Source organism: Silurus meridionalis, chromosome 24 (assembly GCF_014805685.1).
Source record: "Silurus meridionalis isolate SWU-2019-XX chromosome 24, ASM1480568v1, whole genome shotgun sequence".
In the NCBI taxonomy this organism is placed as follows: domain Eukaryota; kingdom Metazoa; phylum Chordata; class Actinopteri; order Siluriformes; family Siluridae; genus Silurus; species Silurus meridionalis.
The window spans coordinates 12750992-12813153 of NC_060907.1; the positions used below are offsets into that span (position 1 = coordinate 12750992).

The 62162-nt window shown below is 37.9% G+C and overlaps 3 protein-coding genes across 3 annotated transcripts; 2 read left to right on the forward strand and 1 right to left on the reverse strand.

The window, feature by feature from the left end:
* The first annotated feature begins 6293 nt into the window (after positions 1 to 6293).
* zgc:64002 (uncharacterized protein LOC393330 homolog) lies at positions 6294 to 10390 on the forward strand. Its single transcript, XM_046837791.1, has 3 exons — positions 6294 to 6555; positions 6694 to 6901; positions 8903 to 10390. The coding sequence occupies exons 1-3, from the start codon at positions 6396 to 6398 to the stop codon at positions 9333 to 9335; spliced, it is 801 nt and encodes a 266-aa protein (XP_046693747.1). The 5' UTR covers positions 6294 to 6395; the 3' UTR covers positions 9336 to 10390.
* Positions 10391 to 19343: 8953 nt separating this feature from the next.
* Positions 19344 to 33626, reverse strand: pwp2h (PWP2 small subunit processome component). The gene is given in 22 exon segments (XM_046837792.1): positions 19344 to 19750; positions 19923 to 19997; positions 20473 to 20623; positions 22065 to 22283; positions 22696 to 22761; positions 23165 to 23273; positions 23428 to 23575; positions 24626 to 24806; positions 25703 to 25853; positions 25974 to 26121; positions 26225 to 26373; positions 26476 to 26612; positions 27858 to 27928; positions 28068 to 28211; positions 28654 to 28702; positions 28705 to 28927; positions 29609 to 29744; positions 31060 to 31203; positions 31304 to 31403; positions 31481 to 31575; positions 32632 to 32744; positions 33469 to 33626. Coding segments are annotated over 22 exon segments (2802 nt in total). The 5' UTR covers positions 33487 to 33626; the 3' UTR covers positions 19344 to 19575.
* Positions 33627 to 35653: 2027 nt separating this feature from the next.
* Positions 35654 to 37861, forward strand: LOC124378237 (thymosin beta-11-like). Its single transcript, XM_046837798.1, has 3 exons — positions 35654 to 35798; positions 36604 to 36716; positions 36899 to 37861. Exons 2-3 carry the CDS (start codon positions 36617 to 36619, stop codon positions 36928 to 36930), a joined length of 132 nt encoding a protein of 43 aa, XP_046693754.1. The 5' UTR covers positions 35654 to 35798; positions 36604 to 36616; the 3' UTR covers positions 36931 to 37861.
* Positions 37862 to 62162: the final 24301 nt, after the last annotated feature.

Consider the following 62162-nt stretch of genomic DNA (forward strand, 5'->3'; position numbering starts at 1 on the left):
TATTCATCCAAATCATATTTCTTTTACAAATGTTAGTAGGCATTGTTGTGAAATATTTTAACAATTCATATGATTTTCTCAAAGTGCAGTATAACACAGAATATGTCCTTATTAAGTTGATGTGTCATTTGCATTTGACTCCTTTAAACACTCTGGTGAAATGGATAAAGTGTACTTTGGTTAAACACTAAATCAGAAATATCCTGTAGATTCCAGTTTCACTTGAAGTAACCCGACTAACATACACTCACTGAACACTTTATTAGAAACAGTATGGTAATACTGGGTTGCAGAGGTGGGAAGTAACGAAGTACAAATACTTCTTTACTGTACTTAAGTAGATTTTTCTGGTATCAGTACTTTACTCCACTATTTATTTTTCAGACAACTTTTTACTTTTACTCATTACATTTTTACACAAATATCTGTACTTTTTACTTCTTACATTTTCAAAACAGACTCGCTACTTTAGTTTTAATACATTGATTTGGTAAAATATATATTTTTTATTTTCATTGCGGGCCGATTTCAGCCAAACAACTGATTTCCTGTTACTGCGTGTCTTTTTCAATCCGCTGGTGTATAAAGTCCTGACTCTCACTCACCACAGAAGGCAGGCAGAAGGCAGTAAGAAGTTTGGGGTTAACGTGGATGAGACAGAGGGAGTCAGTGATGTAAACATGACTGAGAACAGACACATTCCTGATCATCAACATCTTTTCTCTGCTTGTGTTCTATATGTGGATCTTCAGCCTGGACACATTCATTATGTAACAACATTTTTAATTAGTTTTGTATTAATATATATATATATATATATATATATATATATATATATATATATATATATATATACAATATATGTGTGTGTGTGTGTATGTATGTATATGTATATTTGGCTGTCAAAATGAAAATAATTTTAAATGGCACGTAATTTTATTAACGCGCTATCAATTCAGCGCACATTTCTGTTTCCCCAAATGTAAATACATAAATAACTAAATAAAAAAAGAGGCGAAATTAAAACCTTTGGCAAACCTTTGGTTTTTCCCTCATAATGGCGACACAAACTTAAATTACTGTCTTTAATGATCGTACAGATAAAAACAATACATCATTCAAATCTGTAAAATGTCTATAATTTTATATATATATATATATATATATATATATATATATATATATATATATATATATATATATATATATATATATATATATATATATAAGCTTCCTGACTTGACTTGAAAAGGTGCAGTCTCTCCGGTATCACCTCAATAACTGTCCGTGTGGAAACCTAGCAAAGGATTTTAACGATGTCCACACATCTCTGCACTGATATAGCCTTTATATTTAATCACTGTACATATGCTTACATATCAAGTCAAGTCAAGTCAAGTTTATTTCTGTAGAACTTTTCACAACAGAACTTGTCTCAAAGCAGCTTTACATAAATCAACAGTTAAGGTGAATGGTGTGTATTTAGCCCTGATGAGCAGCCGTGGTGACTGTGGCAAGTAAAAACTCCCTTAGATGTTATGAGAAAGAAACCTTCAGAGGAACCAGACTCAAAAGGGGAACCCATCCTCATTTGGGTTACATCAAGAGTTTGATCATAAATCTTTCAACAATACAGAACAATGGAGAGTGAGAACTAACATGAGTACTGGAGTATAAGATTATAAGTAATGTTCTTTCAACAGTCTTATACAGTCTATATGGTTAGTAGCTCCTAGTTTTATGAGCTCAACATTTGTGATCATCACAAATCCAGCATCAGCTTCTCCATGCCAGAGCCTTTAAACAGGAGGTCCAATGTCAAAACCACACATGTAGTGGGATCCAATTGGCACTGGTACATCTCTAGATGGTTCGGGATGTTTGCGAGTTCGGCATCTACTTCTTCAAAGGTCCATATTCTTCACGAGGTTGGAGGTGACTGGAGCTGGCCAAACCTCAGGATGCCTCGGGATGGGGAGGGAAAGAGAAGCAGTGGAGAGGAATTAGCGTAGCTGCTGTTCATGATATTAACAGCACAAGTTGATAATGTGCATGTGATCAGATGTTCTGGAGCACAAGGTTATGATATGTGATGTTATGTGTAGGCTTTGCTAAAAAGATATGTTTTTAATCTGCACTTAAACTGGGAGAGTGTGTCTGAACCCCGAACACTGTCAGGAAGACTATTCCAGAGTGTAGGAGCTAAATGTGAAAATGATCTACCGCCTTTAGTGGACTTTGCTATTCTAGGAACTACTAGAAGCCCAGAGTTTTGAGATCTCAGGGAGCATGACAGATTGTAGCGTGTTAAAAGACTGGAGAGATATAAGCTTTATAAGTACATATATATCACATGCTGTAAATATGATACATGTTTAACACCTCCAAGCTGCCAGTTTTGGGCACCTGAGCAAGCCCTTAACTCACAACTGTTCATTTAGTAAATAAGATCATTAAGAGTCGCTCGGGATAAACACTTCCAACAGGAAGTGTCTATATCTCGCTATCTTTGTCTCTGTGTCTCTTTTAGTAAATGTCTCTGTCTCACTGTATATGTCTCTCTCTTGCAGTCTCTCTATTTGTTTCTCACTCTTTCTAAAGTCTGTGTCTGTGTCTCTTTGTCTTTGTCTCTGTCTTTCCTGCTTATTTACATGTCTAACAAAGTTTTGAGTTTTGAAGTAATGCCATTAGCGATCTTTGATGAAAGACTTCCCCGGTTTGATTCTTACCTTTAGTTTCATATTGAACATTATAAGAAGTTTTTAAAAACAGAACAATGAAAGGTCATTAAAATTGGTTGCTGGCAAATCATGGTATATCAGTGGTTCAGGTGTTGGAGATGTGGTTCTTGTACCTGAGTCACTTCTCATAGACTTCGAGTTACTGAGAGAATAAACAGGAAGGAGAAATTTTGACCCTCTAAAATCATGATCTAAGAGAAAACAGTGGTCGCTTGACTATAGAAAACCAAGAGTCCAATAAGCAAAGCCCTGTTTGCCACCCCTGTGGTAGTGTAGTGGTTAGTGATGCAGTCTTTGCTATCTGACTCACCTGGTTCGATTCCTACCACTTAGCTTTCCTTTAAATTGTTTAAAAAGTTTTAATAAAGAACTATAAAAGGTCCTAAAAATCAGGTTCATGCAGGAGATCCTGTGGCTCAATTGGAAGAGCTTTGCCTCTGGGTTGAGAGGTTGCCGGTTCAAACCCCGGCCAGGGCTCAAAGTTAAGAGTGTGGAAGGTTCCGGTGGTCGTAGTAAGCGAAGGTGTCAGAAATGGCTGTGTGGAAGGTTGGCTGTGGATGGTTTCGGAGGGTGTATCCTGAAGCAGGGGGGCAATATCCGGGCATCTGCCCCCCCAGCGTCTGAGAAGCTGAAAACAGGGGTTATGAAGCAAAAACGTCCAAAAAAGGTATCAACTTAGTTTTGCATATATAGGGAAAATTGCTGCCAAAAACCTATCAACCACACTTTTTCTGAGGCTGTGAAGCAGCAGGTCTTCACAGCCTTTGTTCACAGTCAACCACTCCATTGCTCACCACAGAGTACTTTCCACACAGCTTACCCAGTGCGGGGAGAAGCCAGATTTGAACCAGCAACCTCTGAACTCAGAGGCAAGGCTTTTATCACAAAGCCATCAAGTCCCACAACACACCTTCTTTTTTTGGGGGGTTTATCCTTCGTTTCATGCTTTAAAACAAGAAATTCAGACCAGACAGAAACACAGAAAGCAGGATTCGAACCCTGGACCCCACCAACAGCGAACTACCAGTCTTAACCCACTGAACCATCGGGAAGGACCAGCTGTGACGATTGTTTAGCGGGGTCTATCTTTTCTTTCAAACCATCAACACAAGAATATAATGCTAAAGACAGACATAGGAAGCAAACCCATAACGTGACTAGCAGGGACAAAGCAGGATTCGAAACCTGATTCATACCATTAGCGAGGCACCAGCATTAACCCACTGAACCATCAGGAAGGACAAGCTGGGAGGCTTGTTTAGAGCAGGTCTATCTTTCTTTTTAACCCATCAAAACAAGAATATGAAGATGTAGGAATCAGGAATTTAACCTACCTCATGACTAGCAGACAGAAAGCCAGGTTTGAACCCTAACCACCAACATTAGCAAAGTACCAGCCTTAACCCACTAAGCCATCAGAAAAAAACAGGATGGGAAGCTTGATTAGAGCAGGTCTATCATTCTTTTCAAACCATCAACACAAGAACTTAACGCTAAAGAAAGATGTAGGAAGCGAATACAGATGTAAGTAGCACAAGTTGAACCCATACTGTAAATAGCAGGAAGAAAGCAGGATTCGAACCCTGAGCCTCACCATCAAGTCAAGTCAAGAGGCTTTTATTGTGATTTCTACTCTACACAGTGGTACACATTACACAGTAAAAACGAGACAACATTCCTCCAGAACCCTGGTGCTACACTAAACAACAACAAGCTACATAAAGTGCATTGAGTGCAACCTAGTGCAAACAGTGCAGACAAAAAACAGTACAGACAGACAGTGCAGACAGAAAACACAAGACAAGACACAAAACCTGAGATAGCGCCAACTAGTAAACCTACTGTATACTCTGAATATACAGTACTGTATGAGGAGAAGTGTAAAAACTATACCCGGGAGTGAATATAAACAGACACAATGTAGTGCAAAAAACAGCAGCAGTCAAGAGGTGTGAAAGACAGCATGTAAACAGTAAAATAACAGTATAGTGTAATAAGAAACAGTTAAGGTGCAAAAAACAGCATATAAACGGTATAATAGAGCCAAAGGTGCAAAAAACATCATGCAAACAGTGTAGTACGGTAGATTATAAATAATAATAAATAAATGATGGTGGAATGGGCTGAGTATGTGTCGAGTGTTAAGTCTAGGACTTCAGCGAGGCACCAGCCTTAACCCACTGAACCATGGAAGAGATCAGGCTGGGAAGCATGTTCAGATGAGGCACAAGCCTTAAACCATTGAGCGACCACTGCTGAAAAGCATGTGTGCTTTTTGGAGGGTTCATACTTTGTTTCATGCCAGCGCAGTAAAGAAGGCATGTAGGACTGGCTTTGAAACCTTATCACCAGCGTGGACTATATTAAGGACTATGTTCAGGCACAAGCCTTAACCCACTGAGCTACCACTAAAGTGCTTTTTTTTTTTGGTGGAGTTATCTTTCATTAAAGACCAGGAAATCAAGAAATTAATCTAACACAAAAAGGACAGAATTGAAATGTTTTCAGAGTGGACAAGGTCCAGAAGTTTTATTTACCAACACAGCAACCAGCTCAACCAGGAATCAAACTCTCAAACTCATCCTCGTGGGGACCCTGACATCAACCCACTAGGCTATCACATCTATCTATCAAATCTATCTATCTATCTATCTATCTATCTATCTATCTATCTATCTATCTATCTATCTATCTATCTATCTATCTATCTATCTATCTATCTATCTAATATGATGTGAGGTCCAGTTAACAGCTAAAACAGGTAGAAGTAATAACTACTTTTTACTTAAGTACATGAGAGCCAAGACTTCTTTACTTTCACTTGAGTAAAAAGGTATAATCAGTACTTCAAATTTTACCCAAATATTTTGGCTTTGACAAGAGCCAGAGTGTGATGTCAAGACAACTGGGTTTGCATGTCCAATGCAACTGTTCTTATGAGGTGTTCCCAGTTTTCAAATGGTTAAACGAAGGGCAACTGGTGAACAGGTGATGATCACGTCGTCCAAGGTTTAGTGAAGTGCATGTGGGGCCTGAAGGCCAGTCCCACAGAAGAACAGTTTTCTGGAAATGAGGCTGTGTAGATGAAGAATGTCAATCATCATAAAAATGTACAATGGGCATGTGATTTGCACTTTTAAATGAAGCAATCGAAGAAGAAAACCTTTTCTGAAGGTGTGATGAATCATGATTTTTTTTTTTTTTACTTCAGCTGGGTGTGGCTGGGTGTGTGTGTGTGAGTCATTTATGAGAATTGTGAGAAAGATGCTCTGGGCAATGTTCTACTGGGAAACTGTTGGTCCCGTCATACATAATGAAACTGTTCCAGTCCACATATACATCTTTAAATCAACAGTTTTTCCTAATGGCAGTGAACTCTTTCAGAACCCCTGCAGAAATTGCACAGGAATGGTTTGAGGAACTTCTTGACCTGAAGTCCAAGGCACATCATCCGAGCACATCATCCGTGTCTTGATGGGTCAGAGCTGTTTTGGCAACAAGAGAAACTTTACAATATGTTGCAATGGATTGAATGAGAAGGACATACTAAGAGAATGTTGCAAAATAATTTAGGTTTCGTTTTCGTTTTTACTTCACTCTGAAGAATTATTCGTACTAGCAAGTCCTTCACTGCTTACTGGAAGAGTTTTCATCATGGCCCAGAGCTCTCGTTTCACCGAGGCTGATTACTATCAGGAGCATTTTGACTCGAGAGCCTACGTGAATAGTTTTTATGGTCGCCCAGAAGGTCACGACGACGAGAAGAATTATCTTACGTGCATTTTGGGTTGCCTGAGCAAAACTTTTTTATCTGGTAAGATCCTTATGATTTTTTTAAAATTATTTTTCAAACCCCATTACTAAATTGTTCAGTGTTTGTACATTAGTGACTCCTGCCAGTCACAAGGTTTTTCATTCTGATTCACGTGTGTCTCGCGCGCTCACGTCTCAGGTCGGTACAGAGGTCGCAGGCTGATTGAAGTGGGAAGCGGACCGACGCTGCACACCGTAATCAGCGCGTGCGAGTACTTCGAAGAGATCGTGCTGTCTGATTATACAGACAGGAATCGGGAAGAAGTCGAGAAATGGCTAAGGAACGAGGATGGATGCTTCGACTGGAAGCCAATCTTTGAATATTTCTGTGCAAAGGATGGAAGCAGGTGAGAGTTAAATCAATAAAACTAAATGCATGCACCATTTCAGATCATTTGATAACACGATCAATGAATTTTCAATGTGCAATTCACTGGTATTCTTGAGATCAAGATGCTGATGAGCATTCACACCAGTATGGTGACATTGTAAGTGGAATTTGTACAGAATTTGTTTCAAAAAGTCATGATGTTTGTTTCATAACCTTAGATCATGGTCATGAGGAAGTCTACCAATCTCTGTGTAATTGTACAAACAAATTAATGACTTTTTGCCAAATCTGCAGGAGGAGAAGCGAAAAAAAACTTTGATAAAAAGCAAAAGAGCAGAAAATCAATTGATGTCTAATAGGTGCACAAATAGCATTGAACTCATCTCACCAAAAAATCCAAAGTTGTCTGGCTTTAAAATTTTTAATTCATGGTTCAGTATTTATGACCATAAAAACAGGCTCAAATTTGACCTTCATTAAAAGCACATGGTCCAAATTTAGTCAGGACACTCAGACCTATATAGTGCATAGAGTAATATAGGAACGGAAATGATGCAGACTCTATACAATATAAACAGTACTCAGCTTTCAGGTTAAAATATCACAATTCAGCTGGAGTATTGTTGTCAAATTGTTACTGACTGACAATTATAATAAAGACACTCAAGCACACATTAGTGAAGTCCAAATATTCTGCATGATTGCCACTTTAATGTTTATTACATTAATTTAACCTCACTGATAACACTCAAACCAACATTAAAAAAATATTTCACAAACATTATATGGAAAATTTGTAAGAATCCTGCACAAATGGACACCCAATATGCCCAGTTCAGACTGGTCAGTGGTGTACACTCATTTGTAATTTCCATGGCTTTCAAACCAATAACCTAAATAAAACTTGTGGCTTTTTAACTACTTGTACCACAACTTAGTAACACTAATTAAAAGGTTATTTAATCAAATGTATTTTAATCTTAAATTAAACAAGATGGAATAAGTAAGTAAATACGATTTAGAAAGTGTTTTATCATCCATGAAGTAAAACCTCACCAAATAAGGGAACATTTTGCCACCACAATTTAAGAATTACCATAATTTCCAGACTATAAAGCGCACCCATATAAGCCGCACCCACTGAATTTGACAAAGATTTTTATTTTAAACATAAATAAGCCGCATTGTCTACATTATAACTAATGAACTTTACACAGGCTTTAACGAAAGACAGTGTCTGTTACACACGGTGTAACGGGTGAAATATGTTGCGCTTCCTTTAAGAGCAGAGCGGTATTTTGGGAACAGCCTGCCACTGCATTTTTCCGCTATTACTGCATGTGTGCAAGACTGAGGATTATATCCTAATTATTTATTATATTTGATGCTCATTTCTAAGTTCCTTTGACTAACCCGTTGCCAAGAAAAATAAAAAAGCACGCGTTTTGGAAACCTGTCTGTGCTTATATGATTTCTGTTGCAACTGGAGTTAGCGAGCTCTCCCATGACCCAGACTCAACGCGTTACAACGGCTTGTATCTAAACAGTAGCCTACCAAGAAAGTCATTGTTCACAGTCTTCCTCCTTCCTTTCACAACTATTTCTCTCCGGAGTTTATCTTTTGGCATCGTCGTGCGTTTAAAAAAAAACGTTTTTTCTCCCGAAGCCGTGCAGCTCAGAAAACAGGTGAGGTGCGTTTTTTCGTTTCCGTTCAGAAATTTCATTGGTCTAATGTTATGGGGTTCAGTTTTTTGGCTTGAAGTTTGTGAAACCGGGAAAAACCCAGGAAAAATTCATAAATAAGCCGTTCTGTTGTTTAAGCCACAGGGTTCAAAACGTGGGAAAAAAGTAGCAGCTTATAGTCCAAAAAATACGGTACTTCTTAAACTAACAATATACTTATAATTAAATTAATAAAAATGTATATATAAAAAAATTACTTATTATAATAAACTACTTCTAAGAAATAGGAAGATTATGACGAACACTGTATAAAAAATGTCCACTCTTTCCCCAGCTCATCTGATTTGGAAGTGAAACTGAGACAGAGAGTGAAACAAGTGCTAAAATGTAACGTCCTCGCAGAAAACCCTTTCCACCCAGAGTGTGTTGAACCAGCAGATTGCGTAATAACATCCCTGTGTCTCGAGGCGGCGTGTAAAGACCATCAGTCGTACAGAGATGCAGTCGGTAGAGTGGCAAATCTGCTTCGTCCAGGTGGCGCTCTGGTGATGATTGGGGTTTTAGGAGAAACCTTCTACTCTGTTAATAAAACCCGCTTCTCCTGCCTCTCTCTGAGCAAAGCGAATATTGAAGATGTTCTCCGAAACTTAGATGTCACTGTGCAGGAATTTAACATATTTCCAGCAGAAGATCGTGAAAACAACAAAGTTTCCGACTTTGAAGCTTTTTTCTTTCTGGTAGCTCTGAAGTCTACAAAGGCGATATAGGCATGTGATCATAGGCTTGCAGGTTATAAATCATACTGCATTGCTTAACACAAATAATGTCAACTCAGATACTATGGAAATATACATTTAATTATAATTATATAAAATTTAACCCTTAATCTTTTAGCTTTAAGTAGTGAAATGATAGATTTTAAGTAAGCTTAAATGATGGTACTTGACCAGCATATAATTAACATATATAAGTATGTAAATAGCTCAGTTATTAGCTCATTATTTCTATAAAAATGTTTCTTTTTTTTTAACTTAAGCAAATCCTGTGTTTACTGCACTGAAATTAATGATGTGTAATGATGCTAAGGTGTGCTGAACTGTACATTCAGGTAAAAATTTGGATAAGAAAAAAAATAATTATCCACTCAATAGTTACAAGTACAGAATAACTAATCTACATATTATTAACAATGTTTAATAAGATAATTGATTAATTGTAAACAGCAATTTACACTAACCATTAGTCACCGGATCCGGGGCCTATGTCAATATCCGCACATTCATTCCTTCACACTGGAAAAGTTCTGGAGTTCTGGCTGGGATTCACATTTATAGTTAGTTAGCTGAATATGTGTAGAGCAAAACTGATGGAGATATTATGGCTTTTATTAAACACTAATCAAGCATTGAACTACCGTGTGATGTGATGGCAGCTCTAGTCAAAGGCAATTCCTGCTTCTCAGCTCCACAATATATATAAAATATTTCATAACATACCTAGTCTGTAGTCATTTAATATGCTGTAATTTGTAACCATGAAATGTACCATGTTGTTCAAGCTGATCAACTAGAAATAAGACAAAAATGTTTATAAGATCTATTGCATGTTGTATTTTTTTGTTTTTGCATGTTTTTATTTTTCTGCTTTCAGTTTTTATCAAAAATGAATGAAAGTTAAAGCTGAATTTTTGGTAAAATGTGATTAATATGATGTAAAAACACGATCAGTCACATTGTTTTTATAACATTTACATAATGCAATATCTAACATTTAATAATGCACACTTGTAATAATTAATAAAAATAAATAAATAAAACAAAAACTTCCTCAAAATGCTGGTGTTTTTCTGCTTTTGTAAATTACAACGATCAAACACAATCACCTTTTTTGTTTGTTTGTAGAACCTTTTAACTGTTGATACCACACCTAGAAATTTGCAAAATTATACCATTATTTAAACCTGGGGTGGACAATTGTTATTCATTTAACAGGGTGAATTTAAATAATTCTCAGATATTTCTTACAAGAATATAATTTCAGTATTGTCCAAATCAACGAGCATAGTCACTAGGGTAGTTCAGGGACACAAACCAAGAAGTACACTACCCTACATCCACATGATGTAAAAACACTTCTAAATGAATGTTGAGATGAATGAATTGACTTTGTCCTCTTTTTAATTATGTCTTCTTTGTCTTAGTTAGCAAAGCATCGCACAAACACACATATACCCATCCAAGGACACATAAAACTTCAAGATAGAATACAGTTAAATGGTCAGTAAGTGGATGTATGATGAACCAGTGACGGAATACAAAGTACACATTAACAATGAAAAGTGGAATTGTTATAATAGATCTCATAAATGCACATAAGGATTTTGGCACTTCAGCTGCAATTATGTATGATGTTACGGGTACCGGGTTGTGGCGCCCGTAGACAGCTGTAAAAAACTGAAAAGTGGAGAACAAAAGGATGACACAGAAACTGTGGCTTGCCTTCATTACATTTTTCTCAGTTATGAGAGAGAATTTCCAGCGATGCATAGGCAAACTAGTCCCATTGCCCCCCCCATAGGCGCATGTATGTGTTACTGTTTTACATTGCATGTTATACAAAAATAAATCTTGAAAAAAAAGATTGTATATTAAAAATAAACTACATAAAAACCAACTAATACACAATGTGGGCACACCTTCGTGGGCATCACACGCTCCCCGACAAAATGGCTCCTGGCATCCCTTTAAACATATTAACCAAACATCTTAAACTGTTCTTGAATCATAAACATCCTTAGTAATCGAAATTCTACTCAATAGCAAAGCGTTGTGGATGGAATATATGTGACTGGTGTATGGTGGGTATATGGTGGGTATATGGTGGGTACGGTGTCTGGGTGTACAAGATGGGTTGTAAACCTGGTAGACTCATTGGGGTAATGAATGACATGGGCAGGTATGGGGGTGAAGGGAGATGGGTGATGGGCGTGTATGGGGATAAGTGAGCAGAAACTGAGTTAAGATTAGTGTGTGACTGTGTTGGTGGTTAACCTAATGTTTTATAGGTGAGAAACTTGCCTGCCTTTCACGTGTCGACCTTAGTTCCGACTTCTTAGTTCTGTGTGGTCTTGCTCAACAAGATGGGTTAGGGGTCGACTTTCGGTGCTGGGCTCCACATACTGGTTGCCTCCATTTTCTTCCATAGGTCTAGTAAGATTATGTAGGACCTTATCAGTGCCTGGGGTAGTTTTACTTTCTGAAGGTGCCAGGATAAAGCTTGGTGAATACTCAGGTACAGTAAAAGGTGTGCTACATACAGGTTATGGAGCTGCACAGAGGTTCCTCTGAGGAGAGGTAGATTTCTCAGGATGAGTAGGAGGCCCTGCCTCCTGTGTCACTGAAGGGGTTCTCAACCAATACCCTGGGTTGTATTCATCATCTGAATCCGAGTTATCACCCTTATTGGTGCCCATTTGTGTGGCCCTTGTCTTACTGTGCATTGATTCTTTCCAGTGATAGGTCTGGTATGAGGTACGGTGATGTCGAGGGGGACAATGTAAACAGGATTGTTGCCCAATTGTTGTTTAACACTGTAGACAGTCTTCTCCCAATAGGGTCTTAACTTGCCTGGGCCCCCACATTCACTGAGATTCCTAACCAGAACCCAATCATCTGGTTGTTAAACCACTCCTTTTGCTTTTCTGTCATAAATTACCTTTCCTCTTGCACTGGACTTCCTGCTGTTTTCACTGGCAATCCGGTAGGCTTCTGACATTCTTTCGACCCATTTTTCGGCATAGTCTCTAGGTGAATATGACTCCTTGTCTTCAGATAACCCAAAGAGTAAGTCAACTGGGAGATGTGGATGACGGCCATAAAGGAGGAAAAAGGGTGAATAGCCAGTTGATTCATGTCTGGTGCAATTATATGCGTATATAACATGTGGGAGGTGATCCTTCCACCGCAGTTTCTCACTTTCAGTCAGTGTCCTCAACATTTCGAGTATGGTGCGGTTTGGCCGCTCAGCTGGGTTTTCTTGCGGTTGATACGGCGTTGTCCTGGAGTGGGCTACTCCCGACAGTTGCTGTAACGGTTGGAACAGTTTATTCTCGAACTCACGACCTTGGTCATGATGCAGTTTGGCGGTGTACCCAAACCAGGGTATAAAGTTGCTAAACAGGTGTTTGGCCGCAGTCTTACCGCTCTTGTTCTTTGTGGGATACGCCTGTGCGAATCTGGTGAAATGATCAAGCACTACTAGAATGTACTCATAACCTCCACTGCTGGCTTCCAAATGCAAGTAGTCAATGCACACAAGCTCTAAAGGGAAACTGGATGTGATGCTGCCCATTGGTGCACGGATCTGGGTGGTAGGTTTCTTTGCCTTAATACATGGACATTTTCAGGTGACATAGTCCTCTATTTCTTTTGCCATAAAGGGCCAGTAGAATCTCTCCCTAGCAAGGTGTAGGACTCTTTCTGTGCCCATATGTCCCATCTCATTGTGCAGATATTTCAGAGCAAGCACCCTATATTTGCAGGGGAGGACCAACTGCTTCTGTTCCTTAGTTCATCAGTAAAGGAGATCATTTTCCAAATACAGCCTACTCCATTCATGAAGCAGCTTTTGAGCCACTCCTCTCACTGTTTTTCGGATTGCTTCCGTCAATTTAGTGCCAGACAGTTTTAACTCCCTTATCTGGTTTATGGCTTTATCCTCTTGCTGGGCCCTCACAAGACCCTCATGGTTGATGGGCAGTATGTTGGAGTGAGGCTGTTGGAGCAGTTCAGAGGTGGTCATATTAAGTGCTGCCACCCAGGCTACGTCCTTGCTCTTAGCTGCCTGACTCCCATCCCATATTGCACGCACTGCCTCATCTGTGACTTCCCGAGTGCAAGTCATCCCATATGTCTTTATATCCAGAGGCAGGCGGGACAAAGTGTCTGCATCTACATTTGACTTCCCAGGCCTGTATTTAATATCAAATCTAAAATCAGAACGCTCACCAACCCACCAGTGACCGACCGCATTGAGTTTCGCCGTCCCCAGGACATAAGTCAGCGGATTATTATCTGTATAGACAGTAAAGTGTGGAGCATAGTATAAGTAATCGCGGAACTTCTCACACACTGCCTATTTCAGTGCAAGGAAATACAGTTTCCTACTGTGCAGATGGTAATTGCTTTCTGCTGGTGTGAGTGTTCTTGACCCATATCCTATGACTCTCAGTCTGCTATTCTGGCGCTGGTATAGGACTGCTCCAATTCCTCGGTCTGAAGCATCGGTATGTAGGGTGAAAGGCAAGTGGAAATCAGGGTATGTCAAAACAGGTGGACTTGTCAAGAGAGTGACCAATTGTTCAAGGGCTTCCTGGTGTACAGCAGTCCAGCTAACAGGTTCTCGGGAGGGTAATTGTGATCCCCCAGCACTTTTACCTCATACTGGGATCCGGGTTTTTCCTGACTTCGTTTAAAGTAGCTCATAGATCGGCTTTGCAATTCAGGAAAAATCCTGAATGTATGAGCAGTAATAACCCAGGAATCCAGTCAGCTTCCTCACCTCACCAACTGTCTGTGGTGTTTTACTCGTCAGGGTTTGGACAGCTTCCAAGTCACGGGGGTCTATTCTGATCCCCTCAGCTGACACAAGACGGCCCACATACCTGACTTCTTGTTTGAATAACTCGCATTTCTCTGGCCTCAATTTTACTCCGTGGCGCTGGAGAGCCTGTAGAACCCTGCGGAGCGCCTCAACATGTTCATCGAATGTCTTTGCATAGCAGAGCACATCGTCAAGATATGGGATGCAGCACTCGTCTCTGAGAGGCCCAAGCATTTCTTCCATGCTTCGCTGGAATGCTTCAGGGGCATTCGACAGTCCAAATGGGACACGGACCCATTCATAAAGCCCCCAAGGAGTGATAAAGGCAGTGAAATAGCGGGAATCTTCAGCAACAAAACCCTGTTGATAGGCTTTGACCTGGTCCAATATGCTAAACCAGGTATTGCAACAAGGGTGTCTGTCAGGTCCTGTATCCTAGGTAGAGGATGTCGGTCAGGGACAGTCTTCTTGTTCAGGAGGCGATAATCAATGCACAGCCTCAAGCTTTCATCTTTTTTTCTGACGCAGACAACTGGAGCAGCATACGGGGACTTGGATTTAACTATCCAGCCTCTGAGCAACAGTTCCTGTATGTACTCTTTTACCTCTTTAAAGAGTGGCTTAGGGACTGAAGAGTAAGTCCTTTGCACGGGTATTGTATCCTTAAGTGTGATCGACATCTGTAGGCTTTGTATGCATCCAATATCGTTTTCGCCTTGTGCGAAAGCGCCAGCTTCTTCACGAAGCATTTCACTGACCACTAACCTTTTTTCCTCGTTAAGATGTCTAAGGTCAACATTAGGTTGCCATGGAGGTGGGCTGGGGCTATCAGGGGTTAAAACAGCACTGTTGATGGTTACTGTGGGTGTTGGGTTGTTGGGTTGTTCACCTTCTCAACAGCATGAATGTGGCCAAGAGCTGTCTTTCTTGGTAAAAGGATGGAGTGTGTTGTGTTGTTTCCAACAGTTACAGCTACATATGGCTTCCTTGGGTTTTGCACCTCCAACAGAGCATCGCCAACATCCAGGTCGGCCAGCAATGCGTTATCGTCAGGTTCAAACAGGAAGGCTGAATCAGTCGAGTCCATGCTTGGTGGGACTTGCCATTTTATCCAGGCTACTTGACCTGCTGGAATGGCAACATCTTGTCTGCCAGTCCGTATATGTCCACACTGTACAGAGGGTTTACTGGCCTGGATGAAGCTTAACAGAAGCTCTGTCAATCATGCTCACCTGAGCTCCAGTATCTAGCAAAGCAGTCACAGCTAAACCATTCAGGTTACAGTAGGTGAGAGCTTTTCTCCCAATGAGTTTGGCAAGACACCCACTTTTGCTGTTCGGTAGGATGTGAAATGGTGTACCAAAGGTTGGGTTTGTTTGTCTGACTTTGAACTTCTGTCATGCCTTGTGCTTGAGCTTGAACGGCTGTCACACTTTGTGTGTCAGGCTCATTGGTATGGCAGGTGTGTCTGGGACTTTAGGGATCCAGTCACTGTCTGTCCCCCAACAGGGACTGGCTTCAGTTTTCCTACTGCACCGTTTTCTTCAGACAACCCACTACTCGATGACCGTCTTCGCCACTACGGAAACAGTGAGTGCAAGCAGAGTATTTCTGTTCAATGCACTTTTGACATCCATATGGTTTCTCCCTCCTGTCATTTGTCTTACCTCTCTGTGCATGCCTGACTTGTCCTGGTTTTTGTGTTTGTACTGACTGTTGCATAACCTCTACAAGGCTGGTCAGCTTCCCAGGCCTTGATGTACAGTATGGAGGAAAACATCCTTAACTGTGCTTGGACTGTACCTCACATCTGTATCAGCATGTCTTGAGACCAGCAAGATTTTTTGCTTAAACCCTATTGCTCTATACAGGAATTGTTGAGGTGTCTCATTGTCCTTCTGTTTGGTGCACATGAGCTTCTGGAAAAGCTCCAAGGTGTTTTGCTCACCGAGGTGTGAGTAAAGGAAAACTTTAAACTCTTCGATAGTCAGATCTTCCTTGTTTATAAGCATATCTTTGAAGTTTCCAGGTTTTATTGCCTTGAGGACAGCTTTAACAATTTCTGCATCACTAAATTGCTCCTTTACCCCTTCTTCAATCTGGCAGCAAACATTGTTATAACTAATGTCTGAACCATGATCTCCAATCTGACCACCCTGAATCTTGAACTCTCTACGATGTAGATAGGACAACTCTCTTAAGGAGAACAACTTGTCATGAGCAACAGTTGTGGGATATTCACTCAAATGTCTAATGTTCAATGTGTCCCTATTCTGTGATGTGAACTGTGACTTTGCAGGTGAATGGAGTGTAGACTGCAGTGTGGAGGTGGGTATGTACTGTGTGATCTTCTTACTAAGTTCCCCATAGCTAGCCAGTAATTTCTGTGTTTCTGAGTTGTGTGTGTTTATAGCTGTGTTTGCTAAAGGGTGTATTGCATTAGCATCAATTGCAACAGTCTCACCATCAACTGGATTTACATTAACATTAGCTTGAGTTTCCTCACCAGTGATATCAACTTGTACGTTTGACAGTGGAACATGTGAGACAGGATCACCTTTTACACACATTTGTATGCCAGGCACATGACTCTGAATAGTTACATCAACTACCTCTTTCAACTCTAACAGGTGAGCTAGGCCTTTATCCTCAGACTCTTGCAAGTGCTTACTGTGCATGAAACTGCTGATGTAGTCGAAACAAGCCTCCTCATCCATAGGTGCCAAACGAGACTGGTCCACCCCTGACACAGGACCCAGCGACTTTGCAATATGGAACAGTTCATCTGCAGAAAGGGTGAGCAGGCCTTTCTTGATGGTCCACACCAAGCTTTTCCTCTCACTGTCTGCCATGAGTGCTTCCATCTTTCTCGCAATGGGTCACACGGCCTGGAACCGTATCGAATCTCTCTCCCCAATGAGTGGCTAGTTCCCTGGCTGGTCACCTTTGGTCCCAGGTGTCTGTATCACCGGATCATCTTCCACCCTGACAGCGGAGAAGATCCCGGACGAGCCCCCAATAAACTGTAGCAGGTACCGGGTTGTGTCGCCCGTAGACAGCTGTAAAAAACTGAAAAGTGGAGTACAAAAGGATGACACAAACTGTGGCTTGCCTTCATAAAATTTTTCTCAGAGAAATTTCCAGGGATGCATAGGCAAGTTAGTCCCATTACTCTCCACCCAGCCAAAAACTTAGAGGAACACAGTTGTATAGACTGACTATGGATGTGGTACCATTACATTTTGCCCACACTTGACCTAGGAGACCCAAACCTGTTCCAGTTAGAGTGGCCTGCAATAGAGCTCTGTTCTCAACCCTGTTTAATACCTTTGGGATGTATTAGAATGCTGACTGCACCCCAGGTCTCCTTACCCTGTCAGTATCTGACTTTACTAACACCCATGAAGCTGAATGAGTACAAATCTCCACAAGCAGTGGGGATAAAAGTGGATCAAGTGCTCTTACCCAGCTTGTCCTCTGAACCAGCTGGTGCTCTGGTGGCTAGCAGGGGAAGACATTGGGGTATCTACATTCAGTGCTGCTGAGCTTACAGGTGCATCTCAATAAATTATCATTAAAATGTTGAATTATTTTAGTAATTCAATAGAAAAACGTGAAACTCGTATATTATATAGATTCATCACACACAGACCAATATATTTCAAATGTTTATTTCTTTTAATTTTAATGATTATGGATAAAAACCCAAAAACCAGTATCTCAGAAAATTAGAATATTGTGAAAAACGGAGACTCGTGGTGTCACACTCTAATCAGCTAATTAAATCAAACACCTGCAAAGGTTTTCTGAGCCTTTAAATAGTGTCTCAGTCTGGTGGAGGCTACACAATCATGGGGAAGGCTGCTGACTTGACAGTTGTCCTGAAGACGATAATTGACACCTGCACATGGAGGGTAAGACACAAAAGGTCATCACTAAAGAAGCTGCTGTTCACAGAGTTCTGAATCCGAGCACATTAACAGAAAGTTGAATGGAAGGAAAACATGTGGTAGAAAAAGGTGAAACAAAGCCCATTCTAGAATTTGGGTAGATTCACAAAGAGTGGACTGCAGCTGGAGTCAGTGCTTCAAGAGCCACCACGCACAGACGTATCCATTTTGCATTTAATTTGGAAATCAAGGTCACAGAGTCTGGAAGAAGAGAGAAGAGGCACAGAATCCAAGTTGCTTGAGGTCCAGTGTAAAGTTTGCACAGTCAGTGGTGGTTTGGGAGTCATGTAATTTGCTGGTGTTGGTCCATTGTATTTTATTAAGTCCAAGGTCAGCACAGCCGTCTACCAGGAGGTTTTAGAGGACTTCATGCTTCCTCTGCTGACCAGCTTCATGGAGATGCTGATTTTATTTTACAGCAGTATTTGGCATCTGCCCACACTGCCAAAAGCACCAAAAGTTGGTTAAATGACAATGGTGTTGGTGTGCTTGACTGGCCAGCAAACTCACCAGACCTGAACCCCAAAAAGAATCTATAGGTTATTGTAAAGAGGAAAATAAGAAACAAGAGACCAAAAATGCAAATGAGCTGAAGGCCAACGTCAAATAACCCTTGGCTTCCATACCACCTCAGCAGCCCCACAGACTGATCCCCTCCATGCCACGCTGAATTGAAGCAGTAATTAAAGCAAAAGGAGCCCCACCAAGTATTGAGTACATATACAGTAAATAAACATACTTTCCAGAAGGCCAACAAATCACTAAAATGTTTTTTTGATTGGTCTTATGAAGTATTCTAATTTTTGATAGTGGATTGGTGGGTTTTTGTTAAATGTGAGCCAAAATCATCAAAATGAAAAGAAATAAACACTAGAAATACCATTCTGTGTGTAATAAATCAATATAATATACGAGTTTCTCTTTTTGTATTGAATTACTACAATAAATCAACTTTTTAATGATATTTTAATTTATTAAGATGCACCTGTATATAATGAGAGCTCAATCCAATGGACTTGTAGATAATGGACACTCACCTGCATTTTTTTTAAGTAAGCTTTAGGATGGTTGCCACCTCCTTCAAGCACAGACTGATTCTCCAGACAGTCAAATTCAAAGGTCTGCAACCAACTAAAAATAAAAAGGTCCATCTGGTGTACCAGGGAGGAAGTTTTTCCCCAAAATAGACAACAAAAATGCTAACAGACAAAAAAAAAACAATGATAAAAGGTATTGAAGTATTTAATTGTTAGACACACAAACATGAACTGTAAAAAAAAACCTGATGGTAAATAAATTCCGTTATCAACATATCAAAATATGATAAATAGGTTCAGACAGGGTGCATGTGTTCAGAAAGAGCTTCATTTTCCTGAACTTGTGGTGCCACCAGATTTTATATTGTTTCCCTGCAGTTCTTGGTTCAAATGATTTTCATACTGTGTTTATTTTCTGTTCAGTTCTCAACTATTAGTGACTCAGTTATCATATCCTCCTCTTCCTCCTCTGAACCCATGACATCTGAAGAAGCCTCCTCATCCTCGCATAGGGAATCGGTTGCCATCCTCTTCATCCCTCTCTGTTTGGACAGAGCCATGGTGTAGCGAATAGTGTACATGTTCCAGTCACAGCTGAGGGGAAAAGCATTGGTGTAATCAATAAAAAAAATTAGACATTAAAAAGTCACTTGTCTGTAGTAAACATTAGGCCTTAATGAAATTAGAATCTGGTGCTATTTAGCTTTAGAAAAAGCATTTTTTTTTTAATTTCATGTTTTTGTGTCAGTGGAGTTTCTGGACTCACAGTTTGGAGAGATCATCGTGGTGTTTCTGGTTGCTCTTCATCAGCTGCTGTATAGTCGGGAGTATTACTGATGACCTGCCAAACAAATGCGCTGATTAAATCCGCAAATATGAATTATATTCTACAAACTCATCGGTGAGAGACAGTAAGGAAGAATTGTCAAATTTTTTTGGACTGTACTTAAATCACAGTATCATTATAGGGAGATTTTTTACTTCACTAAATTTTATGTGGAATATCTGACTTTTTACTTCACTGTGTTAAATAATAAATGTCACAACATCACAAGCGAAGCCCCATGTTTCACGAGAGATTTTATGAAGAGTGAGGGTTCTCTCACTGTAACTGCCTGTAACAACAGAAACCTCCTTTACAACAATTGTATGATGTGCAGGAGAATGAAACAGTGCATTGTCATGTCATGTTACTGCACACTCTGCACATCGGGTAAATCAATGTTCCATATTCTGATTTCGAAAACAATAAGTCAGTTCTAACAAAGTCAACTGCACAGGACTGAAGAATGTTGAATACTGTTGCTACTCCTTACTTGTTCTTGAGCTTCTGCCCGTGTAAAGTTAGGAGGTTCTGCACCCACGTGAGGTAGAAATGCAGATGCCTGGACTTCTCCAGAGACGTAGCCACAAAGTCCAGCAGCTTTTCCACGTACACATCTGGCAGGGAGCTGGACACCACTTCGACTTAATGAGCAAGATAGAAGCCCACAGTTAAAAATATGTAATCTTTTTTTTTTTTTTCTTTTCTGAACTGTACAACCTGAACACAACACACACATTACTCATTCATATTTAACCATATTATACCGTTTACATGCTTTTTTTTTGCATCGATTGATGCTACTGCTGTTTTTGCACTGCATTGTGTTTGTTTACGTGTACTCTTGTTCATAGTCTTTTAAATGCTCTTTTTACAGTACTGTATAATCAGAGTGTACAGTAGGTTTGTGTTATGTCTATCTGTCCTACACTGTCTTGTGTTGTCTGTCTGCACTGATTTTTGTCTGGAGAAACATTGTGTACCACTGTGTATGGTAGAAATAACAATTAAAGCCTCTTGACTTTTTCTGAAATCAAAGTTCCAGGACTGTCCTGTCCTAACAATCTTCAGCAAGATTCTTAATCATCTGACTACTCCCAGATTAGCCAGGAGGCTCTGGCACAACAGGATATGCATGAGAATTAATATAACGGTCAAAATCTAGATTTCGTAACACTTCTCTTTCTTAACAATTCTACTTGAATGTAGAGCAGTTAGTCTTCTACTGACTTGCAGCATATTAAATTGTGCATGGTTTTGTGCTACAGTTAGGCTCTTACACAAATATATGTGTGGAGTCAGAACATACGCCAGTTTGTAAAATACACCTATGCTACAGAGATACTACAGAGATTGTTATTAGGGTAGAGGCTGTGCTTTGCAGTTTCTCTTTGACAAGCTATGTGAGTGCAGGGCAGTGGTGGTCCATAGTTAAGGCTCTGGGTTACTGATCATAAGGTCAGGGGTTCAAGCCCCAGCACTGCAAAGCTGCCACTGTTGAGCCCTTGAAAAAGGCACTTAGCCCCATCTGCTCCAGGGGTGCACACAATCTGGGATATGCGAAAATGGGGGAGTGGTAGCTCAGTGGTTAAGGTGGGTAATCAATGGGTTACTGATTGAAAGGTTGGGGGTTCAAGCCCTGGTATCACCAAGCTGCCACGCTTGGTCCCTAGAGCAAGGCCCGTAACCCTCTGTGCCCCAGGGGCGCCGTATCATGGCCGACCCTGCGCTCTGACCTCAGCTTCTGAGCAAGCTGGGATACGCGAAGAACAAATTTCACTGTGCTGTAATGAATATGTGACAAATAAAGCTATTCTTCTTTATTCTTTATGTGACGAGTAAGCCCGTCTGACAGACCTTAACATTAATTGTAACTATAAAACAGTAAAAGTATGACTATTTAATTCATAAATTAATGTAATCTTTGTGGTTTTCTTGTAAAAAAAAAATAGTTTTCTGGCATAAGGAGTAGTTTGACATCCAACAATGAATGACTAGCGGTCAATTCCAGGCATTTCATTGCCCCATTCTTTTGTGAAATCTCAGCATTGAACATGATGTACATGAATGAAAATTTCTACTTACTTTGATCATAAGGCACAGTTTCCAGCACTTCACTAATGAGAGCCGTCTCATTCAGGCGGAAAGCGAGCACAATTGCTGATGTCCACTCTTTCTTCCTCAGCTGACGTCGGATGCTGTTTGGGGTGACGTCCATGTCCAGGTCATAAGGATCAAAAACCAGCGAAGCGTCTAGGGAATAAATAAGCAAACCTTCCGTGGTGGCCGCCGCCCAGTTGCGTCCTGATTGAAAAACATTGACAATATATGATTTTGCGTTCCAACAAAGATGTGCCATGATTGTAGAACAGAAAAGCGGCAAAAATAGTTAGGATGAAGAACTTAGATGCATCCTGATTGCTAGAGAAATGAAATACAATCCATATGCGTTATTTCCTGAGGTGGTCAGAGTGAACAAAACTGGCTTTAGGAGCTGAACTCTGGACCATTTTTTCCAACAACCAGATTATCAGATTTTAATGGCGAAATGTACATGTAGTGACCATGTAAACCTGTTAATACTAATAATCAGATTTAACAACATTCAGCGTTATAGATTCTGCGATTTGACTCAGCTCGCTCAAACTGCTGTAAACTGAACACATACATGTTTATTTTTTAATTTAAAATCCACAAGAATATTAAATGTACGTACCAGTGGGGGAAAAGCGGAGCGAGGAAACACGAATCTCTGGCTTGAACCGTCTTGAGCTCATGTCACCTGAAAGTGGGGTTTAACAGGTTAGGGATTTTATAGTAGGACTTTCTTTACTTGCAGTATATAATCTTATATTACATTTCACTCTGACGTAATTTTCTGATATAACCTATAGTCCTTCTCTCCATTAATAATCACAGAAAGTCTCTCTACAGTGTATCCATGAGATTTTCATTTTGCTTTGTTACATTACAAAATGCATTCGTCTGATTAGTATTAGTCTTAAATTGCATGAAGTTCATACACAAGTCCTTGCATAGTAGCAGTTTTTATAGAAACAATAAATGTATTAACAAAAATGACTACAATTCATAATCATGATGTAATCTTGTTTATGCTGAATAAGCAGGTTGAGCTTATATACTTACCTTCCTAACCTCTAAAAAGTTCAAAATGTCTCTCTCACCTCTTCTGACACCAGGCAGGCTGAGTTTAACTCCATCCCCATCCCCTGTGCCTTCATCCACTAATGCCAAGCTACCGAACTCGGTCATCTTACGCCTGTCGAGGAACTCCTAACAGTCCACGGTGACATGCGAGAGTTAAAAAGGACAATGAGAGCTGAGCAGACATCAGCAGCCTTAACAATAATCTAAATGACAGAAAATATCAAATGCAAAAAAACAACATCCTATTCCAAGAAGTAAGATGATCATTATATGACTGTACCTCCATGGCATCTAAAGACATATTGCAGGAGATTTCAAATTTCTTCATGAGGATCTGCTCCTTGATGTTGTAAATGCAAACAAACTTTGAGTGGCCACCGGCCAACATGGACTCTCCATCAGCAGAGTAACACAGTGAAGTGAAGGCCCTAAAAAATTAGAGTAGAGAGCGTTTGGAATTTTTTTTTTTTTTTTTTTTTAAATACTCTCGTGTTCAATTAAAAAAAAAAAAAACTTTCAACACAAAAAACAGATGAAGCGCTCCTTCGTAACTTTACTAATCATTTTTATTTTATACAGCTTTTCTAACACTTTGAGTAAAATCCTTTTTATTATTATGATTAAATCCTATTTGATTTTATCTTATTTGATCTTGATTTGAAAAGGATCTGTAAGAGTGAAAGGGAAAGTTTATAGATCTGTGGTGAGACCTGTGATGTATGTTTTAGAGACAGTGGCATTGACTAAAAGACAGGAGGCGGAACTGGAGGTAGCAGAGCTGAAGATGCTGAGTTTTTGTTGGACTGGATTAGAAATGAGTTTATTAAAGGGACAGGGCATGTAGGACGTTTTGGGGGGGACACAGTGAGAGAGGCCCAATTGAGATGGTTTGGACCTGTGCAGAGGAGGGACATGGGACATATATCGGTAGAGGAATGCTGAGGATGGAGCCACCAGAAAGGAGGAAAAGAAGATGTGGGAAACTTTTACTGAAAATGCTGATAATTTATAAAACATGAGAGCCAATGGTGTTCCAGCATTCTTTTGCAAGATAATTTAAAGAAAAAGGGGGTTGCTGTGTGAAGGACTTGATTTACCTATGAGTATAAAAAGGAATGTAAATTGTTAGCTTTGTGGTTAGCATGTTAGACTTCTGATTGGAAGGTTGAGAGTTTAAATCCTAAAGCCCTGCTTAGTTGTATAAATGGGAAGTCGAATTGCACCTACCAAATGCGGATTTCCAACATGAAGATTTTTATTTTTTAGGTTGAGTAGGTGTTTTTGATCAGTGTAATGAATGAACTTTTTCTAGACTCTGCACCTTATTCCTTTTCAGAGCTGCTCCTTGTAATCTTTTGCCTTGAGTCTGTCAGTACTTCATTTAATAAAGGCTTTTGTGCTTTCAAATGAAACTCTGCAAAGTCATACATGGCAGGAAATTTTGCCCTGAAGCTCATCTAAGCCTTAGAAATACTCACTTGCCCTTGGCTGATTGTTTTGCTGTGATCTTGTCGGTCTCTTTGCGACCCATCTGCAGGTCATGTCGGCCGGCGATGGAGCCGGTCTGAGCCGCTGTCTGAGGATTCCAGAATGTGATCTCGCCATCCAGAGTGGCCACGGCCAACTCCTGGCCATCAGGACGATACGTCACTCCCAGACCTGGACAGAAGGGAATAGTCTGATGCATACTCTCCAGGACGGATAGTGAGTTACTTAACTCACTATCTACTAATTATAAACACACAACTTCTAAGTGCTTATGACCTTGTTTCCTGAAAGCCCTATTAAACTTTTAGCAAAATCTTGTTTCGCTTAAATTAAATACTAGATAATAGAATTACACATTGCAAAGTTAACAATCTGGAATATTGCATATTTTAAATATTGCATACAAGTAATAAGAATATATTTAAACATGAAGTTTGAATTTCTGCTTCTTGTAACTTTAGGTTTGCGATATAACTAATATAGCATAATCCCAGCTAATTAAGCACCTAAATGTACTTTATTACCGTACTTAAGTAATTTTTTTACAACTTTCTAGTTTACTGAGTATACAAGATAAGTAACTTAATCTCTACTCGTCGATATTTATATTTCGATATATGAATTTTTACTATATTTTAATTGACAATGACCAATTACATTTTGCACAGCAGTTGCCATGCCTTAACTATTCTGCCGAAGAGGCGATTTTGCAATCGACATTTAAGATACCTTTTTGAAAGACTGATTCATTTGCGTTGATCTTAATAAATGCAGTGTTGAAGTGTACAATTTAATAAAACCTGAATAAAACCTCACAGCTGTTTTTGGCTTTTCACTAACATGCATCTTGGTATTGAGGACTATAAATATGACTATGAATAAAATACTCAAGTACTGTTAAAATCAGATACTTTAAGACTTTTAGTCAAGACATATTGGAATTGATTTTCATGTACTCTGTACACGTCTGATAACCATGCTAATACGTATGAGCTTAAACTTGCCATGTCCTTTTTGGACTTCTTCTTCTTTTTAATAAAGTAACATTCCCCGTTTTTGTGTTTTACCATCAGAGGTGAGCCGTAGGATTTCTCTGGTTTGCCAGCTGTCCCTCATGTCCCACAATCGGACTGTTTTGTCCCAGGACACACTGGCCAACACAGACTGTATAGGACTAAAGCACAGGCTGCTCACTGGCCCCTCGTGACCACTCAGCACCTATCATACAGACAACACACACATTTCACTGCTACTATATTTGCTCCACTTACATTCTACATTTTACAGTACTAACTGCTATTAGCCATTATTACAGTTTACAAACAAGTTCAGACTGACCTCCAGAAGCCGCCCAGTCTGCATGGACCACAGGAAGATTTCAAATGAATCCTGAGCTCCAGCACACACAAGTTCCCCACTCGTATCCACTGCTAGTGAGGAGAACTGTTTCGGCCGAGGAGAGGTTAGTGTTCTGAAGTTGCGGTACCTAAAAAGAGAGAAAACGAAAACTCACAATACACCTTTTATCAAGGGAAAAAAATAAAAGGGTAACTAAATTGACATCAATGTGTTTTTGTGTATTCAGTTACCTGTGCAAATCGAAAGCTCGGACAGTGCCATCTAGCGAGGCGCTAATCACCACAAAGCCACTGCTAGTAAAGATGACGTTAGTTATGCTGCTCGTGTGCTCTGTAAATGTGACGAAACACAGGCCGCTCGTCGTGTTCCACACTTTCACCTGAAAATGATTGATGGTGGATAGAACCGAGTGAGATATACAATATAAACTCAATGCACGATTAACTCATTTTACATCAGAAATTTTAAGAAATGAACTGACCTTGCCATCATCTCCGCCGGTGACCAGATACTGTCCATCAGGAGAGTATGCGAGAGAGGCCATGTTGTTGAAGTGACCTTGCTGCTTAAACACATAGGATTCACTTTGCCACTCCCAAACCAGCAGCTGTCCAAGACCTTTCAATCAAACAGGCAATGTGGTAAAGATTTATATAGACAGCAAACCATTTCACCATATAATCCTTATGTGACAACAGGATCGTTCTAACAGGATTAGATCACTGCAGAAATATCAGTAATGCCATTTGAAACTGACTCGATTGACTACATTATTTTCTTTGGATCTCTGCATCAGTCACAGAAATGGGATGTGTTAATCACACAAAGAATTCCAGGTGTAACACGCATCCCTCTTTAAAATAAATTGTTTTAAACATGTCTAACTAAATAACTTGCTGCCAAACCCTAGGAAGTGTCACTTCTCTCAAAGCCCTTTAATGTGTCTATATTTTATGGATCAGTGCTTTAAAATCCTTCGGCTTTAGAAAGGACAATTTAGGAGCGACTTTAACACAACTGCACATTCATGCTGGTACAGGAAAAGAGTTTTAGTTAATGTCTGGGATTTTCACACACACACACACACACACACACACACACACACACACACACACAAAAACCCACAATACTAAATTATTTAAAACATCCCCTGAGTGATCTTGCTGATGAGACATGTCAAAGGAGAATGGCCAGTCGGGTCTGAAATTCTTCTTCTTTTTCTTCTATCGGCTTCTTCCATTAGGGGTCGCCACAGTGGATCATCCGTCTCCATACCCCCCTGTCCTCTACATCTGCCTCTTTCAACCCAACTACCTGCATGTCTTCCCTCACCACATCCATAAACCTCCTCCTTGGCCTTCCTCTTTTCCTCCCTCCTGGTGGCTCCATCCTCAGCATTCTCCTACCGATATACCCCATGTCCCTCCTCTGCACACTCAATTGCACCTCTCTCACCTTGTCTCCAAAACGTCCTACATGCACTGTCCCTCATAATAAACTAATTTCTAATCCTGTCCATCCTAGTCACTCCCAACGAAAACCTCAACATCTTCAGCTCTGCTACCTCCAGCTTCACCTCCTGTCTTTTACTCAATGCCACTGTCTCTAAACCATACAACATCGCAGGTCTCACCACAGTCCTATAAACTTTCCCTTTCACTTTTGCAGATACCCTTCTATCACAAAGTCTTAAATTATACAGCAACTAAAATATCAAAATTTTTACAACCATAATGAGGAGAACAGTTGTGAGATGCTGAGCTGAGAACATCTCAGAGCTTCTCTTACCCACCCCACCATCACCCCTTTTGCCCATAACTAAAAGCAGGCGATAATGTGCTACTGTATAGGTCAAATTTTTACCTGAACATCCAAAGCCAATCCAGTCTCCAGTGGGGTTCATAGATATAGCTGAAATCCTCTGATCTGAAATACTGGTGGTTTAAACCAAAAGAAAAAATGAACAAGAAATAAATTGTATTCAATAATATAACAAAAGTCTTGATATTAGCTAAACACACACACAGGTCACAGAGGTTAAGAATTCCAGCATAATGGTACATTTGGCCAAACCTGAGTGAGTGAATGAGGTTGAAGTCCGGCAGCTCATGGAGGTGGAAAGCTCCCGAGGCAAAACCCGTCACCAGAATGCGCGTCTCCTTGTGGAAAGCTGCTGCTGTCAGGTTGTTGTATTCACCTTCTTTGTTAAAAAAGTGTCTGTGGTTAATAAAAAAAAAAATTAGGGAGAAAATAGACGAAAATTAGACAAATAATAAATAACTCAATTTAAAATCAGTATGGAAAAAAAATTGTTTAAATAATATTATGAATCTTAAATTCCTTGAAATCCATCACAGATTTGATCATGAATTTGCCATTAATAATTAAATGCAATTTAATTTTGCAAAGTTTAGTCACAAATGCATATAATATTTGCATGATTTAATCTATCATTTATCATATATAGACGATTATTATAAAAAGTTCAATATGATAACTGTTTTATGTTAACACTGGAATTTATATATTAACATGCATTGAATCACATACTGTGTATTGTATTGGCTTTTTAACACTCCACGTGAGTCAACATTTTTAAAACCTGCTGTTCTATAAAAGTAGGATGTGGAAGCAAAAACAGGCGAAAGGCTGCACATACTTGCTTTTCTGCTTGTAGCGGACGTTTTTTACGCCATCCACTTCTTTCGCGCATCCGTGCACCCTTTTATCACCTCTCCCTTTGGCTGTCCGTCTTCTCCCATCAGTTCCTCGATTTCATCATCTTCATCCGCTTTGGATTCTTCTTCTTCCCGTTTCTTTCGTTCCTCCTGCATCTTCTTTCGCTCTGAGTATTTGGGTCCTTTGAACAAGCCATCGAGCTCGGTGTCACTCTCCCACACACACAGAGTGCCGTCCTGACTCACGGTGTACAACTGCGTAACAAAAAAATATGCTAGCTCTGTGATTACTTTTTCCCCCTCATGTACTTTAAAACAGGGGTCCCCAACCTTTTTTGTGCCACGGACCGGTTTCATGTCAGACACTACTTTCAGGGACCGGCCTTTAAGGTGTGGCGGATAAATACAACAAAATAAAATTATACGAGCGCCAAAAACTGGTATTTTCTAAGTATAATAATAAATGTGAATCCACTGTGTTGTTTTTTGTTCATTTTGCTAGCTTGGGGGTTTCAATTTAGCGGTAATGTATTATGTGTTAGCAGCCAGAGCAGCCTCTTTAAGAAGGTAGTTGATGTAAGTAAGACTTGTGACTGAGGCATGCATCTTGACGTGCATCAAGAGTGAGTTGTAGACAGATGTGGCTAAAAAAATCTGGTAATTTTCTAAAATAAAACATAACCGGTGCCGGTCTGCAGCCCGGGGGTTGGGGACCACTGCTTTAAATCACATATACTTAAACATCAAATAAATGCAGCTGGAAATTTGTGTAGTTTGACTGTCAAATAATTTCAGGTTACTATATTTCTGTGTATTTCTGTGTGTGTGTGTGTGTGTGTGTGTGTGTGTGTGTGTGTTGGAGTAACTGAACACTGGGAAGTTTCCCAATATGTTCACCACAATCATGTCAGCAAACACAAGACACTAAAAACCTACGTCCAAACTATCCTTCTCGAAGAAACATCCCACAATGATGTCCTTATGTCCTCCTATAGAGTAATAGATCAGATTCGCCCAACGTTCCGCTCCGAATATCCACGTGCTCATGTCTTTACTCCCCACTGCAAAGCACCTGAGACAACAACACACAGATTAAAACATCACCATATAAAACTGAAACATGTTTTTGGTAGTCAGTTAAATGCTAAATGGATAAAAAAAAAAAAACATTATGTACAGGATTCTTTAATAGCATTGATCTATTTAGAAAGTAAAGGTGGGTGATATTGGTTAGGAATTTTTCTCTGTCCAGTCACTAAGATAACGGCCCAGAATTCGTATATATGAATTCATTATATCAATCTCTCCGATAGAATTCTGGTTAGCATCATACCTCAAGAATGAGCAGCTGTGACACTTATAAAAAGGATAAACAAACAGAATTCAACGTCAAGAGCAAATGTGTCTAAAGTCATTCTTCTTTTACGCCTCCCATCTCGTTTAAAGTCAACCATACCTCCGGACAACACTCTCCTAATATACAGCTTCCGACTTGGAAAGGATCAAGTCTAAAACATGCTTCCTGGTGGAGACGTGTGAAGACAGATGGACCCATTTTTTCAATTGTGCCGCAAGGCAGTTTAACATAAATGGAGAAAAAAACTATAAGCCAGTCTCTGTGTACATGAGCTCATCAATACCCATGTTTGGCTAGTATTGCTATGATTGCAGAGAGAGAGAGCTAGAGCAAAAGAGAGAACACTCCCACCCAGACAGCATGGTCTCAGCATGGATTGCTGGAGCATTTCAGAATTTAAACAATTTATGTGAATATTAAATCCAGGGACCCCTGGTGGTCTAGTGGTTAGGATGCGGCACTCTCACGCTGTGGCCCGGGTTTGATCCCCGGTCAGGGAACCAACCCCAGCCACTCTTAGTGCCGGTCCCAAGCCCAGATAAATGAGGAGGGTTGCGTTAGGAAGGGCATCCAGCGTAAAAACATGTGCCAAATCAAACATGCGGAGGATCCGCTGTGGCGGGAGAAGCCGAAAGAAAGTTTTATGTGAATATTAAATCCAAAATGGAAAAGAGTGATAGCAGGAGTGATTTGTGATAGAAGGGTATCTGTAGAAGTGAAAGGGAAAGTTTATAGGACTGTGGTGAGACCTGTGATATTGTAGGGTTTAGAGACAGTGGCATTGACTAAAAGACAGGAGGCGGAGCTCTAGGGGTGGAGGTGGCAGAGCTGAAGATTTTCATTGGGAGTGACGAGGATGGACAGTATAAATTCATTCATTCAATAAACTATAAATCCTTATATTTAAACATTTTCTTGTGATTCTTAATACATTCGGATGGCCTTTATTATAATCTTAATTCATTCAGCCCTAGTCTAAAGACAGTATGTGCTAGCAATAGGAGTGTGTTGCTCGGTTGTGGAACTGTACTTGGAGTCATCGGTCCAGTCAATGCAGGTCGTCTCATCGAAAGGTCCATAATAACTCTTATCCAGAGAAAATGCATTAAAAGCCCGGTTCTTTCCAGGGGCATGGTACATCAGAGCCACATTTTCTTTAGTAACCACAAACTTCCTATTAAAAAAAAAGAAACAGAGAATATAATTAATAAGACTTTGGGTAAATAAGTAGGCTCTGAACTTAAGTGTGTTTAAGTGTGTTCAGATCGACTTACTTGCCATCTGGAGAGAAGCGGATGCTGTTAACCGGTTTGTGAAAGTGATGATGGTGAAGCACAGCTCGAGTCAACAAGCTGACCAAAATGGCCGCTCCGTCTACCACACATCAATTAACTTTAGGGACCTGTTTACCACTTCATTTGTCATAGAAATCATAAAATAAACATGTATACCTTCATCGACAAGTATAGCTGTATTTCCATCGGGTGAGAGTCCGACACAGGTAATATTCTTATTGGTGCTTACGGGTAAGGTCTCAGACTTATTACTGCAACAACAGGGACAGTGTTAGTGTTCATTGCCTGAATGCTGATACCAGATAATATGCACGAAAAAAAAAAAGCAGCATGAATCAGCATATATTTAGAGTGTGTACCATTCAACTCCTTTGTTTATAAATCAGTTTATCATGTAAACAAGTTCGGACAATCTTATGGACCCTCGTTCACTACACATTGAGACAATGAGGACTTGAAGTTCTAGCAACATGAGTCGTAAAATCACATTTCTAAACGACAGGTAGGACCGCGATCTTTTTGAAATGTTTGTTTTATCAGTCATCCCAATTATACAAAATATTCACGTCATACATGTAATAAAAACGCAGATGATTAAGCTAACATATATAGACATGTATAGACTTTTTTTTAAATTAATTACACTAAGCATATACAGAACATTACAGTTAATAATTTAAGAACCACAACAACTATTACCATCATTTCAGGCTTGTTTTCGCTTTCTTATTAAAATGATCACGGAAGTAGAAAGGACAAAAACTCTTTCGTATAAAAAAATAAAGAAAAAAATAAAGAAAAAAAAAAAAAAAAAAGAAAAAAGAAAACAACATGGATTTACTGACAATTACAAAGCACTCATACTGGAGACTTTTTTTGTTTAACAAAACCTACATAATTTTGAAAAAAAATTGCGATAGATTATGATGGAAGTTCACATACAAGTCCCTGTGAATGAAAATTTTTTGTCAAAATGATTATATTTAAAATAACAATAATAATAAATCAAGCACATTAAAATATAAAAAATATTTTTATTATAATTATATTATTAAAATCTAAAATTGTATTTTTATTCATTTTTTTAATATTATATAATTATATTTTAAATTATATTTATTATATAAACCTGAAATTTGTCTGGCAACCATAACTATTGTTAATGATACTCTAATGAAAAATTATCCAACACCATTTCACTTTTTTTGGATTTGGCTGGTTGGATAGTTGGCTGATAAAGCAGCATGTTTTCCACTGGAAAGTTATAAACTGTGATGGTTAGAAATGATCAAACGTCCGTCACTTACTTCTTCAGGTCGAACACAGAGATGCGGTTTCCAACTGGACTGATGACTGAATTCCCATCTTTAGAGAACGTCAGATTTCCGTGACGATACACGGCCCCGAGTAAGTTGGAAAACTGCAAACAAGAAGAAAACAAATTTGTCCCACCAATTTCCAAAAAGTTCATTCATAACCCAGAATACTAATGGAGTTTTTTTGTAAATTATTACTAAATACGTCCACACTAAAAATAGGGTATTCATGAAAATCCTGTATATTCAGAAAAATTTGTGTCCCACTCACACTCAGTGCAACTAAGAATTACCAAGTACTGATTAATAGATATGTTTATATGTCTTATGTCTATATTATATAAATAATATCTGGCTTTATATTGAATGCATGTCAGATTTCTGGTACAAATTGGTGTTTGTTGCCTTTTATATCACTGATCCAACAAAACTATGATATTGTACAATGTATTGATCTGAGCTAAGACACTTCTCAGACATGATATTCAAGCTGGATCTGTTTTATTCTCTAAAATAATTCAATACGTCTCTTCTAAAGCACTTTTCAGATGCTTTACAGAAAGATCAGTACTGTAAATAAAGACATAAACGGAGACTTATAGTAGTTGGTTGAATATAAAGTGTCTGTAATTTTATGATCATCTCAAAAGCCTTTAGACTGATTTCCCTTTATAATGTTTTTATGCATAATCATGTAATAAATGTTGATCCTATAACGTAACTCTAACTAACCCTATGTTAGCTAGCTAGCTTACCGAGCTTTCTCTTCTACCCTACAATAAAAGATTCACTGTATTCATATTTAACTTGTTATGCGTCAAAACTTACCTTGTAGGCAAACTTCATCTTGGTATCAAAAGGCGTTTATATATTTACATTATCCACGTGTAGACATAAGCAGAAAGCCTGGGGTACACAGCCGCCTGTTCCTCCAGCACAAACACGTGTGGATCCGTGTGGGTCTGTTGACGAGGAGTGTTTCCGGGTCAGACTTTTCAACTTTGACAAAATAAAATGACACGATAACGTTTTACGAAATCGATTTAAACCCAACATTTCATACAATTATAATAGATTTATATATTTGATCCAACATACACGTACATGTAATACCTTAGTCATGTGCAATAGTGGATGTAGATGTCGTGAAATATATTTATATTTACACACACACACACACACACACACACACGTATATATTTATACTTATTTATTTATACACACATTAAATATACATGTTTTATATATATATATATATATATATATATATATATATATATATATATATATATATATATATAAATAAACGCTCGATTTGTGTTTATTTGAAGTGACTATGTGCACGTTAAATATGTAAAAAATGTTAAATATGCTAAATTAACAACCTAATTTCCCCTCACTGTGTGGCTATTTCAAGACATCTACATATATGACATATTGTCATTTTTTTTTCTAAGATAGCAGTGTCTCACACCCTCACATACTGTAGCACTCCCCTGCCAGTATCATTGTTGGGAGCCACTGTGTAAATACTGGGATTTTTTTTCTCTCCTGAGGTCATTGCTGTTTTTCTACACAAAGCTGAGAGAGAAACCATTGTGTACGTGCTTTGTGCGAAAGAATAATGAGTCACTTTTGCACTTAATGAAGTCACCAGTTAGACATTTTGCACTAATGAGTGAGATGAGTAGAGGAAGACCGATACATTGTGCATAGCAGCATATGAGTTTAGAGTCAGAAAGGAGAACCAAGTGCCTCTAACCATAACTCCAGAGTCCCCTGATCTGTGGGGTCAATCTGATCACCTCAGTCCTCCTGCTAGCACAAAGTATTGGGACACCTGAACTTTTCTGCCATATGTGTTTCTTCTTCAAACTGTTACCACAAAGCTGGAGACACTCACTTGTATAGGATCTCTTTGGATGCGATACAATAAAATTTTGCATTCACTTAAACTTGGAAACCCAAACCTGTTCCAGCATGGTAATGCCCCTGTGCACAATGTGAGCTCCATGAAGATATGCTGTGCATGGTTTGTAGTGAGAGATCTTGTGTGGCCTGCTATAGAGCTCTGATCTCATCCCTATTGAATACGTTTGGGATGAATGTGAACGCTGACTGCACCCTAGGCCTCCTCATCTCACCTACATCAGTACCTGACTTTACTAACGCCCTTGTGGCTGATTAACACAAATATCCACAGGCGCACACCAAAATCTAACGGAGCATCTTCACAAAAGAGTGGAGAGAATTGTAAGAGGAAATTGGGACTACATGTGGAATGCATTGCTCAGAAAATCACACCTTATGACCAGGTGTAGTGCAAAATCTAGTGTATTGTATCTAGTGTTTCTGTGTGGGGAAGCCTGTTTTTTTTCCAGTAAGCGAATGTCTACACTAAATTTTCCAAAGATGAGAATAACTGGTTGTGTATGGCATCCTATGGTAGACTGGCTAAACCTAGACAGCCGTTACATCCTCACACTCAAGATCCGGATCCACTAAGTGCTATCACCTGACCAAAATAAATCAGCTATTGAAGTTGATGATGATGATAATGGTGATGGTGCACATTTGCTCTTTTCCTGAGATCATTTCTCAGCTGTCATGTCTGACAAACCCAATCTTGATGAGATCACTAGTACTGGACATTGGAGCTTTTATATAAATAATGCAAGCAATAAAAAATGTGGTAAAAATGTAACGTAAAAATTACTCATTTGATGGGTGAACATCATAAAAGAGACATTTCTTGTACAAGGTCCCTCAGAAAGTAGCACAAAAAAAAAAAATCAAAAAGATGATTAGCAGTAGTGACCACCAGGTGGCGTCTGGAAACTTTTTTTTTTTATTCTAGCTCAAAATAAAGCTCATAAACAGCCGACAGTAAATTTTGTACCATTCAGTATAAACAATTGGGTTTTTAACACTTGTGTCAGTGGACATCTTGTTGAAATGTTGATCAAATATAAAGATCCGTAGTGTTGAGCGGATGATCATATGAAGTCAGTTGATCCTGTTACAAGGCGGGGTCTTCGGAGTGACGTCACTGTCTCATTTGCATACCCCTCTGCATATATTGGGCTCTGCGCAGTGGCGCGCCACATTGCTGCAACCCCGAGATATCCGAAATCGCAAACGCTAACTGGTCTACATAGGTATGCATTCTGATTTCTTTCTCCCTTATTATCTAATAGTTGTAGTCATATTTGTGCACGGTGGTACAGATTGATTTTTTTTAATCCCTATAATGTGATGCATTTTAATTTTTTTTCTTCAAAAGAGTAGAGGAATGTATATGTGACGAATGACGGATGTTTCCATTTTAATCTCGCTATAATGTTACATCCGGTTTTATTGTGCGTGCAAATGTGTAAATGTGATCCGCTGACACGTTTCCTTTGTTGCACCTATGGTGCGCCTTTGTGTTGTAGGCTGTTTTTTAATGCATGCTGATTAGTCACTCAGGCGCTTTCTAACTATAAATGCATGAAGAAGATAACAAGACTAGGTTTGTGCATGTGGCAGTAGGGGTTTGGGGTGTGCCAAAAACGTTAGATTGCTTTTTTTTTACTTTTTTTCTTTAGAGATTAACTCCGTATGGGCGGTGGTTCCTTGTGCGCGAGCCTTGAATTCGCAAATCTTTGTGGGCGCACGTGCTCAAAAATGTCTAATAAAAAGGGTTATGCTAATAACTTGTTATTGCATTTGCATGCGTTTTTTGGGTTCTTACGCCATGATTTCGCAGTGATCTGGACATTTTAATTTTTTTTCTGGGTTAATTTTTTTTTCCCAGACGCCATTCAAAAAAGGGTGCGGTTTTGTTCTGTGGTCAGTGCAGTGTGTGTGGATGGACAAAAGCTCACCATGTGTACTGCATAACGTGGTTCAATTAAAAAAAACACTGTAGGTGGATTGAAATGATTTTTCAGAAGAAACAAATTTTTATTTTTTTTTCCTCAGACACTCTGCAATCATGTCTGACAAACCAAATCTGGCTGAGGTCGAGAGCTTCGACAAGAGCAAGCTGAAGAAGACCGAGACTCAGGAGAAGAACCCGCTCCCTTCTAAAGAAAGTAAGGAAGTCCTGTTTTTAAGTTGAAACCATGTTACAGGAGGCTGTGTAGTCTGACAGCCCTGAAAGAGAGGAAGTGATTTCCAGCATGATTGTGCAACATATTAAATTGCGCCTTGCAAAGAACAATGGGTGTGTGCCAAAGCCGTGATGGCATCTAATTACTTTTTTTTGCTTCTGCAGCCATCGAACAGGAGAAGCAGGCGTCATCGTGAAGACCCCACGCTGCCGTCATGCACTGTGCACACCCCCTTTCCCACACATTGCCTTCTTTTTGTTCACTTCTTTTAGCTGTATAACTCTGTAACCAAAATGTAAAAAAAAAAAAAAACACAAATGGGGGGAAAAATACGCTGAAAAGAAAAACCTGAAGATGCCATCAACGTTGGGTGGACCTGAAATCATCCTCCACCAACGGACAAGACGAAAAACCATCCACCCACCCCCTTTTCCAAACCAGCAATGAAAGAGGGCTTCTAACCCTTGGCGCATGTAACTTGGATCCATCTGGCTTTCATGGCCTTGGCCATTGGCGTTTGACAGAAGAGGGGCAAAGGACAAAGGGGGTGTGGCTTTGGAATGTGGACATTCCCTAAATTTTCATTGACCAATCTGGGTATGGCTTTGTCAACGTGTGACCAGCTTACTAATTTGTGGCGTTGCATTTATTTTCTTTTTTTTTATTGAGAAATTGAGTTTTATGGTAAAATGCACAATTTGGTTTTGTAAGTCATCAATGATCTACCTTCTTGTTAGTGCTGTTCCAAGCAAATCTTTTTTGATTGACCCAAAAGAGGAAGTGGTGGAATTCACCTAGATGGGGATATATTCCTAAGGCACGAGGGTTTTTTTTTTTTTTTTTTTTTTTAAACCGATTGTACCTTTTTTTTTTTTTTTTGTAGTACGTGTGGTTTTTTGTTTTGGGGGGTTGCTTTTTGTTTTGCACCCAATCTCAATTGTCCTGTTGTATGGAAGCTGTTAATTCTGGAAATGAAATATTCCATATTGCTTTCAAGTGTTGACAATTTTTTTTTTTTTTTCCTCCTTGGGTTTCTGTAAGCCTCAGCAAACCATGTTATTTTGCCACAAACCCATTCTCAAAAATGGAAAAAGGAACGTGTTGTAATAAAGCCTTTGTTATCAAAATGGTTTTCTGCTGTTTTTCACTACACTCTGACACCAGGAATTTAAGGCATGTCCGGGTTTTTAACGCAGCAAAAATGTAGTGATAAATCCACAGCAAGGGCAACAGTTGCTAAATTGTAATGTAAAGGTGAACTGCTCACTGGACTATACAGATATCCAAGAGTGCAACTCTTCATGATTACAAGCCTGTTTCCTAGGATGGTTTATCTGGAAAGCATTAGAGTAGTTTTTCTATGATGTTCTACATTATGATTCAGCTCAGTCCAATTCTATGAAATCCCTAAATTAGTTACAGCCAGAATTGCTGCTTTATGACTTATAAACATAAGTGAATTTTGATCTATAGAGTATGACCAAGACTGATCCTGAAGTCTCTTGCTTGAGGAGTCAACATCAATGTTATGTCTAGCTTTTTATAATTTACCATCAATCTCAATTTGCCTCAATTTGTCATTTTCTTCTTACTTTTTAAATGGTAGCCTAGCAGTTAGCAGCTTTAACTCCCCCTGCAAGACCCAACAGCTAATTAGCTAATTTGTAAATTAACAATTCATTTATATAGTTTTTCCAGGCCATGTTATCAAACTCCAGCCTCTTCTCTATGGCTGGCTAACTAGTAAAAATCAAATGTACTATGAAACAGGAAATGCTATGTTACTAGAATCATACAAAAATATAGTAACTAGCTAGCTAATAATGTTTACCTTGAAACAATTTTAGCTAAATAATGATTGAGAATTTCCCAAAACAAAGCTATCCGATGTTGGAAGTACAGTAGGTGTGATGTTTGGGTGTGATCTAGTTGTAGAATTATGTACAGTATCTCAAAAGCAACTATTTTAGTATTTTGTCTCAAGGGAAAAAACTATAGAAATAAAACTTGGATATATTTAAGAGCAGGCGCCCCCAACACTGGATCATTTGGCTGCAAAGAAAAAATGTCATGGTTAAAATTCTAGTAAATTTTTTTAGTTAATTAGTTAGTCTTCTGGATCTTATTTAAAAAACGACTGTTCCGCCCTCACCTCACTACTGCACTTGACTCTGGCACGCCATTTCACGCATCAGCGACACAAGCTAACCCTTGAAAAAAATTACCCAAAAACAATATTCACTGTAGAGCTTTTTCAGGAAGGAACGAGCAAACGATGGGACAGCAGAAGGGTCACAGACTGCCAGCAAAAAGAAAGTTGCATTTAAAAAGAAAACACCAAGATTCCTACCCAAGTTACAGGTTCATCGCAACAGGTTATACACAAGCTCCACACATGCTATGCATAATTTGCAGTGACTGACTAGCCATAAAACACTCAAAACTGCTTCACCACATTGAGACAAAACACCCTGCGTTAAAAGACAAGTCCTTGGATTTTTTTTAGAGAAAGAAACGTGAACATGAAGGACAAAAACAGTCATTGAGGGCCACCACTTCAACAAAGGTGTCTGCGCTGAAAGCATTATTCTTAGTTGCGGACCGCATTGCTAAAGCTAAGGAGCCCTTTACTACTGGGGAAGAATTGATTCTGCCTGCTTCTAAGGACATTTGCAGTAAACCTTTTGGAGAGGCTGCGGTGAAAAAGGTAGCAAATGTCCCCTTTTCGGCTAGCACCATGACAAGAAGAATTGATGAAATAGCGGAGGAAGTTGAGGCACAGTTGTTAGAGAGGATAAATGAGTCACCGTGGTACACAATTCAGGTGGACGAATGTACTGATTTTGACAACAAGCAATATTGCTCGTTTTTGTGGGATCTATTTTTCATGATGATGTGCATGAGGATTTGTTATGTGCACTACTTTTGCCAACTTACACCACAGCTGCAGAACAATTTAAGTCCTTACATATCAATTTACAATTACATATTAGGAAGACTTAAATTGGTCGTTTTGTGTCGGCCTATGTATGGATGGAGGCTCTTCTCTGTTCTGGCACCAAGGTGGTGGAATGAACTTCCCCTAGATGTCCGTATAGCGGAGTCCCTTGCTATCTTCAAGCGACGGTTGAAGACCTACCTCTTCCTGAAACACTTAAATTAGCCCTTTCCCGGTTTGCTTTGTAGAATTCAAGAGTTATATTTATATTAATTTTGTAATCTTGCGTACCAGTTTAGATTTATTCATTGCTAGAGACTCACAGCACTTTTGTACGTCGCTCTGGATAAGGGCATCTGCTAAATGCTGCAAATGTAAATGTAAATGGAGTGGCTGCGATGACTGGACGGCTTTCAGGTCTGACAACACGGATCAAGGAGGTCGCTTTCAAATGTGAGTCTACTCACTGTGTCATCTATAGAGAAATGCTGGTGAGCCAAAAACTGTCACCTGAGCTTAACAGTTTTTTGCAAGATGTGATTAAAGTTATTAACCACATCAAAGTGCATGCCCTTAATTCGTGTCTGTTCGAGCAGCTCTGTGAAGAGATGGAGGTAGAACACAAACAAGTTTATGTCATCAAGAGTCTAATTAGACCACAGGACATGGTTCCAGAAATTCATGCTGTTGGACAGGTGGTCTTCAGCAAACTGTTTGCAGGATTTCTTGTGAGCCAGCTTCAGAATGGGCTTCCTTCTGGGGTGATGGCCATGCAAATTGACTTGTTGCAGTGTGTGGCGTACGGTCTGAGCACTGACAAGCGGATCTTCCGCTTCTGCGACCTCTAAAGCAATCTTGCAGCACTCATGTCTGTTTTTTGAAGTAGCTTCTGCACCTGACACACAGCACAAGGACTCAACTTCTTTGATGGACCCTTGCGAGGTCTGTTCCGAGTGGAACCCGTCTTGGAAAACCTCTATATGACCCTGGCCACTGTACAGTAACTCAGTTTCATGGAGTTATAGATCTTCTTATAGCCTGGGCATCAATTCTAATTCCCAAATCCTTGAGTTCTTTGCCATTGGGTTTCATGTTAAGAATTGTACTCAAAACACCACATTTTTACTGCTCTAACACAAGATACACAAATTGTATGGTCTTGTCAAGCAGACAAAAACATAAACATGTTGAATAGGACATGTGGCATAGCATGGTTACACAACGTACAGCTGTTATAAGGGTGCACTCACATTTGTTGCCAGTTATGTAGACAATAATGGTTGTATGTTCATTTATTTTTAGAGGACAGTAAATCTGTACTGCTACACAAGCTGCACACTGACTACTCTAAAATATATTCAAGTTTCATTTCTTTAGTATTGTCCCTTAAGAAGAGACACTAAAATGGTTGCTGAAATGTGAGGGGTTTACTCACTTTTGTGAGATACTGTATCTTTAAGTGTAAATCAGTATAGTTGTGATTCTGATTATAACTGAGCCAACAGTATATTTCTTTCATGCACTTTACACGGTGGTCTGTTCCTTTTCCTCGATTATGACGTAATAAGCTTTTTCTGCTCTGTAACACTATCTGACACACTTACCACACACATAATCTCATATCCCAGAGTAAGTGGATTTGTCTTAAGTCAACTTCTAATACTGTATTAATCTGTTGCATGAGTGGAACTGTAGAGCTGGAGCTGGATAGATAGGACCTGGAATGCTCTTGAGTGAGTATTTATACATCAATTTTACAAACAGAAAGCTTGAAAAACACCTTCTGCACCCACCAGTCTTTCTGTTTTCGTCCTACTTTCTTGCACACCTTTTTTCCACACCCCTGTCTTCCATAGAAGATGGTAATTAAAGATTATTTGCCTGCGGCGAGCTTCTCGCATGTACAAATCATCTATAATAGCACATTACACACCCTTTTGCAGATGTGTTGCAGCGACGAAGACAAGAAGTAGTAGATATGCTTCAACGCCAAAAGGTAACAGATCCAGACATGCCCTAGGAATTTAGATAGATCTATAGAAAAGATCTTGAGGAAAGTAGAGTGTCCTCCTGAGCTTATCTAATTACTTGAAGTGGACAATGTTTAGTTTCATCAATTTACTTCCTGATTTCATGTATTTAGTGGAATTCCAATAATTGAACACCAAAAGCTAAAATTATTAATCTTACTGCTCACTGCTGGTTGTAAACTTTTCATATTTTGATTGTCTGAATTATTATAAATTTGCATTATTGATACAAATTAAGGAAGGAAATGAAAATACTTTCCTGTTATATGAAACTAATCCATGCCGATGTAATGTTGGGCCTGATGTGAAATCGATTGTTTTCCCTTTTAACCAATTAGAATTACATTTAATGTCATGGAACATTCATGTGTCAATTTATTTCCATTTATATATGTTATTTTTTTATATGACATGAAATGAATTGTTGTGATGGCACTGGATACTCCGTCTATTACTCTTTAATAAATATCTCCATCAAAATCTCAGTAATCTGATGTTTTTCTTTGGTAAATAATGTCTTTTTAACCATACAGTTTTAGTTTATGTGGAATATGCACAGTACAAGTCCTGTAGTGAGTAGAAATGATTAACATATTGGAACGACTGCATTAGTATGAACCTTTTGTTTACATTATATTTGGCACTATTGTCAGCTATGCTTACATTAAATATTTGACCAATCAATTTTAATTTACACTGATCATAGAAAGTGGATATAAAATGGATATAAAACTGTGTATAATTTGTGTGACTTGAATTTATAATGCACATTTTGTGTACATACAGTCTATGAAAGACTGTAACTACCAAATGAACTCCAGTTAAAATTGTTTTTTATTAATAATAATAGCCTTTGCAGATTACCAATCTGTTCACAAGGACAGAGTTAAAAACTAGTTCTACCGTTATTTGCAAATTCATCTTCCTTCTCCATCTCAACCAAAGCCAGTGGGAGTCCACTTAGCTATTCATGAGCCATTGCACACAGTATTGTGGCTCAGTGCCATTTCATGACTAATGTTTTGGTGCCAACTGCCAAGAATATCTGTCTTTGCTTTCTGTCTCTAATTTCATGTTATACTGATTACACTCATTTACTTTAGTCACTGTTATAGTATGTAATTGTATATACGCCATTGGAAATATACGTTTCAAGGTATTGCCAATCACTGATATGAATTGAGCTGAGATGAATTCATATTTTTACTTTAAAAAAAACCAAAGCGTTCAGGACAATCCAGGACAAATTGAACAAACACTGAAAAAATCAATTCAGAAATGGCCCCACTCTCGTTACCATTCCTATAGCTGCTGACTAGTCGCGACTAAAATATTAATCCCGTCATCCTCTGCTGAACATCGTTCCATCTGTTGATCATGATGGCACACTGAATTAGCCAAAGTAAACACAGAGCTGAGCTCTTGTTTCCATGGTGACTCGGGGCAGAAAGCATCCTTGTTGCAGTCACATTCAGAGTGGATCAGAGCAGCCACTCCTGCGTCTGCACATGCCATGGCTCTAGCATACAGGAAATGATTCTGATGAAGAACTGTATTCCAGAATGGTCATCTCATTACAGAAGTGATATTTTCAGTTTCACAAAGAAATTATTAACATGGCTAAAGTTTCTCATCTGATTTTTTTAAATCTTGTTTATGGTATTAGAGTCCTAGCCTATGTGCTCTAATTGACATGCTGCTTCTATCCAGATAAAACTAGATGGAGGTAGTGATCCTGACAGCTACACTTTAACTAAATCAACCCAACTCAGCCAAAATTCTGAAGGTTCTAATGAGTTTCTTCCATGACCCTCTTGATTTGCATTCAAGCGGCTGATTTTGTCTGACGTTTCATCTTGGGTTTTTTATGAAACAGACAGCAACTGAGCTATTTGCAACAATTAAACCACAGCAACCTTGTTTTGTTTTTCATCATTATAAACTGTGCTCTAAGATCAGAGTGAGATAACCTTTTACAACTACACAGACGATTGCATTTATGATAATGACAAAATATTAAATAAAGCCTTTAAAAAAATGGTAGAATTTTTTTTTATTTAAACATACAGCAAAAATATATATATATATTATTACAGGATTTTATGTTGTCCAAAAGGCTATAATCAAAAAATCTGTCAAAGTCAAGTTTGTTTAATAGTTTATAGTTGATATAGTATTTGGTTGAGAAATTGGGTAATAAAAAACAAATTGCACTCTGATATATATATATTTGATTTTGAATTTGAATTTGAAAATATTGCAAGGTTTTAAATGACTTAGTAGAATAATTATTTTGGGTTGCTCAAAGAGTCTTTTGACGTATACAGTGGAACCTCGATACTCGCAACCTTGACACTCGTGACCTCGATAGGCCGCGACTTTTTATTTGAAACTGGACTAAGAATAACGTGAAAAATCTGATAGTTTGCGAGAAGCCGCGAGTGGCTCGAAAGTTCGGAATAACTAATGAGTTTGTACTAATAAATTACATAAAAAATTTTACATTTTGTAATTATAGTATTTTTCATTTAAAGTAGTAAATAAAACATTTATGTTCATGTTCACATGCTCCTGATTACTAATCATCCATACCTGGTTACTAATCACACACTATGAAGCAATTAAGCAATACAGAATTCATAGCCTCCATTTTATCAGCCGAATGTGAAGTCACAACCAGAGTTCTTACACCTAAATAACTAAGCCTATCATTGTTAGTTGCAATTCGGGTTCTGGATCTTTAATGTTCCTGTTTTTTGATTCTCCGGTTTTGCCCTTCTTATGTGATTTGTACTTCTCTTGAACTTTGCATGTTCCTGAATTATGACTTATTATGGCTTACTATATTGGCCTGTTTTATACTCATTTAAACTAAATCCAGCACAAGAACTGCTGAGGTATCACTGTGGATATGTATTTGTTCTAATGTGTCTCCAGGGCTCATCCTGCCCTTAAGCCTACACATTCCCTGTCTTGGGGTGGTGGCATGTCTGTAACTGCATTAGAGAAAAGTGAAAACTGCTGATGGTTCGTGGGAAGTACTCAGAATGCCATCTCTTTCCCATTAGTTCTGACCGAGCTGAACAGTGGAGCAGTTATGGGATGGACAGAGTTCTGCAGAGTTAATGCATCGCTGGCAGGAAATAGAGATCAATAATGTTGATTTGGACTTTTAGTTCAAGAGCTACAATGCTCTGTGGTCCCATAGTCAGGAAATGTTTTTTTTTACATTAAACACACTGTTGGTTGTGTTTGAGTTTGTGTGTGTATGAGTTTGTGTGTGTATGAGTTTGTGTGTGTATATTTTTGTGTGTCCACTTTTCCGCTGGTCAGTCTTCAACACAGTACAGTTACTAACATGAATCCTGAATTAGTCATAGTTTAAAAGGTATCTGTAGGCCTACTCCTTTCCATAACTCTATCCCTTAAAAGTAACTCAGGGTATTCCCAAAGTCTACAGTTGTTGATCTGTGTGGATGTGTGTTTGATAACTAGGTTCATGTCAGTCCATGTTACTCATTTACTCCAGTTTCCTCTTCACACCAACACACTTCCTTTGCATTTTGTTTTCAAAATGATGGTGTCGAATTGTATCACTTCCTGAACTTGATTCCTTTATAATTTCCCCCTTCTAGAAATGTGTCCTCCTTGTACCTAGTCTACACTGTATTAACTGTAAATGGGATTAATGCAGAGTTACAAATACACATTTGCTGATATAAGTGGCTAAGTAAGCATGATGGCAGCATGAATCTTTTTGAAACCTGAAGTTGTTAAACATTCTGAAACTAGAGACCAAAGAGATAGAGGCAACTCTGGCGAATGCCACATCGGCCTTAATCACGTCGACATCCCGTGTCTGAGAGAGAGAAACTGTGGGCATAATTACCCGCAAGCTGTTTAATAGCAGTGCTAGAATCAGACTTCAGGCTTTAATTAGAACAGTGCAAATGGCAAGTGCACTTTGTGTCATCTGATGTATAGTCTTTGATTATCACTCCCAGGAACAAGGATATGCTTTGGAGAGAAGCAACTTTAGCCACACCCAAGCCTATTGAATCAACCTGTTTAAGCAAGGAGCAGAAAATTTTTTAAAATAGATTGCACATTTATTGCACCGAGGCAAACATGGCCACTCAGTACAACTATTTGCAAATAGTTTAAAGTTATTGGCTTAAACACCCCACACACATTTATATAGTCAAATACTATCATTATAAACATGCACACAATTGTTACCCAAATTTAAAGGCAGAACCTATCCCTTGAAAATTCCACTTTGGTCTGATCAGCTACATGATAGCTTACTTCAAGACAACTCTTTAGCTAAATTTGCAACTAAATTGGTAATCTAGTTAGATATAGAATGTTAGGTTAAGTGTTCATAAAATCCAAATTAGTGTTTCAAAGCTATACTGTATCTGGAAAAAGAAAGAAGTAGACATATACATTCCCTCATTTTTATTTTATATTTTGTCATATCTGGAAGACCACTAAACATATTCTTAAATACATATTTGTGCAAATCTTTGTGATAATCTAGTTAAAGATTTTTTTCTAGAACTATATACTGTATGCCCTGTTCCTGTACATGAAACGAGTCTCCTTAATCAGACTCCATATTTAGCCTGTTCTGTATCTTGAACACTATTGTTTACTAGGTAAATCACACTGACTTTCTGTTTCATAATAAAATATTTTGCATACAGAATCTAATCATAGCTAAAAAGCCATTTGGTATGAAAATGAACTATAAGGGTTATTATTTACCTTGGAAGCTCCATCATTTTGTAGACTTTTCTGTCCATGCTTCAGAATGCTAAAGTATGGCTAGTGGTTATGTTATGTTATGTTATGTTGTTATGTTATGCTATGCTATGCTATGCTATGCTATGCTATGTTATGTTAGCATTAGGTAACCTAATGTTTTGTCATTTATTAATCACTTTTTATTTTACATGGGTGCAAATAGTAAATGACTTGAAAAGTATACCTACCAATATCAGTTGAAATCTTTTATGAATGTTTTTTTTATTGTAACTTAAACAAGGTTATTCTGTTTTTCTGTAGTTCAACAAGCCATTGGACTTTTTGTGTACTATGCTAACGTAAATTATAGGATTAGGGTTATTTTTTTTTACATTTGTAGCACATTTAGGAAATCAATTCTAGTAGTTTGATTTGGTAATGCTCAGCAGTATAGGATCAACTCAGAGACACTGATTATACAAGGCTCATACACTTTAACACTGTGCCGAAAGTCATTTAATACATGACTCCAGGAGACAAATGTGTTTGTCATAACTCTGGCTGGCTTGGCTGGAACTTAACAATTTATTATTTATCACTTGACATTTACACATCAGCATGTGTGTTCGTAGTTACCGACACCAAACACCCAAATAGTAATAATGATATCCTTTCCTATGCTGTGCTTACATCTTGTAAGGATAGGGTTAGAGTTATTCTACCCTTTTATGTCAGAAGATTTTTGTGAGTCTCTGGCTGTATCCCCAGATCTGTAAAACACACCATATCTCATTCTGGAGCTAGGAAGATGCTGGGTAATAGTGCAAGTAAGTTTAAAAAACTTTGTTGAGGTTTGAAATAATATGTAGACAAAAGCTTTTCAATATTATATACAGCCCCTGTCTAAATCAAAAGTAAATGATTCAGCTTTGCCGCTAATCCTGAGAGACTCTGCAGTGCAATTACACAAGGACTATTTTGTTGCTTCATACATTTAAGCTGAATGCAATATTGCAACTGTTACATAATGTGAGTTTACTGTCTCCTTTGTTAGAAGTATTAATGTTCAATATTGTAATGGCCTGCAGAGCAAAGCTGACCTGTAGCTATAATGTCAGGGAATGACAGAACTGTTACTATTAAATTTTCAGCTAGTGCATTCAGTGGTACTTGCTAGGTTAGTTAGGATGCTAAAGTTAGTATCAAATTAACTATATGGCTTATTTGCAAAATCCCCAATATAACCATTTTTGGAGAGTTAAAAGAACAGAAAAAACAAACAAACAAACAAAACAACACTAAGCTACCAAGAAAGTAGACGAGAATATTTGAGGTAGTAAAATATTAGCATATGAAACAATAGGACTGACAAGCTTGGGGATGCGTGTTGTTATTTTAAACCTGGTACTGATGAACTTGTTTTGTATGTGCTTTGGTTATTAAGCTTATCTAGCTGGCATCTAACGTTCAATGTTAACTGTGCTAACACTGCCAACACCAAGCACATTCCACAAGCACAAGTTAATGGCTTCAGAAAGTAACTCTTTTCCAGTCATAAATTGAAAAAACTCTAGAACTAAACATGGCTCTGGTGAAACTAAAAAGAAATTTTTTTGTACATTATGACCCACTTTTAGTTTGTATCAAAGACCTAAAATATAGGACTATCGCAATATCTCAACACACTAAAGAAATAAATATTTATAGCTATTATCGTAATTGCTTAGGAATTAGGACTGTCTCAGCGCACTATAGGAAAATAAAAAGACTTTTTTTTGTCATCTTACACGTTCAGTAAAGCTACAAGCTTTGGGATTTTGTTAAGGCAGTAGAACGGACCACGACGCTGCTTTATTCATTTGCTATTTAGTGATTTTCTGACGGTGGCACAAACACAGGAAGTGGCACTGCTCCAGATCTGGCAGATTGTATTCATTACCTTCCTCCTACAGGATTTTTTTTTTTTTTTTTGATGCAGTGCTGTGAATGAAGCTAAAACCAGACTGTAGATTAAGGCAGGAATGTTCTTAAATATAGTACTGACAAACCAGTGGCCTATAAATTAAAGAAGTGCTGGGTTTACTGTATAACTTAGAATCTTAAAGAATATAGATTTTTATATGGACTGCATTAGAGACCAATCCAAGGTAAACATGTTTAATATTACACCTCCCTTTACACCAGGGTTCTTAAAGCAATGCTCATTGCACATAACGCATTTAATCCTCAAAATGTGTTAACATGTTAACTGCAAGGAGCTATTTGTTTTCTTACATCTCGGTGCATGTGCAAACCTGCTCACACACTCTCTGCCTTGTATTTGGAAGCAGCAAGGCATGCAAGGAATTGCACAACAGATTTTATTTTGTCTGAGCTAAGAGTGGGGCTTCTTATTGAAAGCAGGTTGTATCTGTCTGAGTGCAAGGTTTTGTTGTTAAGCCATATTACAGTAGCAAATTACTCTCTAATGCAGAGGGTTTTTTTATGTTGTTTTTTTTTTAATTTCATTTATGGTTTTTTTTTTTTTTTTTTCTTGCAGAGTATGACCTTCATGCCATAGTTTGAACTGTCAGGAGATTTAAACATGGTGTAAACAAGATCTAAAATAACACCTTTTTTAAACATGGACAGGGCAGGGCAGTAAAACAGTACAACACAAGTACACCGCATTAAGAATAATCCAACACACACACACACACACACACACACACACACACACACACACACACACACACACACACACACACAGATATACAGATATAAATATATATATAAATATAGTGTAAGCCTACATATATATTGTGCATTGCAAAACAGATGGCAAATCCCATGTTATAGAAGATTTGGGGTATGAATATTGTTGATAGCGTAGGTTTTTTACTGGCTCAACGACTCTAATTGTTACGTGTAAACAAAACCTGCATTGAGGTTAATGTGCCATGTATTGTGGCTCATTTTTTCCCATGCTTTAATAAAGCTCTTTACAATAGGTAAATAATACCAAAGCAGAAGTCATGCTTTCACTTCCCCTGTTGTCACAATGCGTAGTATAACTGGGACGTTGTCTTGTATTATATAATCATGCTGCACCCCCTCCAGTGACACCAGCTGCTTGTGTATGCGAGTACAAAATGGTGGCAAGGATGTCACCCAATCAAAGAGCATTCTGTCATATAAGGCCGAAGAGAAACAGGAAGTTTGGGGGAGTCAAAGCAGCATCAGTTTGTGTTGTCTCTCTGACTTCCTCAACCGATCAGGGATGTGCTAGCAGCAAGGTCCACCCTTGGTGCTGTTACCATGACTCTGTTAATTCCACTAGGCTGGCAACTGATCTGAAGGACTCACAAGCTGTGATGTGGCTGAATGTTGACCTCAGCTTTTTGATCTCAGCCTGAGTTTGAATAAAGTTTAAAGCTCTAATGATTCGAGTATGGCAAGGAACCACTACCCATAACAGTGAATAACACTTGGTTGCTCCCTTTCCCAAACTACAGAAATTCTGAGATCATTCTAATCAAAAGGAAGTTTTAAAATTCAAGATTCAAACCCACCCTTCCCCTAAAATCATGACCACAAACAAAAAACGATGTAAATAATATAGACTAAAATTAATTGCTGTGCCAAACTCAAAGGCAATAAGAGACACATTGTTATTTAGCATTGTTGGATGTTGGTATCCCTTTTTTACAGAAACTATAAAGTTAGAATAAAGTTTTGCTAAACAACAGTACCTTAAATGTAATTCATGCTTCCAGAGAAATACAATGAAATATGCCTGTGACTCATAAAAATAAGTCACACCCAATGGATCGCTGAAAGAGCCCAATGTTTACTCAGTTTTGTCTCAAAATTAAATCCAGGTTAATTCTGACGATCAGACTAACCATGATGATGTAGCAAACACAATGAAGTAATCTATTTCATGGCTCTGAACACTGAAGGCCATGAAATGAATAACAGACAATGTTGACCAGATTTGCACTTAAAGTTAGTCTTTTTTATTACACTTGACCTGTTTAATATGCAATGACCACAGACAAGATGTATAAAAAATTCTGTTTCTGATCATTATTCTGTCACAAATTTATCTCATGACACATGACATCATTTTCCTGTAAACTGTGTCTGGCTAAGATAATATCATTAGACTGATGCTAATTGGTCTTGTTAGTTTTGAGTGATGCTAATTTGCTAGTGTGTGTAAACAAATTCAAGCTTATCGCTGTTTTTTGGGTGTAAACATCTTAACTGCTATAAAGAGTCATTGCAATTTCTTGAGAAAGTGAATTCATGCATTTATTGGTATATTTTGTGCAAAATATTACTGGTATTCATGGGCATAACTGACAGTTTCACATTTTGAGCTAAAGTACTGTTTCATCAGGTTCTTACAGGGTGAAAGTTTTTATATTTTACCTACTTCCTCTTAACTCTCAGTAGATGTAAGGTGACAAACATGCTCATACAGTAAATGGAAGTAGACATCTGGTTTGAGAAGTGGAATGTGTTCTGAATGTTAACCCATCTATTGACTTAAACCTTAAAGCTACCAAAAAAATCCCCTTTTAAAAATAATTTTTTTAAAGTTGATTCGACTCACTCAGTTGGAAGTGTGTGTGGAGAGGCCTGATTGCACTTCCTGTTTTGGTGTTACATTCTTTGGCAGTGGAACAGAGACCGTGTTCTTCAGCTCCCCCTCACCCCTTTATTTCCTTTCTGCAGAGCCGTGTATCAAACGCAAAGTGCACATGAAAGAGTAGCTCTGTGTGCTGTAAAACATAGGAAAGGATTTAATTACAGCATCACACCTGGATTTTTTTATTACATACATTAAAAGTAGCAATTCAGGTTAGATAGGATGTACTGTATATTTCTTAACAGTATGGCTCAAAATTGCATCCATATAGTTTGAACTGACATAAAAAGGGGTCTATAACAGCCATTTTGCAGCTGGGCCTTCAATAGGAGACAAAACAAAGCGTAATCCAACGGACATCAGCAGCTGCTACGCTCATGAAAGCGAGCTGGCCATTTCTCCGTGAGCTTTTGAGGTGGAATTGAGGCTCACAGCCTTCGCCTTGTGCATGCCTTATTCCCTGCATGCCCACAACCTACGCCTCCTCAGCCCTCCTCCCCCACACATACAGACACAGCAAAAGACAAAAGTCTGGCTGGCCCCAGGCCCAGTCTGGCTCCCCTGAAACTTACATCATGGCTGTTTCTGGGGCTGGCACTCTATCCTACTTACTGCAGGGTGCCCCCTATTCTCTGCAACACTTTTTTCATTTAAAGCAACATTACCCAAGATTTGGCAGAGCATCTAATTTCTTTACACGTAATCACACTTCATTAACAACCATAGACAGCACATGCATGAATTTACATACAGGCTCATGTTAAAAGGCATACTATAAATACATACATTACATATTATTTTTTATAAACGATAAAAATTACATTAACCTTTATACATTAACAAAATGAATTATTCAGCGTTAATACCAAACAAATTAAATAAGTTTACAACCATTGGCCAAATGAGATAAATGAAAACAACTGTTACTAAATCTGTGACCTTTAAATTTGTATGGTCTAATAAATTCAATAGAGTTGCAAATGAATGAATCCTAATATAGTCACTAGTACATTTAATTACTTTAAAATCATCAGAGTAAACCTGTGCATGTCACACAAAGTATAAAAACTATAAAAACTGAGACAGATGTTCCTTCACAGATTGTTCTGTTGCTTATAATGTGTTCACTATCAATTACTAATGTTGACCATTTATAATCCATTTGAAACATGAATATGAAGTGCATTAAAATGCCATTTAAAAACATATAACCGTATGTAACATTTTATAAATGCATGTTAAACACCCTAATAGGGTGCAATATAGGCATAAGGAAATCAAAGCATGCTATCTAATTATAGTAATTTGTGATTTCCGTCACAAATATGCAATGGATAGAAAAGTAGGGAGGGTAATGGTCAGCAGCTGTCAGACAGGCAAACACAGGACAGACAAAATCTGTAAATAAGTAAAAGGCTGTGGTCAAAACACTACTAAATACAAACACATAACTAAGATACAAAGTGTAAAAAAAATTAATACCAAGAGTACAGGGAAATTGTATGAATGCAAACAGGGATTTGTCATTAGTAATCAGTAGTTTGGAGACATAGATAGGAGATTGTCTTGAGGTTGTGTAAGATTGGCAGTGTCAGTAAAACCCCACACATGGGAATTTAATGGTACTCTTTTTAGGTTAGGTTGGATCATGACTGAAGCACTCCGTGTAATGCCATAATGAATTTGTCCTTGATGATGAAGAGAGTCAAGAATAGACTCTGGAGAATATTATTTTGGTGTCTAGCAGTGAAGGATAGTTTCACTGGACATCATTTAGTGGACTAGAAATGACAGGCTTGAGAAGGTATATGTAGAAGTTTAGTGGTAGTTGTAGCCGGTTACTTGTTTATTATTTCAAATAACCCTTAACAATTTTATGTTAATGTTTCATGAGTTTCTTCCCAACACTGAATGATCTCAAGTCCCTGTTCAAAAGCCAAACCAAGTCATATGGTTTACAGGTAATGGAAATGTAACAGAAATGGTTACATTAACATTTACATTGTTCATTAAGTGGTTAATATTCATAAATACATTTAGTGGTTTATATTCAATTGCTCACTGAAAAGTTCAGATCTGTGTGAATGCTGAATGGTGTGGAAAGTTTTGTTAATATCACAAAATTCTAATAATTTCTTCAGGTGATCATTACATAAAGGAGTTGAACATTTTGTTTTCTGTTTCTGCAGAGATTATATCCAGAGATCAAACTATCACTCTAAGCTTCTTCATAAATGCCCTCCATACTTGCAGAGTGAATTGTGGTCCTTGGTCTCACATAATAGCTCCTGGGATAATGATAAAGCTGAAAACATGCTTTTTGCAATTTGGTGTTTGAAGTATTCAAGGTTGATTAGTGTAAAGAGGAAATCATCTTCCACCTTATCAGTGATGGAATATACCATTACTTTAAATGATTGAATTGAACCGTAATGTTGTAGAACTAGACAATTGTAGAGCCAAATTGAAAGCTGGTGAAGTTGGTATGTAAGCACCTTAAATGCTAAATGGACTTTACATACGCTGCCCTCTAAGTTCCTAAGTAACTGTTACACCTGCATTATCAAGATAACTCTGATGGGAAGCACTACCTTGTTTGGGAACAGCATCCAGCAGGATAGGTTGGCTCTGCAAAAGGTGATGAGAGCATACCATCTGCACTAAGCTCCCTGACCTGCAGTCAATCTACAACAAATGGTGCTGGACCAAGTCCAGGTAGAGAGTGAAGGACCTCAGCCATCCAAACAATGGCTGTCAAGGAAGCACTTCTACTCCCTGAAGGCCAACACATAACAGTGCATGTCCGACCACCTTAGCCTGAAGTTCAAATTACATACTGCTCAACTGCATATGCCCATACTTTATTCAAGTACGGTCATCTGTTTCTGACATCACTACTTACATACATTTAGTTTTTTTAGTTTGCTTTGAGGTCTGGTAGACTTGAACAACTGGTTGCTACATAGTAGTTATTTGATCCAGTCCTAAGTGATGTGTGATGATGTTGCAACAATACTGAATTAATCATTGATCGAAACAATAAACATCTTGGGCTTTTATAGTTTTAAGTGTAGGCCATTCTGCTAAAACTTGTGTATTTGACATTTTCCCACTTCTGAATTTTTTTTTTGTGTCTCTCAAACATTTATTTGTCTTGGATGTGCTGGGATGGTGAGTTAGACTTACCATTTTTCTATAGACAGCTACAGATTTGATGTCTCTGAGGATATTTATGAAGATCTGGAAGACAAAGGGCAATTCTTTTATTTAAACATGGTAACATAAGATTGAGCTTGGTGAAAAGGGTGGCTGATTTCAGCGTTTCTAGATCGGAGAGTATCCATCTTGTTTGCACACTACTGGGCTATTAAAAGCACTGAGTGTCAATATTACTCTGTGACAGCATGGCAAGGAGATATATGAATAGTTCCAATAAAAATATTTACAGGATACCCTTGAGGCATCAGCTGAATCACTGCAAATTTTGGCATTTCACAGACAACCTGCCCAAACAAGGGATAGCATACTTGCCTTCAGTGCACAGTTTAACCTGTATTTCATATTTTACTTTACCATAACTTTGTGCAGTATTAAAATCTTTCTATCGCTGAATCACAGCTAGCCCTTTACAACTGTGTCATGACTCATTCTGATACTTAAAACAGGGCCAACTTTAGAAATGGCCCAACATGTTAATCTTGTTAAAAACCTCATTGTGATTATGATTAAAGTGAGAAGATAGATTTGGCAAACTGATTAACTAAACATCAAGAACACATTTGTAATATTAGCAAGAAAAAAGGAAAACATCCATCCATATTTGTTCTTGGCTTTTATCTGCTGAGGGAAATGGATGTTTTGGGACAGGCTGTATTGAAGACTGTGAGTGGAATATTACTAAAATGGCTTCACTCCCATAGGAACTCAAGCAGGAAATACCAACGGATTAAGAAAGAATGAAAGTAAACGGAGCCAGTAAAAGAGGAGTCACAAGAAAAAGTAGCTCATCACTAAAACCATAGTTGAAAGGGCCTTTAAGGTCACTTAATTCCAGGGTCAAATTTAGGGCTACTTTTCACACCCACACATTCAAAAGAAAAAAAAACTCCTACGGCACAGCGCTACACGGAGCACAACGTGCTTCTGGACATTGATGTATATGTGATATGTTTTTGACATCTCTTCAGCCTTTTTTTTTCACTCTGCAACCCTGCTGAGGCAATGTATCAAAATATCCTTATTTAGGCAAGTGGCAATAAAAAGCAAAACATATATTGATTGTTGTATCGTAACAATGACCTCATGAGTTCTTGTGAATTGCAAACCAAGTTTAACAGGCAATCCAGAGACTCTAAACACATTCTCAATATGAAAGTGATTCTAAAATAGCTACTTAACAGAAAGTACCTTGAGTTACATTATCTCAAAATTGCAACACATACATACCTCTGTGATGTTTTGAAAAAAATGCACCACAATTCGAGTGGAAAGCCAATCAATTCAATTTAATTTAATTAATTTTTATTTGTATAGCTTTGAGACAATGAACATTGTCTCAAAGCAGCTTAACACAGATAATGTGGTGATTAAAAGTGTAAGCCTTAGCAAATGACATCATGTAAAAGATATTGGTTAAAGGTGGGCCAACAAGATATTAATGAATATTGATCCAAATAATATATATAATTATTATTATTATATACTTTATATTATTATTAAAACTTTATATTATATAATAATAATAATATAAATAATAATTATTTATATAATTAAGTATATATATATATATATACAAAGTTGGGACACTGTACAAATTGTGAATAAAAACAGAATGCAATGATGTGGAAGTTTCAAATTTCAATATTTTAAGGGCCCGAAGATCACGGCAGAGAGGGCACAGAGATTGTTCCAGATTCTCTGAATTTTTGGATGATGTTATGCTTTGTAGATGATGATACTTTCAAACTCTTTCCAATTTTTCTCTGAGAAACTCCTTTCTGAAATTGCTCCACTATTTTTCCTCTATTCATTGTTGTTCATTATCGAATAGAGACAATGACTTAACATGAAAACATGTGTATTGAACTATGTACAAACTGTTTCCATTTTGTTATGCTGATTATTATTTAAGTTAAAATTTATGTTTAGAAGTACATATGTGTGTGTGTATGTGGATATGAATTGTGTGAGCTAGCTTCTATAAGTGTACCTATGAGTCCTGAGAAACTCAAGTACAGTATGTGTGTAAAGGTTGAGGTAAGGGTGTGGTGTTAATTCTCTATTAAATGACTAACCTGATTTAATGATTAACCTTTGACTGTAACCTTAAACATAACAATAAACCCCCAAAAAACTTGAATATAATAAACACTGCTGCACTGTCACCCCATCAGTGTAAGTGTGACATAATTATATAGCTGGAAATGTAGTAAAAATGCCTGTAAGGTTAACACTTAGACATTCAAAGTGGCTTGTTGATGAATGCCAGGCATGACAAGAATGTTCAAGCTGTATGTCAAAATACAAGTAAAATGCTTCTTCAAGATCGGTCACGTCAAAATAGACAAATGTTAATATTTTGATTAGCATATACTAATATCATATCAATTTCATAGACAGTGTGGAGTAACATTTCTATACACAGGTTTCTAAAATAGGCAGTATGTTTACAGTAGTAGTCACCTTTTATCTTTTTTTTTATTCTTCCGAAACATTTTTATCAAAAAGATAAATTAAGTAGAATAATACATACAACAAAATCCATTAATTAGTGCAAAATATTGCCATTATCACATTTTCTTTATAGTTCAACAGAGATTTGGATACAATAAGTTCAACTGTACAATAATTATAATTATACAGTCACTGAACAAGAGAAATACTCCAAGATGTGATTTCAGGCACGAATTGTAATGGGTACCATCTTGTGCCATGCATATGCACACCTTTACTCAAGTGCCCTAAAGTAACTTTCTGGCAATCCTGCGATTTAAAATCACAGCCTTCTCATCGCGAACACAGAAACTGAACCACCTGTAATACATAACTGACAGTTTAATCATAATGTTGATGAAACTGCAAAAAATACACACTTTTATAAATTGTCTAGAGAGTCTTTCTCTCTTCCTCTCTTTCTCAAAGGTAATATAGTGACAGAATATAGGTCAATAAAAAATGGCATTATTAGACAGACATTGTTTAGTTTGATTGCTCCTTTCATGTCTCTCAACAATGACCAATTTCCTGTAGTGATAATGAGGTGGAGACTATTTCTGCTCAGCCCTAACATTCAGAATACTTCAGTTTTAAAGCAAGGCAGCTGCTTGTGTGCCAGAAGAAGTATTATTCCTTTAACTATATACTGGTGTTATATTAAACACGCTTACACAGCAGTGTGTAACTTAATTGGGAAAACCTAATACAGTTTTGGTAACCAGTTTTGGAAACCAGTTATTAAAGCTCTGCCAAAAATAGCTCTTATCGAAATAATAGCAACTTGATACACATCTAGTAAGTATTATGATTTGTGATTGGCTACTGTCTGACTCATATACACTGTCCATATTAATCAAAACAGATTTAATTTACAATGAGGTGCAAATCAGGTTCATTAAGGTGGGAAATTCCAGTAAAGCCAAATAAACTAACATGCAATAGCGAAACACAATGTATCCATGTATCTGTGGCTGTTCACTGACTTTGTATGTTCAGAAGATGGATTATATTTACTTGAGTTAAAGTTTTATATAACACATTAAGGGAAATGAAATATGTTAAATCATACTTTGTGCTTCTAGGAATTATAAATAATCTATAATAATAATTCCTAGAAGCACCTAGAAGCACAGTATGATTTAACATATTTCATTTCCCTTAATGTGTTATATAAAACTTTAACTCAAGTATATATATATATATCAGCATCCAATCAGTCAAACATGTTGTTTGCCCATTCAGAAATGTTTAATTTCATTTCAAATCAATGACATTCAATTTTCATGTCATTTTAGCCTTGGTTGTGCTGCATTTATTTGAATTTTCAAACCACCCAATTTCAGCAGTCTTCCACCATAATCCCTGAGTTTAACTTCAATGCACTCAGTCTACAGTCTACAAAGTCTCCGTCTCCCAATCACATCCAAGTAAACAAAAACTAGCCTTTTGTCTAGTTGTTTTGACAGTCCTATGTGTCTGATCGCATGTCTCTTGTGTATGTGTGTATGTGTGTGTGTGTGTGTGTGTGTGTGTGTGTGTATTTGCGTGTTTACAGTAACATGTAGAGACAGCTCAGCCTGCAGGGCCCTCATTCCAGTCCAGTAGATTCTGACTGAGGTCGACGTTATCTGTTTATGCAATAATCAAAAACAGATCAGAAGCACGCACACACACACACAAACACACACACACACACACACACACACACACACACACACATACACACACACACAGGTTCAGCAGATTTAGCAACTGGTAATTTTGCTTAACTTGTTTGCAGGACTTAAGATATGCAATATGCGAGCTCGATTTGTCAATGTAGTGTAAGCTTTATCTTGAATCAAGATTTGTCAGTATTGGTGTATTTGAATTTTTTTTTTTTTACGCCAATGACTGTGTTCACATACCTTGTTAATGTTACATGTGTTTCAAAATGTTAATTAATGCAGCACATATTTAAACAAATGTACAGCTTTACCCACATCTTCAGTAGCCTTTTTTTTTTTTATCCAGATGGGCTTACATATAATCAATCAGGTGATGGTAGAGATGACAAGAATACAACAGTAGAGGTTGGTGATACTGTATAAGAATTCAAAGTCGTAACTATAGAGCCAACAAAGCTATGTCTCTTTTGGATAAGTAGCAAAGAAGCAGTTGGGCAACATTAACTGACTAAAGTCAACAGGTTTTTACCAACCAAACCAGAAAGTGATAAAAAGTCTAGTGCACTGCATAAAACCTTCTTTTCCTACTTCATAATAATCTTCATTTTATTTCCTTTCCATTACTCTGGTATGAAGTTAATCTTGTTCAAGTAAGGCAGAATAAGTCAGCTGCCTTTCTGTTCTAGTGTTATCAGCTGTTTGCATCCTGAGATAAACCCACTGTATTTTTATTCATTAAGGCATCTTTTGATTGTAGTCTTTGACAGTGATATGCCTACTTCCTCAAGAGTGTACTTGGTGTACTGGATGTTATCAAGGGGTTTCACCATAGAAAAAAATTCTCCATTATTTGGTTATCCACCATGATTTCCAGCTTTTGATCATGCAGGCCTTTTGGGGATGCTGAGCTTGCCAGTGCATTCGGCCTTGCTTTCGGTCCACCTTGATCCAAAAGAGAAACAAACAAACAAACTTTCTTCTTTTCAGAAAAATACTAAATTGGGCCACGCATGGTCATGAATTAACTCCTTGGATAATTGTGCAATTACTTGTGAGCATGTGAAAAAGGAGGTATTTTGTAATTAAAAGTGTACAGTTTAACCACAGCTTGATTCATTTCAAATTAATTGTTATGGTGTACAGAGGCAAAAGGTCACAAATTGCGTTACTGTCCAAATACTTTTGCACCCAGTGTATATTTATTAGCGTTCCCAAAATACTTGTTGCTTTCTGATGACATTGACAGAAAAGAAAGATACAGTTTACACCTAGACAAGTAAATTAATATTGATTTTACTTTAAACTATGATTCATTATACAATATTTCTTGAAAACTCTGGTCTGTGTGCTTCTTTGATGATGAATAAGAACTATTAATACATTAATAATAGACCACCAGCATCCAACCAATCAGAGCAAGGAGGTGTTACCTGTCATTCATATTGCTTGGCAATTCATAAATCTTATCCTCTCCAAAAAGCATTCAGGGATTCGAGCCTAGGCACTGTTAAAGCTTCTGGGGGAAATTACTGACTGCTCCTTTAAGAAGTGCAAGTACAGTAAAAACATATGACGATTGTAGTGTAAAATAAAGATTTAAGTTTCTGTGCCTGATATGAGATTCTTACTGATTTGGAAATCTCAGTGAAGTGTACTATTATAATATTTACCAACTGTCACTGAACTTCTTCAGTAACACAGAAGCCGTTCTGCACCATGAAAGCCATTCAACTTAGTTATTTAAGCTTGTGATTGGTGAAAAACTTGATATCATCTGCAGCTACAGACAATCTGTCCATGTCCCGAAAGGCATGTTTATTGCTCACATTGGTGTTACTTTCCTTATAGTTTTGTAACGGTGAGCTCACATGTATGCATTTCTTATCGCCATGTCAATATATGACATTCTCATCTGTAAACTGACAGACTACTGTATAGGTATAAGTCTATGACTAAATAAGTCGTGGTGCACAACACACTGACATGAGTAAAATTAATGCTGCTGTAGTGGTAATTTCCTTGAGTAAAAGAAGTGATAAGAAAATGACTCAGGTAAGAGTATGAAAAACATATTAAGCTGGCTAGCAAACTTTGAGTGTTTCAGTAGGTTTGTGACATAGCTAGCTATATAGCAAATATGCCCCTTAAACGTTATACTGAGTGTTACCTATTGGCTGTAGCAGCACTTAAATATATTTGACACAACCTGGCAACTGCAAACAAGCATCTTAAGTATAAAGTTTTATACAAAAAAAACAAAACAAAACAACAACAACAGGTTAGCTATTTTAGTTCCCATTAAGCTCATTGTACGGTTGGATGATGACCTATGACATGTCAAAGCATCTATCTGTTTTCTGGATCACATAATTTGCAGATCATTATCATAAGAGTATAGGCATTAAATTACAGTAGGCATATAACTAAATTTAAATATATAATATGGAATGAACACACAGTGGTTTGTACTGTAAATGAGTACAAATACGGATATCAGTAGTAGTTATTTATCCTTTTTGTTTATTTTAAAAAGTTTGAAATTGAGATTAGGTGAATACATCAAAACTGAGACGCTTTAAGGGTTGCCAGGTTTCAGGCAAAAATCTACCCCAACCACCACTCAAAAAGCCCACAAAAATTAAGTCAATCTAATCAGAGGCTGGTGGAGGTACATTGTGCTTTGTTTGTTTAGCAAGAGTGCATACACATTACTGATATTATGTTCATTGGACGTCTTCGCCATTCTTTGATCGTCCTCTTACATTGTTATGAAAGGAAAATCTAATGTAATTCTGCTTATATTTCCCCAGTTTAACTCATTGCAACAATACATTTCGAGTTGAAAAATGACAGTTTATAAAGATTTTATTAAATGGCTACACAGGACAATACTTCCCATAATTTATCTTTCAGGGAAAGTGTATAATAATAATATAAGAAGTGTATATAATTGTTTGCATAAACTAAATCTAAACAAAGGTTTTCTACCAGAAAGTTTCAGAAACGCTGATTTTCTTCATGTTCATGTGTGCATGTCTTAATTAGGGGCCAAGGGATTTAAGTTCACAGGAAGCAAGATCAGGTAAATGCTGAAAGACAGAAGTGGACCTTGTTTTGACTCAATTTTACACGACTAAATATATTTAAAAATATCATCAATATAAGTCGTTGTGCTTGCAATACCAGCTTAAATAAAACCTTTCTCAAACTCATACACCAATAGATCTTCAGTAATAAATCTTCAGTATCCTAGAAGAAAGATGTAAGCTTGATGCAAAGATGTGTAAAATATGCAAATACAATGTATATCCATTTCTAAATATACTGTTAATCAGTTGCACTAAAAAGGTTAAAATATAATATATACTAAATAAAGCTTAGTTGTCACAAAGCCTGAAAAAAAAAACAGCTAGAATGCAGGTCACCACAGGTTTGTGATCTGGAAACACCACACCATGTGCAAACATGTTCACCATTTAAAAATGCACTACTCCAGTAGACCAATGTACAGACAGTGAAAGATTGCAAGCGACCATCAGTTACCTGGAGGAATACATGATAAATGGATGATGTTAGGGGCCTTTCCCAGTAGTGGGACTATATTTAAGGAGATGCAATACTGATAAAAGTGATTGAAGATGATCAGATGCAAATGATAGATTATCACTTATGTTCTTTTTGGAAGGTCATTAA

Excerpts from the sequence above, each read along its gene's own strand:
- LOC124378237 (XM_046837798.1), top strand. The coding sequence starts at position 36,617 with ATGTCTGACAAACCAAATCTGGCTGAGGTCGAGAGCTTCGACAAGAGC. Across the intron at positions 36,717-36,898 it reads CCCGCTCCCTTCTAAAGAAA|CCATCGAACAGGAGAAGCAG; the intron begins GTAAGGAAGTCC and ends TTGCTTCTGCAG.
- zgc:64002 (XM_046837791.1), top strand. The coding sequence starts at position 6,396 with ATGGCCCAGAGCTCTCGTTTCACCGAGGCTGATTACTATCAGGAGCAT. Across the intron at positions 6,556-6,693 it reads GAGCAAAACTTTTTTATCTG|GTCGGTACAGAGGTCGCAGG; the intron begins GTAAGATCCTTA and ends CTCACGTCTCAG. Across the intron at positions 6,902-8,902 it reads TGTGCAAAGGATGGAAGCAG|CTCATCTGATTTGGAAGTGA; the intron begins GTGAGAGTTAAA and ends CTCTTTCCCCAG.